The sequence below is a fragment of the Castanea sativa genome, chromosome 11, assembly GCF_040712315.1.
Source record: "Castanea sativa cultivar Marrone di Chiusa Pesio chromosome 11, ASM4071231v1".
Taxonomy (NCBI): Eukaryota; Viridiplantae; Streptophyta; class Magnoliopsida; order Fagales; family Fagaceae; genus Castanea; species Castanea sativa.
Window position 1 is genome coordinate 67,643,233 of NC_134023.1, and position 71,582 is coordinate 67,714,814.

General features: G+C 35.0%; 6 protein-coding genes and 1 pseudogene across 9 annotated transcripts; all 7 read right to left on the reverse strand.

Annotated features, from left to right (window-relative positions):
* Positions 1-2,606: 2,606 nt before the first annotated feature.
* On the reverse strand, positions 2,607-14,070 carry LOC142617793 (putative disease resistance protein RGA1). Of its 2 annotated transcripts, XM_075790761.1 has the most exons (20): positions 10,361-14,070; positions 9,909-10,016; positions 9,536-9,622; positions 9,069-9,352; positions 8,563-8,650; positions 8,407-8,469; positions 8,167-8,311; positions 7,669-7,729; positions 7,083-7,505; positions 6,917-6,945; positions 6,634-6,714; positions 6,447-6,544; positions 6,162-6,339; positions 5,846-6,038; positions 4,856-5,189; positions 4,626-4,697; positions 4,165-4,282; positions 3,811-3,899; positions 3,343-3,600; positions 2,607-2,678 (listed from the first exon to the last, which is right to left on the reverse strand). In XM_075790761.1, the coding sequence occupies exon 1, from the start codon at positions 13,926-13,928 to the stop codon at positions 10,422-10,424; it is 3,507 nt and encodes a 1,168-aa protein (XP_075646876.1). In that variant the 5' UTR covers positions 13,929-14,070; the 3' UTR covers positions 2,607-2,678; positions 3,343-3,600; positions 3,811-3,899; positions 4,165-4,282; positions 4,626-4,697; positions 4,856-5,189; positions 5,846-6,038; positions 6,162-6,339; positions 6,447-6,544; positions 6,634-6,714; positions 6,917-6,945; positions 7,083-7,505; positions 7,669-7,729; positions 8,167-8,311; positions 8,407-8,469; positions 8,563-8,650; positions 9,069-9,352; positions 9,536-9,622; positions 9,909-10,016; positions 10,361-10,421. The 2 variants fall into 2 exon arrangements, 1 of the variants encoding a protein (XP_075646876.1); XR_012841043.1 differs by lacking the exons at positions 8,563-8,650; positions 9,069-9,352; positions 9,536-9,622; positions 9,909-10,016; positions 10,361-14,070 and having other exon boundaries at positions 8,428-8,524.
* A 5,343-nt stretch (positions 14,071-19,413) lies between these two features.
* Positions 19,414-20,823, reverse strand: LOC142617006 (uncharacterized). The gene is made up of 3 exons (XM_075789717.1): positions 20,611-20,823; positions 19,897-20,538; positions 19,414-19,788 (listed from the first exon to the last, which is right to left on the reverse strand). Exons 1-3 carry the CDS (start codon positions 20,821-20,823, stop codon positions 19,414-19,416), a joined length of 1,230 nt encoding a protein of 409 aa, XP_075645832.1.
* Positions 20,824-20,871: 48 nt separating this feature from the next.
* Positions 20,872-23,859, reverse strand: LOC142617007 (uncharacterized). Its single transcript, XM_075789718.1, has 2 exons — positions 21,871-23,859; positions 20,872-21,789 (listed from the first exon to the last, which is right to left on the reverse strand). The coding sequence occupies exons 1-2, from the start codon at positions 23,857-23,859 to the stop codon at positions 20,872-20,874; spliced, it is 2,907 nt and encodes a 968-aa protein (XP_075645833.1).
* Positions 23,860-25,259: 1,400 nt separating this feature from the next.
* Positions 25,260-27,537, reverse strand: LOC142617009 (putative disease resistance protein RGA1). The gene has a single exon (XM_075789719.1). It carries the CDS (start codon positions 27,510-27,512, stop codon positions 25,260-25,262), a length of 2,253 nt encoding a protein of 750 aa, XP_075645834.1. The 5' UTR covers positions 27,513-27,537.
* A 4,403-nt stretch (positions 27,538-31,940) lies between these two features.
* LOC142617010 (stromal 70 kDa heat shock-related protein, chloroplastic-like) lies at positions 31,941-35,852 on the reverse strand (annotated as a pseudogene).
* Positions 35,804-41,832, reverse strand: LOC142617649 (stromal 70 kDa heat shock-related protein, chloroplastic-like). Its single transcript, XM_075790593.1, has 11 exons — positions 41,742-41,832; positions 41,495-41,583; positions 41,079-41,152; positions 40,885-40,984; positions 40,693-40,813; positions 40,162-40,272; positions 39,308-40,076; positions 38,843-39,220; positions 38,048-38,575; positions 36,978-37,326; positions 35,804-36,592 (listed from the first exon to the last, which is right to left on the reverse strand). Exons 9-11 carry the CDS (start codon positions 38,066-38,068, stop codon positions 36,588-36,590), a joined length of 375 nt encoding a protein of 124 aa, XP_075646708.1. The 5' UTR covers positions 38,069-38,575; positions 38,843-39,220; positions 39,308-40,076; positions 40,162-40,272; positions 40,693-40,813; positions 40,885-40,984; positions 41,079-41,152; positions 41,495-41,583; positions 41,742-41,832; the 3' UTR covers positions 35,804-36,587.
* A 12,133-nt stretch (positions 41,833-53,965) lies between these two features.
* LOC142617644 (putative disease resistance protein RGA1) lies at positions 53,966-60,597 on the reverse strand. 3 transcript variants are annotated; one of them, XM_075790589.1, is made up of 9 exons: positions 56,943-60,597; positions 56,519-56,626; positions 56,185-56,271; positions 55,718-56,001; positions 55,216-55,299; positions 55,080-55,121; positions 54,821-54,965; positions 54,324-54,384; positions 53,966-54,162 (listed from the first exon to the last, which is right to left on the reverse strand). In XM_075790589.1, exon 1 carries the CDS (start codon positions 60,511-60,513, stop codon positions 57,004-57,006), a length of 3,510 nt encoding a protein of 1,169 aa, XP_075646704.1. In that variant the 5' UTR covers positions 60,514-60,597; the 3' UTR covers positions 53,966-54,162; positions 54,324-54,384; positions 54,821-54,965; positions 55,080-55,121; positions 55,216-55,299; positions 55,718-56,001; positions 56,185-56,271; positions 56,519-56,626; positions 56,943-57,003. The 3 variants fall into 3 exon arrangements, with proteins under 3 accessions (XP_075646704.1, XP_075646703.1, XP_075646705.1); XM_075790588.1 differs by having other exon boundaries at positions 55,059-55,121; XM_075790590.1 differs by lacking the exon at positions 55,216-55,299 and having other exon boundaries at positions 55,059-55,121.
* Between the last annotated feature and the right edge of the window lie 10,985 nt (positions 60,598-71,582).

The window sequence follows — 71,582 nt, forward strand, 5'->3', positions numbered from 1 at the left end:
GGTCTTTTGAGTTGTTGAATGCATGGAAGACCAAAGGGATAATTTATGAACATTTTTTTTTGAAGTGACAGAAGAAACCTGCCTTGGATGAACCATAGGAGATTTAGTTATATCTTCATTATAATTTTGAAATTATTTTTTACATTGATTGCTATTTTGTTTTGCACCTGGGATTTTAATAGTTTGCTACATTGTGTATCTATTTCGTTTAAAAATGTGTCCACATATATGCAACCTAACAAGGACTAGATATTATTCTGTATCAAAATGTAGCATTGTAATCATCAATTACTAATTAGTGTACAAAAATATGCTTATAAGCTATAAGCTATATATAAAACATGGACATTTTTTTATGATTCTCAACAAAAAAAAAAAATGTTCATGTTTTATTTTATTTTTGAGAATACTAAATATTTTAACACATACACACATGGGGAGAGGGGAGAGAGTCTTAAAGAAATTAATAGTGGTGTATATTCAAAAGAACATATTTTATAAATGTGGTGTATATCCAAAAGAACATATTTCATAAATGTTTTATAGTGTGTAGAAAGAAAAGAAAAGAAAAGAAAAAAAAAAGAACATGAATACATTAATACCTAGAAAAGAGAACATGAATACATCTCTTGACCATGAACACGACGTTGTTTATAGGTCCCACATGCTGAACACGTGCATTACTAAATGTCACGGCGTTGTATATTCTCTAGTTGTTGTCCTTTTATACCATATATACACATATGTTTTTGGTCCAAGTCCTATTAAGGACTGCACTAGACCAACAATAACTAACTATATTTAAATTTTAATATTTTATATTTATAAATAATAAAAAAAACCAAAAACTCTCTCATCTCCTATGATCTCACTCTCATTCTCTGTCTCACTTGTTTTTGTGGTGTTGTTATACATGAAAGACTAGGGGCTAGCTATGCTTAGGTAGCTGCTTCCTCCATGACTCTCTCCTCGCTTAATTGCTGAAAAATGTTAAGAGTTTCAATTGAACAATTAGATGTAAAAGATAATAAAAACATTAATCTTTCGTACTTGTATAAAATTCTAGACATGAAAATAATATGAACGTAGATAATTTAAAGTATTAACTAATATATAATTTTTGGCAAAAAAAAAAAAATTCTTTTAAGGTCTTGAAATATAATCTATATTTTATTCCTTTCGCTTAAAATATAAGAGGTTTTATTCCAGTTCTTGAAAATTTATAATGCCCATCTATCTATTTTTGTTATATTTTTTGTTTATGTGTAACACAATTCATATTTTAGGGATCAAAATAGAATCAAGACTATTTTAGGAATGAATGAAAGTTTATCTTTGAAATATGCTTTCAATTTTTTTTCGTCCTTTAATAAAATAAAATAAAAAAGATTGGAGGAAAATACCAATTGAAGAACATTTGAATTGTTTATGGAAGAATGAGAATGAAGATAAAACTTTAACCCATAATGAATTATCTCCAACGTTCTTTCTATTCTAATGCTTGAGATATAGCATAAACAACAATAGAGACCCGCAGATGACAACCCCCCTGTACCATTGGTTTCACAGGCTTCTCCTTACATAGAAATCTTGAGCTCATAAAACTTGAGAAGGTGACAAGTGCATAGGCAATATTGGCAAAAGACTTTGAAATTTGCCTTGCTTGTGCCATAGAAGAGACTAAACCTCCTGCCTATGCCATTAAAAACTACACATTCTCAAAATCACATTTGAAAATATACACATCATACTTTCCAAAATCACCAATCAACATAGCCGGTACAAACTAACATAAAAATTTTAAAAAAATATGCAAGTATACATGGTCAGAATTGAAGTTCTAAGAGTTGCTCACTATTTATGAAATTTGCATTGATCATATCATTGCCATTAGCTTTTTTCCAATTGATCCCAAGTGTAATAGCAGAAGCAACCCAACACCGAGTTGGTTGGGTTGACTATAGATTGACTATTGCAAGAAAGAGTATTCAGATGGCACTCCTGGATAAGTTTTATTTATAAAAATATTATGGCTTTAGAAAGATCTAACAAATACTTATTATGAGCAAAAAAAAAAAAAAGAAAAAAAAGAAAAAAAAGAAAAAAAAAGAAAGAAAGAGAAATAGACAACCACACACAAGAGAACACCAAGAATTTACGTGGTTCGGCCTTTGGCCTACATCCACGGGCGGTGACAAGGAGAGAGTTTCACTAACAAATATGGAGAGTACAAAGATGGTGTAGATCCACTCTTACAAACCCAAACCCCAATACACCCAAATAACTCTATATCAAAGAGTTCTCTCTCAACTCTAACATAATTCAAGGCTAAACAATAGTTGCCATCCATGCAAAGAAGTCAATCAGAAAAAAGCTAATAGACAATCCAATTCAAATTCATATCAACATTGACTACCACAGTTACATAATTTCGTGATTCAGGACAGCCATTGCTTCTTTAATGGCTTGGGTAGATCCACCAGAGATGGCATCCTTGATCTTATTCACTTCAGCCTCTACATTCTCCTTGTCTAGCTAGGAACATTGTCTCCTAGTTCTTTTAGTTGCTTCTAGTATGGTACAAAACTGAGTTAGCTTGGTTCTTTGTGTCTATGGCATCCCTCTTTTCCTTGTCTTCGTTTTGCAAAATTTTCAACTTCGTTAACCATCCTATCCACCTGCAAAATTTTTATTTTGTACATACAAACATGGGGTTTAGTAACATAATTAGGTTACTAATATAAAATGTGACATTTCCATTTATTTTTATTTATTTATTAATCGAAAAACATAAATGCTAGAAATGCTGAGATTTCAGAAAGAAAAGAAAGATATAGGTTCTTTGTAGAACATGGTAGCATCATTGAAATGGGTAATTAAAAAAAAAGAAAAGAAGCTCCTTGTGCCACAACATAAATTATAAGAAAAAAAATTTTAAGTTACAAAAATGAGGAAATTAAAGCATTTTTCAGTCTATAACAAATTAGAACATAAACAAGGGCGGGCGGGTGGGGGGTGGGGTTTGGGGGGGGGAAGGGAATTTGCAGCCACTGCCAATGGCTATGGTTCTAGACCAATATAAGAAAGCAGCATATTCCACAAATGGTCTAAATTTTTCTTTATATATATATAGTTATTTATCAAATAGACAAATTAGTTATAGTTAGCTAAGATAGTTTGGGTTTCAGGCTTATTCAAACTCATTTTAATAATATCTCTAGCCAAAACATTTTCAACCACCAGATTCTAATTCATGCCTTCTGTTAATAACTAAAACTTGCTATATCTAGTTTGAGTAAAAACCAAATTCTCTTCAAAACAACAGTTTTTGCAAATACATACCTCATCACTTTGTGTGATGGTGCTAGCACCAGTTTTGTTGTCTAAGCAAAAGCTTCCAAGGGATTTGTTGTCCCTCATGAACTCTCTCTCACCCTTTTTTCAGAGAAATAAATACCTCTCTCTCACCCTTATAGACATTAATCTCTTCACTGGTCTATCCATCTGCTGCAGTGGAGAACAACTCTGATTTGGAAGTTGGTGAAGTTGTCTTCCTTGGGATATTTTTTGTCATTACACAACCCAAAGTTTCAAGTCTTTCTACGGTGAGACATCCAAGAGCACAATGTCAATAACTTCTCTAGCTAAAAAACACCAGTCTAGAAATAAAAGAGACAAAAATAAGTATTGATGCCTCAACAGTTAGTGCAAGTTCCAATAAGTATTAAAATAGACAATATTAGAAATCGAGAGCTCTACTTGTTTTTTTATGTGAAGAAAAATAGAATGATCCCAAAACAAGAAAATCACCTTAGCTGTTGACTTGTTGCACTTGTTCATGTGGTTTTGAATATGCCTTGATATATACACATTCTTTCATTCTGCGTTTCCAATTCAATCTACATCCAATTCAAAAGTGATTAGAGTAAAAAACATTACAATTTGAGTTACTAAATGGATTAGGATTGTTAATTAACATTTTTGTAGTATATGTATATATGAAAACATTATGATTTGAGCAGAGTAAGGCCAACCCTCCCCTTTTTGTTGTTGATTTTGGAATATTTATTAGACTTTTTTGTTTGATTTGGAAGCAAATTGATTAACTCAAGCACCATAGTATTGATAAGCACAAATTAGAAATCCCAATGCGAGTAGGATTACCTCATCAATATCTTTGAAGTAAAGCTTTGTATCTCTTAAGGAAGTTTCAACTGGTGCTCAAAGCCAATGAGAAAGTTAATTGCAGTTGTAGTCCAGTGAACTTAAGCAGGCAAGTAGACTACCAGATGACAGAAAAAGTGAGTTCAAAATCAAAAGAAAGAAAACTGAAATGATGGAGATAAAACAAATACAGTGATATTACAAAAAAAGAACTATGCATTTGATGTGAGAATTCAATTGGTTAACTCTAAATTTTCATTTTATTGATCCTATCTTTGTATCCAAATAGCGTGCTTAAAGTAAAATCCATCACAGCACTTCTGCATGTCCAAACTAAGTTATTTGTACAATGAAAAAAAATCAGACAATATAAGAACCCAAAAACCACACTGGATATTGTTGTTCGTTGATGAAAATAGGTAGTAATAATAAAGTGTTAAAGCAAACAAAATAACAAATACCTGAACATAAAACAGCTTCCTAGAGGGTAGTTGTTAATAATGATCATTCACCAGAATGTTATTGATATTACTCTGTTTATTCAAAATCAAGAACATAAACAAAGAAGTGTCATTTTGTAGTTCATATAAAGGCAGAAATCATTGGAATGAACAAACAAATGTGAATCATATCTAGAATGAAATTTGTATGCAAAGGGAAAAAAGAATGAAACACAAAACAAGATAATCACCTAAGCCATGGACTCGTTGTACTTGTTCCTAAGGTTCTGAACCAATTCAAATTCACATCAACATTGACTACCACATTTACATAATTTCTTGATTCATGACAGCCATCGCATCTTTAATGGCTTGGGTAGAACCACCAATGATGGCATCCATGACCTCATTCACTTTAGCCTCTACATTCTCCTTGTCTAGCTAGGAACATTGTCTCCCAGCTCTTTTAGTTGCTTCCAATTTGGTACAAAACTGAGTCAGTTTGATTCTTTGTGTCTATGGCATCCCTCTTTTCCTTGGTCTTCCTTTTGCAAAATTTTCAGCTTCTTTAACCTTCCTATCCACCTACAACATTTTTAATTTGTACATAGAAACATGAGGTGTAGTAATATAATTAGGTTAGGTTTACAGGTACTAATAAAAAAAGTGAACGTTTCCATTTTTTTTTGTTTTTTTTAAATCGAAAAACATATATGCTTGAAATGCTGAGTTTTCATAAAGAAAAGAAAGATATAGGTTCTTTGTAGAACATGGTAACATCATTGAAAGAGGTAATAAATATAAAAACAAGAAGCTCCTTATGCTACAATATAAATTATAAGGAAAAAAAAAAATTGAAGTTAAAAAAACAAAGAAATAAAAGCATTTTTCAGTCTATACACTAATTAGAACATAAACAGGAGGGGGGGGGGGCAGGGGGGATTCGCAGCCACTGCCAATGGTTATGGTTCTAGAACTATAATATAAGAAAGCATCATATTCCACTAGTGGTCTAAATTTTTCTTGATATATGATTAGTTATTTCTCAAATAGATAAATAGATTATAGTTAGCTAAGATACTTGGGTTTTAGGCTTATTCAAAATCATTCTAATAATATCTCTAGCCAAAACGTACTCAACCACCAGATTCTAATTTATGCTTTCTGTTAAGAACTAAAACTTGCTATATCTAGTTTGAGCAAAATCCAAATTCTCTTAAAAAATTTTTGCAAATACATACCCCATCACTTGACATGGTGCTAGCACTGGTTGTCCCTCACAAACTCTCTCTCACCCTTTTTCAGAGAGATAAATACCTCTCTCTCACCTTGATAGACATTAATCTCTTCACTGGTCTGTCCATCTGCTGCGGTGGAGAACACCTCTGATTTGGAAGTTGGTGAAGTTGACACCACCCAAAGTTTCAAGTCCTTCTATGGTGAGACATCCAAGAACACAATGTCATTAACTTCTCCAGCAATAAAACACCAGCCTGGATATAAAAGTAACAAAAAAAATAGTAAGTTGAATTACATAATAACAAGAAAAGGACAAACCTGAACTACAGCCCCAAGAACAAAAACTTCATCCATATTTTTCAGCTCCTAAACAGCTGGGATACAAGTTGAATTACATCCATATCTTCGAAGGAAAGCTTTGCATCTCTCATGGAAGTTTCAACTAGTGCTGAAAGCTTATGAGTTGTAATCCAGTGAACTTAAGCAGGCAATTAGACTACCAAATGAGAGAAAAAGAGAGTTCAAAATCAAAAGAAAGAAAACTGAAGTAATGGAGATAAAAAAAAAATAGTCATATTACATATGACTACTAAAAAGGCATACCTGTCTAACAAATCTGAACACAGTTCTTCAAATTTAACACTAGTCAGTGTGGTGTCAATGTGTTTTGGGCCATCTGAATGGCGATAATGAAAGGTAAACTGGAAAAGCAAATTTTTTTTCTCTGTGATTATGGCAAAGAGAGAGAGAGATCAACTTAAAGAAAGAAGGCATAGAAACAGCCACATACCTAATATTATTGGTCTAAGTAAGAGATGACAGCTCCATCTTTGCTTTCTCAGCAGTCTCTATGAGACGTTGTAGAGCTTGCCTGTCATTCAGAAGATCTATGCTTTCATCTTTCTTAAAGTTTATTCTCAATTTAAAATTATAGAATGTAAGGGTGTAATTAGTAACATATAACAATAAATCAGAAAACAAAGAATATAAGGTAATGATCTACTAATATCTCTTGTTTCAAACTTGTTGAAATCATCACCTCCTAGATGAGTATCAGCCAAGGTAGAACGTACCTCAAATTCTTCATCTCCAGCCTCAAGAACTGCATAGGAAAAGCATAACAGAAGTATATAAGGTTCATTACCTATTCTTTATATATTTACATGTCACAACTTGAGATTCTTCAAATTTGATTATGATCAAACATAATATTTGATTATAAACAAGTTTAATTGGTACCTTAGCTACATCAGCTTCTCAAATCCAGAAACTATCCAAGCAATACATCCCATCATCAGATTTCCACAGAAATTTCTTCAGATTATCTGATTCTTCTTGATAATTGGCATATTCTAGATGTTTAATCCCTATAAAATATTTCTCAAGAAAGTTCTTATAATTAAGTTCATATGGATGCTTTAAAGTACAGTTATGTATATAGGTAAAAGGGTTCCAATTTGAAAAGCATTAAAAAAAAAAATTCATAACAAGCTTGTTTTGTTATTGAAACAATTACACTAAGATAAATGTTTGCAATCAGCTTAGGTTTCACAGATGGTGGCTGAAAATTCTAAGAACCAGTCACCCTGAAATTGAACTTTAACTGAAGATAGGCAGTAATCTTGTTGCTAACACCAAGGTACAGTCTTCATCTGCTTCAACCTATCAAAAATAAGTTTGAGAATTAACTTAAGGAAAAGGAAAAGATAGGAAAATAATACTATTTCTACTATCTTGCAATCAAATTTCCAAAAATTCAAAACAAGTGAACCATGTAACCTAATCTATGTAATAAGATATATAAGGATAGGAGTAAGATATGCACCTATTTATCTTGCATTTGCTGTAAATTCACTAAAAACTTTCTGTTTCCAAATTCAAAGTTCCTGCATACAGAATTCAATAACTGATAAATTCACTAAACCTGAAACTAAAAGGAAGAATGAAGAGAGCCAGTATTTGGTAAATTCAAAGTAAACTTAGAAAGGAGATGCACAAATGTAAGAAAGTAGTGGCTTTAAATCCCTCTAGTCAACTGACCAGATCTCAAGATTTTTTGTTTCTCAATAATATTGGTGTTATGAAGCATCTACCTAAGTGAAAAACAATTTTTTTTCCCTTCCCAGTTCCCAAATAACAATTTACTGAGATAAAACTAAACAAAAATTTATAGTTGCATTGTAGAGAACATGGTTTTTATTACTCATTTTATGATTTATATGGTTATAGAGTGAAGTGAGTTACAGAAACTAAAGCTACAAACTGAGAATCGTGGCCTACTTGCTTTAATTAAGAAATAAATATAGTGAGTTGAAATAATTACATGTTTAGGTTGAAAATTTTCAATAGCTTCATTAAAAAGTTGTCAAATATCCAAGGAATCAGCTGCAAGAATAATGAAGCCATTCTTGAAAAGGAACAACTCTTCTGTTTACACCTAGTTGTGATCTTTATCCATGCCAAACTACCTGAAATAAGTTTTAGAACATAAGAAAATAAGCATATAAATGAAAGGAAAAAAAAAGAAAAAGATTTTCCAACAATTTTTTCATTAGAGGCTTACATAATTGTAGTATTGACTCACTTTGGAGATCAGAAACTCTGGTCTGTTTTTATATTCCATACACTGCACAAAAATTATACTTCTAATTGAAGGAAAACATGAGGAATTTGGATAATTTATAAACAAAGAAAACTAATTTAAAGTAGATGAATGGACCTGTAGTAAGTAATATTGGACCAGAACATCCTTCTAAAATACATTCAATTAAGGATTCAAGCAGTCTTGGACCATTTCCCACCAATTTCTGCCAGGAATCATTCCAAAAAAGTGAGGAAAAAAACATAAAATAAAGTTTCTAATATTATGTTTCATGTTAGTTTGGTTTACAAAAAAAAGGACTACGCATTTGATGTGAGAATTCAATTGATTTTTTTTCTCCTCTTTCAAATGACAAACTATGTTATGTATAACTCTATATTTTTATTTTATTGATCCTAACTTTTTATCCAAATATTGTGCATAAAGTAAAATCTATCACAGCACTTCTACATGTCTAAACTCAAAATCAGAAGCCATACTTTAATCCAAACTAAGTTATCATTGTACAGTGAACAAAAACCAGCAATTATGTAAGAATCCAAAAAACCATATCTGGATATTTTGTTTGTTGATATAAATAGGAAGTAATAATAAAGAGTTGAAGCAAACAAAATAATAAATACCTGAATATAAAACCGCTTCCTAGATGGTGGTTGTCAAATAATGATCTCTCACCAGATGTTACCAAAATATCAACGAGTACCAGACTTCAATCTATTTAGTTGATGTTTCCAAAGATCCGGAAGCAAAGCACCATTTCAGGCAGGAGACAGGAAAAGAAACAGCTCCGAAGAAAGAAATTGGGGTTCCCAATGCTTCCCCGGACCATCAAACAACGAGAGAGTGTAGCTTTTTTGAAGAAGTTAAGGGCTTGAAATTGAGTACTGCCTTCCCAAGTGTACTTCGCCTAAAGAATGCAACAGAAAAGTGTCATTTTATAATTTATATAAAGATAGAAATCAATAAAATGAACAAACAAATGTGGATTTATGCGTCTTCCCTCTTGGGTCCCCTCTTAATATAAGAATCAAATCTAGAATGAACATTTTACGTGAGGGAAAAAAGAATGAACCCAAAACAAGATAATCACCTTAGCTGTTGACTTGTTGCACTTTTTCATATGGTTTTGAATATGCCCAGATACATGCACCTCCTTTCATTCTGATTCATTCTACATCTAATTTCAAAAGTGAGAAGAGTCAAAAACATTACAAATTTTTTATAAGTAAAATATATATATATATATATATATATATATATATATATATATATATATATATTGAGCAGTGTAAGGCCAACCCTCCCCTGTTCATTTGTTCCAATTGTTAAGACATTTTTGGATTGATTTGAAAGCAAATTGATTAACTCAAGCACCATTGTTTTGATAAACACAAATTGGAAATCCCAATGCTATTCCAAAAAATTCAATAATCATTAGATTATAAATGAATCTAACTGAATACCTTCGCAGCATCAACTTCCCAAATCTTGAAACTATCCAAGTGGTTTATCCCATGACCATATTGCCCCAAAAACTTATTCAAAATCTTCACATAATTATCTCCATGAAGCTGTTAACAAAACACAAAGCATGTATTTTAAAAAAATATTAACAATAACCCTTTAAAGTAGAACTCTGAAGCAATATTCAACAGTTCGGTTGTCAAAATTCTATGATATTTTATTACCAAAAAACCTAAACAAAATAACAATTCAATTATACCAGGGCTGAATATATATATAATATATATATATATATATATATATATATATATATATATATATATATTATTGTTTCAATAAGGAATAGAATTCGAAAAAGTAACTGATTTTAATTAATTATATGGAAATCAACGAAATACAAATAATATAATTGTAAAAAGCTCAGTTTCTTTTGAAAGCATAGAATGCGTACCAAGTGAAAGAGGGGAGGGGCTGTTGCAGAAGACGAAGTAGAGCCGTTTGCTGCTGTGGTCTCAATAGCCATACCATTTGATTTCCAAATTAGGGAAATCCTTTTCGATTTTATTTTTGTATTTTTCAGATAACTGACGACAATCCCGAATTACCAGTTCTCGTAAAGACTTGAGACAACCATCATTAGGTAGTGTTGTGAGTTTGCGACAGTAGCAAATGGAAAGCGTTTCAAGTGAGATTGGATTCCTAATTGATTCGGGGAAAGTAATCAAATTGGGAAAGTCTTCAATCCGCAGCGACCGTAAAGAAGTGAGACAACTAATCTCAAGAAGTGATGTCAGATTAGGCTCGCATCCATTAATCCCAAGATATTCAAGTGAGGTGAGCTCCGGCAAAGTCATTAAATTGCGACAGTTTGAAATGACGAGCTGTTTTAGGATGGAAATACATTGAAGACCCACAGGTAGAGACTTCAGTTTCGGAATGCCTTCGAAACGTAATTCACGGAGGCAAATGAGGCATCGCCATTCCATGCCATCATCATGCATGTCTCTTAATGGATCGAACTCCTCGCAATAGCCAATTGATAGCTCACAGAGGGAGGTGAGATTACGCACTGCTCCAGACATAGATGTTAGTCTAGGGCAATTCCAAATTCGTAGTTTCTTGAGAGAATATAGTGCCCACTCAGCTGGAAGAGACTCTATATCTTCTACAGAACCCAAAGTCATTTTATTTAATTTGGAGAGAGGAGAAGAGGAGGATAATGAAGAGGAGGAAGAGGGAACTAAAAAACTCATTGACATTGTCTCTTGCAAAGGCTTCGAACTGACATTCCATAAATCTAGAGATTCTTCGAGATTGGGAAACAGGGGCATGGAAGTCATTTTAGGGCAATTAATAATCTGCAAATTAGAAAGAAGAGGAAATAAAGGCAGTGAGTTGTGAGACTGATCTTGTGGATGATCTGGTGTTGACGCAGATGTTGTTGCAACTAAATCCCTCTCTATTCTCCCCCACCATCCCTTCAAATTAGGACATTCCCTTATTGTGAGTGACTTTAAAGATGGGAAGAACGGTGTTGATAATGTTGTGGATGAAGCAGGCACCTCTTTACTCATATCATTATCAGATATGTACTCCAAATCATCCATTGTGTCAAGCTCTAGAGATTTTAAAGAGGGGAGATGAGACAATGGTGGCAGATATCGGCATCTGTTACATTGTTCTATCGTTAAATCAACAAGATTTATGAGAGAAGAGACCCAACTTGAAAATTTCACACCCTTGTACTGATACACTTCCAAATATTTGAGATTTTCATGTGGTTGAAGGTCTTCTAATAACTTCACATCTTCATTATTATCTACTTGATCTTGATGATTCCATTTTAATATCAATTTTTCAAGATGTTGCTTCTCCCTTAAATTCACAACAATGGATTCTGAGTTAGATTCTTCCAACCGTTCCAAATGTGTGATCTCTAATGTTCCTCGCAGGTTGTTTAGCTCCTTCAATTCGCCTAATCCACCAATGTGGGAGGAGGCGCTCACAATGAATATTGGTAATGTTTGAAGTGAAGTCATTTGCCCTAATCCAAAAGGCATATGACTTAAATTATCACAACCATCATTATAAAGATGTTTGAGGCTAACCAATTCTCTAAACTTTTTGGGTAATTTTTTAAGACTTGTACAATCATTAAGTTTTAGTACTTGCAAATTCAACAATGTAGTAATTGAATCAGGGAGAGTTTCAATATCTTCATTAAAAGAAACATCAAGATACTTTAGATGTATTAACTTCCCTATAGAATTTGGTATTGATGTAATCTTCAATGCATGTAAATCTAATGCACGCAAGCTCTTGAATCTCAAAATAATTGTATTCAACATTGACTCCTCCAAGGCACCAGAGAACACCTCATTAAATGTTAGAAGAAATGTACGTGGCTTGACCGCTTTAACCAACAAGCTTAAAGTTTCCCTAAAAGATGGGTTAATTTTAAATGGACATGATACATGACGATTTTTTTCATTAATATCTTTGTCATCAAAACTAACAAGCTTGCACTCCTCACCTATGATAGATTCTACAAGATCATGAATTAAATCATGCATCTTGTATCTTAAGCCTTTGTAAGTCTTTACTTCTTCAAAGAAGGACCTCCAAAGTAAATCCTTGAAATACTCATCACCAACATCCTCTAATTGTTGGTTTTTGTTTGATGATTGGACAAACCCTTGTGCTATCCATAGTTGTATCACTGTTTCCTTATCCATCTCATAATTTTTGGGAAACAAAGAGCAATAAGTGAAACAACTCTTCAAATGTGATGGGAGATGATCATAGCTCAACTTTAAAATTGGTAAAATTTCACCCCCTTGAGTTACATTTGCTTCTATATTACTCTTCACGAATGACCATTCAGACTCTTTTTCCTTGAAGTATAACATATTTCCTATGGACTTTATAGCAAGCGGTACCCCTTGACACATGTTTACAATCTCCCCTCCAATTGTCACTAGTTTAGGATTGCTGGTCTCTTGCCCTTTTCTAAATACCACTTGCCTAAATAAATCCCAAGACTGTTTTTTGGACAGACCTTCGAGAAAATATGGTGAAACTGTCTGTGTAATCTCTGCAACCAATCTATTACGAGTAGTTATTATAATCTTACTGCCTTTGGAACCACCCATTAAAAGACTTTTCAACTTAAGCCATTTTTCACGATCTTCATTCCATATATCATCTAATACAAGTAAGTATTTCTTTCCATCAATTTTTTCACGAAGTTGACTTTGCAACTGATCTATTACAAGGTTTCCAGATGAAGTAGATGCTATTATCTTCTCAATAATTAATTTTAACTCAAAGACATCAGAGATGCACGCCCACATTTTTAACTGAAAACATTTTTGAACTTTCTCATCATTGTAAACATATTGAGCGAGTGTAGTTTTCCCTAATCCCCCGATTCCCACAATTGGAATGACTGAAACATTCTCTTCTACATTAGAATCAAATAATAGGTCTATGATCGCCTTTTTGTCCTCTTCCCTCCCAATAACTTCTTCTTCACGTACAAATGAGTGAGTTGGATCCCTCTTCCTTCTCACAACAATTGTCTCTCCATGGTATTCTTTCAGGTTAAATTTTTCCTCTTCTGCTATCTCATTTAGTTTTTGCCTCATCGCCTTTATTTTACGACTAATTTTACAACGAAAAGCTAGTTGGTTTGATTTTGAAAAGAAAGTGCGTACCTCTTTTACGACTTTATTCCCACTCACCATGCTTCGCCTTGTAGCTTCAGTGTAAAACTCGCTGAACAAGTCATCTGCATCATAAACTGCATCGTTGAGCTTTTCGAGCCAGTCCTTCACTTGATGGTTATGACTTTGCTGCTCCGCTGCATCCTGAAGTACAGCTTTGATTCTGGAAACAGTGCTCTCGATTGTTCTAAGATCATCCTTGACACCCCATAGTGATCCAAACTCTCGGAAACTCTGAGAGCCCAGATTTTCAGTCATTTTCTGTACAAGACCAAAGAGGATTGCTTCGGCCATTTCTTGGTAGTAGCTGAAAGGAACGCTTAAAGAGAGAGATGAATGCTGGCTAGAAGTGATGAAGTTGGAGTAAAAGTAATGCTGCAGTGAAGGAAGACGGAGTTTTAATGGGGACGAATGTCATCCATATCATTCGTTTTCTATGGTCATTTTCTTGGTAAAATCATGCACAGAAAAAGCAACCAATAGAAAACAAGTGGGACAGAGGCTTAGTTGGAAATTTTGTCCAGTAGCTGGAAAATTTCTAATGGTAGACCGTGTCCAAAAGTTGGGCCCATGTGTGAGAACTGCACTATAAAGTATAAACGCATGGTACTGTAATTTTTAGCTAACCAATTTTCTGTCTTAAAAAAAAAATAATAATATATATATATATATATATATATATATATATATATATATAATTTCTTATAAAAAAGTTGTGTTGGACATTGGATTAATTGGTTGTGCAAGATCATGCCTCTCATCCGAAGTATATCAGTAAATTATATACTTAAATTTTTTTTTATGCGCTCTTAAATTTTCGCAAATGCAACTATTAACTTTTAATAATTTTTTGTGTGTTTATATATTATACAAACTGTAAGGACAAAAAACACATAAACCAGCTTAAGGCTTTCACTGCTCGTTCATTCACTAGAGGTCCGAATACAATACATTTGGTAGAGAGGGTTCAACAACCAAAAAGTCCCCCCTTCCGTAGTTTTTGGTTCCCATTTATATCATTAGCTCCTATCATCGCAGCCTTACACCTTGCAATCTACTACGCTTTTCCCCCGACACCTGTCTGTCGGTAATGGAGCAAAGTTCTAACTTTGCGTTCCGCACTGTTCAGGTCATATCTTCATTAATGCAACGGATTGAGTTGGTACTTTCTAATTAATGCGGCCAGAAGGGTTGTTGCTGGGCATTTAATGCAATCTTCTAAGTTATCCTGCCACATTCAGATATTTGTAACATGTCCTTTATATCACCAGCGCCCATGCCACGTCATCCTCGGGTCTTATAGAGTAAATTTCCTTTAGTCCTCTATTTCCTCTTGCTTAATACGTGTCGGCCTTCCCTTCCTCGGATCATCGGGTTCTTGGGTCCTCGGCACCTCACAACAGCCCCTTTAACACTTGAGTTATTAACCATAAATTAATAACCAAGTTTTAATTTCGCATACACGCTCCTTACCTGTCCCTTTGTTTTCACACGTACAGACGTCTTTTCACTGCCCCATGACCCGCGTCTGGCGCCTCGTATCCCACGATGAAGCATTTATGGAGTCTGGCGTTTCTTTTCCCGCGCACGTTCTACGGCGGGATGGGTAATGTACGGCTCAGATTTCGCTCTAAATTATGAGCGGGAAAGTTACCGCCCTTACTTCTTTTACCTCATTATTTCTACCTCTCCACCCCTATAAAAGCAAACCTTCAGGCTGGATGAAGTTCATTTTGGCATTTTGAAGGATCAAGAGAAGAGTGAGCTCCCGAGGACCATCTTTAAGCGATCTTCAGAGGTGTGTTCATTTTCCTTTTGTTTCTTTCTACTTGCTTGCTGTTCTCCTCTTGTTGTGGGGACTAATGGGTAGGTACGCTAAGCTAGTTAACACAGATGAGGCGAAGGCCACCTTTAAAAACCGATATAGGATCCCTGATGACGTAGACATTACGTATTGTGAGGATGAAGAGATTCCACTCGTATCTCGGCCACCTGAATCCGTTTTGATTCCAATGATTGCATTTATAGAGGGGGTCATGGAAATTCCTATGGGTAGAGTAACTAGGGACTTTCTAATAAACTATAGGCTTACCCCCTCACAATGTTCGCCAAATGTCCTTAGAATTTTAGGATGTGCAGATGCCCTTAACCGAAGGATGGGGACCAACTTGACCTGGCAGGATGTAAATTGGGTGTACAACTGCCAAAAAGGGGACAGGACTAAATATTATATGAAGTGTAGGATCCCCTCCGTTAGGCTGATCTCTTGCTTACCCGACTCAAGTAAAGGGATGGATGAAGATTACCTTGTCATCTCGGGCAATAGGCATGACGGCTTACACTGCCCTACCCGAGAAGGGGTGCCAGGTAGGGTTCCCGAGGACTGACCTAGTACTTAGGAGTGACCAAATTCCTTTTATGTGTTTTGTATTGCTTAACTTATTCATTCTAACGATGTCATCCCTTATTACAGACGATTACCATACCGCTCCGAACTTGTCTGCTGTGAATCGCGCTGATCTAAACAGGATTCTTCCGTCAGAAATATTTGTTCACAGGGACGGACAACTCCGAGCAGCCCACCTCATCCTCGGATACACACCATCCACCAAACGCTTCCAAAGCCCGAAGAACGTAATCAGAGCAAGGGACCTACGATTAGCTCAGATTGACGTTGCGGCCCCTGGATTCCTACTGCCTGTACCTCCGCCTGCAGGAACTCAAGACGCACAGCTTCCTGCCCCACTTGCTGCCCAATTACTTTATCCTCCGGAGCAAGTTGCCACTCTTGTCGCCGAGGAAAGAGCTGCCACCCCCGAGCCAAATCAACCTGAGGTGACAAAGAAGGATTTTGAAGTGTTCTACCGCCTAGACGCTCCTTCCAGTTCCAACCCCTCGACCAGCATAATGGGCTTTCAAGAGAAAAAGCCTGACCTGCTGGCCCTTCTGCAAGCGCACGCAGGCGATTCTTCATCGGCGATGCCGGTCCCTCCTCGTCCAATTACTCCGGCTGTGCCTCGTGCACCTTCCTCGGAGATTGTGGACAAAAAATGAAAAAGAGGCCAAAGTAACAAAAATGTAATAGAAATCGAAGAAGGGGAGAGTCTCGACCCTTCTGCTAAAGATACCAGGGCTGGCAAAGCCCTTTCCAAAAAAATCTGCTCCTACTGGTTCATCGAAGGACCCCAATAGTGAGTCGACAAGGAAGGCGTCAGCCTGGCGACCCAACTTCACCCTCAGCTCGGGTAACCCTGTTTTGGATGACGCCAACCTGAGGGACCCGAAGAAGGGAAGCTCGAGCCTGGTGGCTGAGTGCTTAGAGAAGGCTCTATGCCTTCCTGAAGACATGGCTGAGTTGCGGTCATTCCGCAAGAGAGAAGTCTTCCTGTCCTTGAAGCAGGATTTAGCCAAGGTATTTCCTAAGTCTTTGCACATCCCATTTATGAGCTTAACTCTTTGTTATGACTAACTCTGTTAATTCGAATATATCATAGGCGGTCCAGGCTTCTTTTATGGCTGAAGAGTGGGTAGACCATTCGCTGGACCTTGCTCGGAAAGCTGAGCACAATGCCGAGGCGGCAGTGAGGGCACAAAAAGAGGCCGAGTTAAATTTAAAAGATACCCTCACTCGCTTGTCTGAGGTAGAAAAAGCTCACAAAAACGCTGAGGCTGCCCTGCAAAGCTATGAATCGCAAGCGAATCTTGCTCTTGAGGCCCAAAAGCAGGCTCAAAACAGGCTCGCTCTCACTGTTGTTGAGCTTAAGCAAGTGCAAGGGTTGCTAGCCACCAAGGAGCAGGAGCAGGCCGCAGCTGAACAAGCAGCATACGATGCGGGGATAAAGAAGGCCTCTGACAGCTTGGCCGCCCAACTTAAAGGGGTTGCTAGAGCGTTTTGCTTGGAGGTATGGGGTCGTGCTCTGGACGCTGCCGGGGTAGCTGCTGACGCTGAACTCCGAAATCCAGACAATGTTTACTACCCTCCGGCATTACACCTAACTCCTACTCCCCCCCTGCCTCCAAGTGAACCAGCTGCGCCCATTCTTGCTCCTGACCCATCTGATGTGCCAACAACAAAAAACCCTTCTCCTACAGCCCAACCCGTGGAAGAAGTAGTTGAGGGTGATTTGGCCGAAGAGCCAGTAAAGAAGAAGAAAAAAGATAAAGAATCAGAGAAGAGAAAAGACAAGCAGCCTGTTGCTTAGTCGTTTTGTTGTTGTTGTCTTCTTCTGTTTTTTTTTTTTTTTTACGGGTGTAAGGGGCTATATGAATGCTCCATTTTTGTAACGAATATTTTACAAGGGATTAATATTGGCCTTTCTTTCTTTTTTTTTTTGTTATGCAATTCTTATTACTATGTGTTGCCGTTCAACTGTCACTTTGTACACATCCAGATAGAGGCTTAAATGAATTAAAAATCATAATATCACTTATAAGTTGTTCATTATTATACTTGTGATCTTAAGAAACACAAAAGGATTAACTCGGGAACCATAACTTAACTGCTTAACCTTCATGACGTGTGAGAGACGAGGCATGAAACAAGCTTAACTTAACATACCTAATGTTTGTTTATACTCATACTTAACTGGTTGAGATACAATAGCCTTTACCTTGTCAGATTTATGATTCTTGAGTTATGGCCCGAGAAGCCAGATAAGAACCAAATGGAACCAGATTAGAACCAAAAGCAGTTTAACCCTTGTGTTTTTGCAAGTGGTTAATTTCTCTTAGACTTGTGGCCCGAGGAGCCGAACAAGAGCTAAGGTCAGTTTAACACTTGTGTTTTGGTGAATGCAAGATTGATACGAAGAAAAACAAGACGACAACATCCTTAGTACAAAAGGAAATTCTTTTCTTAATAATAATAACGTCGTAAGTTATTTACATTCCAAGGACGAGGCATCACCCTCCCATCCAGATCTTCTAAACGATAAGCCCCTACACCTGCTAATGAGGTGATTTTATACGGCCCCTCCCAATTAGGCCCCAACTTTCCCCAAGCAGGATTTCTTGCTGCCCCTACTACTTTTCTCAGCACCAAATCACCTGGTACTAGGGGCCTGGACCTAACTCCTCTGTCGTATGTCTGCTTGAGTTTCTGCTGGTAACTACCCATCTTCACACTGGCTACTTCTCTTCTTTCCTCAATAGTATTCAAGCAATCAAGCATCCTATCACGATTACTCGTATCGTCATACTGGTCGGATTTCAGGGTGGGAAAGCCCGATTCTAATGGTATTATAGCTTTCATACCATACGTCATTGAAAAGGGTGTCTCGCTTGTCGATCTTCGGGGTGTAGTGTGATAGGCCCATAATACATGAGGCAACTCTTCTACCCAGCATCCTTTAGCGTCATCCAATCGTTTCTTCAACCCCGCTAAGATGACTTTATTTGTTGCTTCGGCCTGACCATTCCCTTGAGGATAGGATAGTGTTGAATATCCATTTCTTATTCCCATTCCTGTACAGTACCGTCGGAAAGCCTTGCTATCAAACTGAAGCCCGTTATCAGAAATCAAGGTGTGAGGGACTCCAAAGCGAGTTATGATATTTTTCTAGATGAATTTCCTCGCATCCACATCCCTAATGTTGGCTAACGGTTCGGCTTCCACCCACTTCGTAAAGTAATCCGTGCCGACAATGAGCCATCTCTTATTACCAATTGCCCGAGGAAAAGGTCCAACAATATCTAAACCCCACTTAGCGAAGGGCTATGGGCTGGACAACGGATTTAAAGCACCTCCTGGTTGATGAATGTTTGGCGCAAATCTTTGACACTAATCACATTTCTTGGCATACTCTTGGGAGGTTTTCTGCATGCTCGGCCACCAATACCCTTGAGTCATGGCTCTGTGAGCTAATGATCTTCCTCCGATGTGGCTCCCACACACCCCTTCATGCAATTCTTCCAACAAAGGTTCCACGGCTTCAGGATGTACACAGAGCAGATACGGCCCTGCATAGGAACGCCTATAGAGCTTCTGCTCCTCTGACAGCCAATAACGGGGAGCGCTTCTTCGTACCTTCTCGGCCATTGCTCCATCTTCAGGTAGTACACCGTGCTGCAAGAAAGCTATGATTGGGTCCATCCAGCTTGGGCCCACATGAATGCTGTGAACCCGCACCATCGAGATGCTTGTCAAGCTAGAGGTCTGTAAATCCCCCACCATGACCATACGTGGTAATTTTGAGCCTAGTGAAGTGGCTAACATTGCTAATGAGTCAGCATGAGCATTCTGTCCCCTTGGGACTTGTTATACTTGGAAACTTTCAAACAAACTCAACACCCCTTTGACTCGTTTGAGATAGCTCTTCATTCGCTCATCTTTTGCCTCAAATTCTCCATTAACTTGCCCTACCACTAGTCTGGAATCACAATATAACCTCACTATCCTTCCTCCCAAGTGTTTGACCATTTGGGCACCCACCAAGAGAGCTTCATATTCAGCCTCATTATTAGTGGCTGAGAATCCCAGCCTCAATGATTTTTCAATGACTAACTTTTCGGGAGAAATTAACACGACCCCAACCCCGGCTCCCTTTCGATTTGATGCCCCATCCGTGTAGACTTCCCAATGAGTGACGTTTTCCATCCCAATGGTCATTACTGTCATCATGGTATCTTCGCGGTTAATCTGTCCTTCCGTGAACTCGGCCACGAAATCGGCAAGTATTTGCCCTTTGATAGCTGTCCGAGGCATATATTTGATATCATAAGCTCCCAGCTTGGTGCCCCACTTTGCTACACGACTCGTGTAGTCTGACTTCCTCATGATAGCTTGCAAGGGCAACTGAGTGAGTATCACTACGATATGGGCTTGAAAGTAATGGGGCAATTTCCTCGTTGCATGCTCCACGGCTAGAAGCGCTTTTTCCAAAAGTAGATATCGTTGTTCTACTTCCTGTAAGGACTTGCTGACATAATATATTGGTTTCTAGACCCCATCATCATTCCGTATCAAGACAAGACTTACGGCATGATCTGTGACGGCTAGATAAGCATATAACACTTCTTCCTTTTCTGGTCTTGATAATATCGGTGGCTTAGCTAGGTATTGCTTTAAGTCCTCAAAAGCCAAATTACATTCATTAGTCCACTGGAAATCTTTCCACTTGTGCAAAAGGCGATAAAATGGGCGGCACCTATCTGCGGACCGAGATATGAACCTATTCAAGGCTGCAATCATACCGGCTAGCTTCTACACTTCTTTCGGATTCCGAGGGGCATGCAAGCCTTAGACAGCCTTGATTTGATGAGGATTAACTTCAATTCCCCGATGAGTTATCATGTACCCTAGAAACTTTCCCGAGCCCACTCCAAAAGAACACTTTGATGCATTCAAGCATAACTTGTGCTTTCTTAAAACTGAGAAGGTTTCATGCAAATCCTTCAAATGGTCTTCCGTTTTTTTACTTTTAATTACCATATCATCGATATAGGCTTCCATATTACGCCTCAACTGCGAGTCGAACATTCTGGTCACCATCCGTTGGTAAGTGGATCCTGCGTTCTTAAGACCAAAAGGTATCACTCGGTAATGGTAGTTGCCATTAGAGGCGCGAAAAGCCGTCTTCTCCTGATCATTCAATGACAAAGGGATCTGATGATACCCTTGGAATGCATCCAAGAAGCTCATTCGGGGATGCCCCACAGTTGCATCCACCAGTTGATCAATTCTGGGTATAGGGAAGGGATCCTTGGGACATGCCTTATTCAGATCTGTAAAGTCAATACAGACTCTCCATTTCCCATTCTTCTTTTTTACCATGACAGTGTTGGCCAGCCACTCAGGATAGAAGATCTCCTTGATCGCACCAGCTTGCTTTAGCTTACTAACCTCCTCTTTAACTGCTTCTGCATGCTCTTGAGATGCTCGCCGAGGAGGCTGTTTTCGCGGCGTAGCATGGGGGTTAATATTCAAATGGTGGCAAATAACTTCCGGATTAATTCCTGGTACGTCATAAGTCGTCCATGCAAAAACATCAATATTATCCTGTAAGAATTGAACCAACTCCTCCCTTTCTAGTGTCGACAACTTCGATCCGACTTGAAAATATTTTTCTTTATCTTCCCCTATGAATACTTTGTCTATTTGCTCGGCAGAGCCTCCATCCTCATCTTCGCCGATTTCCCGAGCAGACTCCTTTAATTGCTATGATGTCTCAAGAACTTCCCCTGCCAATGATCCTTGACCTGTTCGAATAGTGGCAGACGTCAGACATTGCCTGGCTACCATTTGACTGCCATGTAGTACTCCCACGCTTCCCTGTATAGGGTATTTCACCATTACGTGTAAAGTAGATGAAACTGCCTCCATTGCATGCAGCCAAGGCCTAGCCAAAATGGCTGTGTACGGGGAGTACGCCATAACAACTATGAAGTTCACCTGTACTTCGGAACCCTCCATCTGCATAGGTAACTTAATCATTCCCCGTGGGATTACCTGCTTTCCATCAAAGCCGACCAACGGATGGTCATATTTTTCCAAATCTTCTTCCCGCAATTTCAAACCATTAAATAGGTCAGGATACATGATCTCGGCACCACTTCCATCATCCACCAAGACTTGTTTCACATCATATCCCCCGATACGAACCGTAACCACCAAGGCGTCATCGTGGGGTTGAAACGTGCCTTCTTTATCCTTATCAGAAAATCCCAATATTGGCGTCGCCGAGAACTTCATTCTTTTACTTGCTTGGTTACTTTCTTCTATGACCCCATTCCCACATTTGTTTTGAACGGTCATGACCCGAGAAGGTTTCCCGAATTCTCCTCTCGGTTGAGCCAAGATGACGTTAATAGTGCCTAGAGATGGTTGAGGGGCATGACCCCAATATTTTCGAGCGCCTTGCTGTTCCCCTTTCCCATCTGGCTTTGCCAATAAATGATTGATCTTCCCGGCCTTAATCAATTGATTCAGATGATCGCGCAATGTCCGGCATTCCTCCGTGGTGTGTCCCTTATCCTGATGATAATGGCAGTGGAGGTCCTGATTTCTCATAGATGCATCTCCACTCATTTTGTTGGGTGGCCTAAAATATGGTTCATGTCGAATTTTCTCCAGTATGTGATGCACGGGCTCCTTGAATAATGAGTTAATTAGAGGCGTTTCGGCAGTCATCGGGCGGCTTGCAAAGTCTCGTTTAGGCCGACTACCTTGAAACCCCCCTCCCCGAGGATCTTTCCTCTCCGGATACACTTTCATTTTTCCTTTGCTTTGCAACTGGTCTTCTTCTACCCGTTTATACTTGTCTATCCGGTCCATGAGTTGACGCATATCTATCGCGGCCTTCATCGTCAAGGACTTCCTTAACCCATGCTCCGTGGGAAGGCCCACTTTGAAAGTTCTCACGGCTGCATTCTCCACATCTCCATCAATTTCATTATACATTTTCCAATACCGGTCGGAATAGGTTTTAAGTGTTTCGCCTTCCCTCATAGTCACAGACAATAGAGCATCCAAGGGTTTTGGAATCCTCGTACAAGTTATGAACCTTGCTCCAAATGCCCTAGTCAACTCTTCAAAAGACTTCAGAGAACCTTCGGCCAAAGTATCAAACCACCTCATGGCCACAGGGCCCAAACTAGAGGGAAAAACTCTGCACATCAACGCCTCATTGTTCGAGTAAACGGCCATCTTTTGACTAAAATGACTGACGTGTTCCACGGGATCAGTCCTCCCGTTGTACATAGTAAAAATGGGCTGAGAAAACCTACGAGGCAGCTTTGCCCTATTAATCCCGATCACAAAAGGGGATTTGGCGATTTGCCTTAGGGCTTTACCCATTGCATCGCTTCCATCATCATGATATATCCCATCAGTAGCTGGCATCCTCATCTCCTTCTCCTTCTTTGCCCTGACACCCAAAGATACGCTGACACGAGTTACACTTCGAGTAGGCTCAAACATTGGGGGCTCATTTCCTCCAAGGTTTGCTTCCGAACTGTCACTGGAATAACAAGCCTGACTCTTACGTCTCCGTTTTCTATTATCCACACGCTTGCGCAAGTAAGCTATCTCAGATTGCATTTGTTGCAACACCTCATCGCGAGACATATGCCCCTCAGTTGGTGATCGCTGTTCAGCCCCCCGGCCGCTGTCATATGCCTCCGCCACTGCTGAGGTATGTCCCTTCCCTTTTCCTTGTTGGAAACTTACGGTTACGTCCCTGCTTCGTGAACTCACTGATTCCTCACCTTCGAGATACGCCTCAGCCATATGTTTCTCAATGGAATGTATCACGTTGTTGTTCCCACAGACGGTGCCAATTGTAAGGACCAAAAACACATAAACCAGCTTAAGGCTTTCACTGCTCGTTCATTCACTAGAGGTCCGAATACAATACATTTGGTAGAGAGGGTTCAACAACCAAAAAGTCCCCCCTTCCGTAGTTTTTGGTTCCTATTTATATCATTAGCTCCTATCATCGCAGCCTTACACCTTGCAATCTACTACGCTTTTCCCCCGATACCTGTCTGTCGATAATGGAGCAAAGTTCTAACTTTGCGTTCCGCACTGTTCAGGTCATATCTTCATTAATACAACGGATTGAGTTGGTACTTTCTAATTAATGCGGCCAGAAGGGTTGTTGCTGGGCATTTAATGCAATCTTCTAAGTTATCTTGCCACATTCAGATATTTGTAACATGTCCTTTATGTCACCAGCGCCCATGCCACGTCATCCTCGGGTCTTATAGAGTAAATTTCCTTTAGTCCTCTATTTCCTTTTGCTTAATACGTGTCGGCCTTCCCTTCCTCGGATCATCGGGTTTTTGGGTCCTCGGCACCTCACACAAACAATAGAGGAACCATAATCCAAAAACATATCTATATATATATATATATATATATATATATATATATATATATATATATATATATATATTATTAAAACCAAAAGAAAGAGAAATTTCAATTAGATTTTAAATTTTAATTATTGTCTAATTTTACGTCATATGTTCTATTTCATTCTAAGTGAGTTAATATTGTGCAAAGTACAAAGAATCTAAAATAAATAAACCATCAAAAACTCAATAAACAAAAGAAGAGTAAACTCATGTGTATATCCAAAATATATATATATTTAAAGCCACAATTGAGAAAATTTTAATTAGATAGTAAATAAGTTTTCACTTGTGAGTTAATTTTGTGTCATGTGTTCACTAATTTTTTTTAATCTTTGTGTCAAGTGAGTTAAAGAATGTAAAATATATACTAAGAGTTCAATATTAATGAAACATTAAAAAAATTAAACAAATAATCATATATTTACTCAATGAAAATCATCACATTTTCTATCTTATTAAAAATTATTATAAAAATTATCATAAAAATTATTAAACTTAGGCAAAATTTTTAATATGCATCCAAATACGTTTATTTTTCTAATGATTCAATCAATTATGTATATTTTTATGATTGAAAAATGTTTTTATTTTTAAATGCATCAATGTGTATGCATAAGTTACATGCTAGTAGAATATAACAGAAGGGAAAGATTGAAAAAAGGGAAAGGAAAAAAAGGGAGAGGAAAATATGATTTTTCATGGTGTGGTTGGCGGTCAAAAGAGAGGGGAATCAAAATAGGGTAAATGAATTTTACGTAACCCATCATTTTTTCAATGTGTATGCATAGGTAACTTCAAATCTTCATTATTATCTACTTGATCTTGATGATACCATTTTAATATCAATTTTTCAAGATGTTGCTTTTCCCTTAAATTCACAACAATGGATTCTGAGTTAGATTCTTCCAAGCATTCCAAATGTGTGATCTCTAATGTTCCTCGCAGGCTGTTTAGGTCCTTCAATTCACCTAATCCACCAGTGTGGGAGGAGGTGCTCACAATGAATAATGGTAATGTTTGAAGTGAAGTCATTTGCCCTAATCTACAAGGCATATGACTCAAATTATCACAACCATGATTATAAAGATGTTTGAGGCTAACCAATTCTCTAAACTTTTTGGGTAATTCTTTAAGACCTTCACAACCATTAAGTTTTAGTACTTGCAAATTCAACAATGTAGTAATTGAATCAGGGAGAGTTTTAATATCCCGATTAAAAGAAAGATCGAGGTACTTTAGATGTATTAACTTCCCTATAGAATTTGGTATTGATGTAATCTCCAATGCATGTAAATCTAATGCACGCAAGCTCTTGAAACTCAAAATAATTGTATTCAACGTTGACTCCTCCAAGGCACCGGAGTTCTTCTCACTAAATGTCAGAAGAAATGAACATACCTTGACTGCTTTAACCAAAAACCTTAAAGATTCAATAAAAGATGAGCCAATGTGAAATGGACATGATACATGACAATTTTTTTCATTAATATTTTTGCCATCAAAACTAACAAGCTTGCACTCCTCGCCTGCAACAGCTTTTGCAAGATCATGAATTAAATCATGCATCTTGTATCTTAAGCCATTGTAAGTCTTTACTTCTTCAAAGAAGGACCTCCAAAGTAAATCCTTAAAATAGTCATCACCAACATCCTCTAATTGTTGATTTTTGTTTGATGATTGGACAAATCCTTGTGCTATCCATAATTGTATCACTGTTTCCTTATTCATCTCATAATCTTTGGGAAACAAAGAGCAATAAGCAAAACAACTCTTTAAATGTGATGGGAGATTATCATAACTCAACTTTAAAATTGGAAAAATCTCATTTCCTTCAATTACATTTGCTAGTAAATTATTCTTCACGAGTACCCATTCAAATTCTGTTTCCTTACAATATAACACATGTCCTATGGACATTATGGCAAGGGGTACCCCTTGGCATATTTTTACAATCTCCCTTCCAATCCTAACTAATGTAGGATTATTGGTCACTTGCCCTTTACTAAATGCCACTTGCTCAAATAAAAACCATGACTGTTCTTCAGAGAGACCTTTGAGAATATGTGGTGAAACTGTGTGTGTAATCTTTGCAACAAATCTACTACGAGTGGTTATGATAATTTTACTTCCTTTTGAACCACCCATTAAAATATTAATCAAGTTAAGCCATTTTCCACGGTCTTCATTCCATAGGTCATCCAATACAAGTAAGTATTTTTTTGGATCAATTTTTTTGCGAATTTGACTTTGTAATTGATCCATTTTCAGATTTATAGGTGCATTGCCTGTAGCAGATGCTATGATCTTTTCAATAATTATTTTCAACTCAAAGATATCAGACACACATACCCACATTTTTAACTCAAAATAATTTTTGACTTTCTCATTATTGTACACATATTGAGCAAGTGTAGTCTTCCCTAGTCCCCCTATCCCCACAATGGGAATGACCGAAACATTCTCTTCTACATTAGAGTCCAATAATAGCTCTATGATAGCCTTTCTATCATCTTCCCTCCCAATAACTTTTTCTTCACGTACAAACGAGTGAGTTGGTTCCCTCTTCCTACTCACAACATTTGTCTCTGCATGGTATTCTTCCAAGCGAAAGTTTTTCCTATCTTCTGCTATCGCATTTAGTTTTTGCCTCATTGCCTTTATTTTACTACTCATCTTACCACGAAAAGCTAGTTGGTTTGACTTTGAAAAGAAAGTACGTGCCTCTTTTGTGGCTTTATTCTTACTCCCTGATCTTCGCCGCATAGCTTCAGTGGAAAACTCACTCAACAAGTCATCAGCATCATAAACTGCATCGTTGAGCTTTTGGAGCCAGTCCTTGACTTGATGGTCATGGCTCCGTTTCTCCGCTGCATCCAGAAGTACAGCTTTAATTGCGGACACAGTGTTCTTGATTTTTTCAAGCTCACCTTTGACAGCCCATAGTGATCCAATCTCTTGGAAAGTCTGAGAGCCCAAATTTGCAATCATTTTCTGTGCAGGACCAAATAGGATTGCTTCAGCCATTTTTTTCTTAGTGGCCAAAAGGAACGCTGAAAGAGTGAGAGGAGAGGTTGAGGGTTGGCTTGAAGTGATGAAGTTTGAGCGAAAGTAAATGCTGCAGTGAAGGAAGAGACCGAGTTTTAACGTGGACTAATGTCATCGATGTCAGTAGTCTTCTTGGGCCCCTTCTGCACCGAAACAAAAATAGTGGGCCACAGGCTTGGTTGGAAATTTTGTCCACTAGCTGGAAAATTATTCTCCCAGTCATATCATCCTTTCTAATGGTAGACCATGTCCAAATTTAGCTAACCAATTTTAATCTTTAAAAAAAAAAAATTTATATCTTAGAAAAAAGATATAATATAAGTACAGTATAATAGTACTCTACTCTCTATTATTTTCCAATTCCGCCAAACATACATGATGGAAAGCAAATATATTGTACAGGATTAATTACAAGAGAAAAAAATATCAAATTTCAGCTCAAGTGGATTTTTTTTTAAAATTTTTTTTTTTTAAATTTTTAGAAAAGGCAACACATGCATTACTTTCTCACTATTTAGGTGGGGAGAGAAACAAATGGATAAAGTGATACATTAGCCTTAAGAGAGATTAATAAAGACCATACGCTCAAAATCCAATCAAGTAGGCTTGGCTTTTAGTGTGATGAATTAATTTTTGCATGGATTATCTCTCTGCAGAAATAATGTCCGCAAATAAAAGGGTTTTGAGTCTCTTATTTTGCAAATGATAATTAGTTTATATCACTTTCAAATTTTCTTTTTAAATAAATATTTTTCTAATCGAACTTTATTATGAATTAATTGATTATTCTAAAAAATTTCTTTTAATTAAAGAACATTTTTGGCTCTTAAAGTTTGGGATAGTATTTAATTTAGCCCCTTACATCTCATTTTGACTCTTCATATTTAATTTCATTTTTATATTGGCTTTGCCGTCCATTTCCACTAGTCATATGGTGACAACTATCATAATATCGGTGACCTGACTTAATAGACACCAATTATTTGATAGTAAATGGTCAGATTACTAACAGAAATAAACTGTAAGGGTAATATGAAAATGAAATTAAACATGAAGGAAGATAGCTCCAAAGTCCAAACTATCTAGTTTTGAGCTAAACTTTTTCCTAATTTTTACAACCTCTTTAACATAGCATGTTGTATTATAAAAAATAATAATAATAAAACATGTAGTGATTGATGCATAATAAAATTCCCGTCAATGGTAAATTCATACAAAAGTGATGTTGCTCTACTTATAATTTACCTCCTTAATAAGATATATTGTAAAAAGAATTGTGTCTCTAGTATTACTTGTTTAAAAGTCATAAAAGCATTAAATTAGAAGAAATATAGTCATCAAATTAAAGTGAGAAGTTTGAGAATTGAACTAACACCAAAATATCAAAAGAAACAATGAATAGATAAACCCATGGAACTCAAAAGAAGGGAAGTTTATGTCTTATTCCTCCCATTTCCATCAACAGCTCTCAAAGGCCTAGATGGCTTTTGTTGATGATAAGAAAGCTAAGGAGGAGGAATGGCCAGCAATATTGGTCCCCTCAGATCACTTTCAAATTTTAATTCAAGACGGGGAAATGAAAATAATGTAAGGTATAAAGGTCCACACGGTTTTCTCTCGATATTAAAGGGACCAATATTGCTGACTATTCTTCCTAGATTTCCTTTTATCATTAACAAAAGCCATTTTGGCATATGAGAGTTGTTGACGGAAATGGGAGGAGTAAGACATAAAAATTCCCTTCTTTTGCATTCCATGGGTTTATATTTTTTTGGAAAATTATTAGATACTCCCGGAGTACCATAAATGCATACTCTCTCCTCTCACATGAATGGTGGATCTCACTAATTAAATTCATAGTTGGATGAGGGAGTACCATGAATGGTGGTTCCCACTATGAATTTAATTAGTGAGATCCACAATTCATGTGAGATGAGGGAGTACGTATTTATGGTACTCCGGGAGTACACAATAATTTTCCAAAAAAATATAAACCCATGGAATGCAAAAGAAGGGAATTTTTATGTCTTACTCCTCCCATTTCCGTCAACAACTCTCATATGCCAAAATGACTTTTGTTAATGATAAAAGGAAATCTAGGAAGAATAGTCAGCAATATTGGTCCCTTTAATATCGAGAGAAAACCGTGTGGACCTTTATACCTTACATTATTTTCATTTCCCCGTCTTGAATTAAAATTTGAAAGTGATCTTTACCAAAATTCTTAAATTTCAGTCATCTTTACTTATATTTTCATGTGAAGATAAGGCCTTAATCCCTTTCTAAACCAGAAGAAAATTGTGTGTACTCTATTATTTTCCTGCATTATTTTTGTTTCTCCATCTTATATAAAAAATAGTCTTAAACATTGAACATGTGATGTGAACATAGGCCTTAGGCTTCTATAAAACAAAGAAAACAATGTGTACCTCCATTCTTTCCTCACATTATTTTTATTTCCCCAGCTTAAATTGTCCAAACCCACTAGATGTTTTAGTAGGCTTTGTTGGGCCAGATACATATTCCTCAACAGAAGCTCACAAAAAAAGCTCATCCAAGCTCATTCATAAATGGAGTACTGATTTTGAAAATCCCGGAGACAATGACTGAAAATTCAATGATCATTTTAAGGTATACAGAAGTACAAATTGAAATTTTTTTAAAAAAAAAAAAAAAAAGCATTGTACAAATTCATAAAATAAACCAAAACAAATGTAGATTTCTTTTTTGAAAATTTTCAGGTTTATAGTCAACATTTAAATACTTGTACAATGATTTATTTTCTCAATTATGTTCATGAATATGTATTTTTATATTTTGTTAATATCTATTAATTGATACTTGAAATGAAAGATATAAATTACAATTTTTATATTTTTTTGCTGAATAAATTACGATTTATATATAACAAGTTTGGGCTCATTTGGAATAGGAATGCTCAATCCTGGATTTCACTTTAATCCAGGAGTGACCAACATAATAATCACCAGATCATTATTTTTCAAATTTTTCTTACAAAAGAGTATATATGTTATTGTAGTTTAGCCCACTTTTTTTTTTTTTTTATAAAAGAAATAGCTAGATTAGATCTTAGAAAAATATTTTTCTTCTCTCTCATGGCTTTAGATTTTGCTTTAATGAAACTTTCTTATCAAATAGTACTGGGCATTGGATAGGTTGTGAAAGATCATGCTTCTAAGCCAAATCTATCATGTAAATGAAATGACAAAGTCTACCATTCTATTAAATAATCATATATTTAATTTTTTATTAGATTCTCTAAATATAAATTTTCCAACATGTAAACATCAAGATTTATAATTTTTTGTGTGTGTTTATATATTACATTAATTAAAGTGCAGGCCAAGTGGTTTATCTCTTTAAATTTTAAACCTTGATATATTCAAAAAGAAAAATGCTACCCTATGTATTCAAATTGTTCTCATGTCAATTGAAAAATATGTTTCAGACCCTTTTATTAAATATGTAATAAAATGATTAATTAATTATCAATTTATCTCAATTATATGATCAACAAGATAATTGTATTTTATCACAATTACATACACCAAATCATAAAGTAAGCAATATAAATAATAATAATACTGGATTTGGTGAGGGCTTGTAAAACCAAATTTTACAAATACAAACATTGTGATATATTTAAAAAATAATAATAATCCTCTTGTCATTAACTAGCCATAGAAGAGACTAAAAAAAATGAGTCATAAGACTTGTTTAAATAAGCTCATGAGTTACGTGCTCATGAGTTACGTGACTTAATACATGTGAATAATTTTATGAATAACAATATAATAGGTTGGAGAAAATTCCTTCAAAGCCTTTCGGAGGTAAACTATAATAAACTTTTTGTTGTTGTTTTTGGATAATTCTAGGTTTGGAGGAATCCAGTGCTTAGGGAGGATTAACTCCACGAACCAATGTGCTGAACGAGGCCCATCCAATCCTTCAAATTGTTGATAGGACCATTTCATTTGGCAAAGCCCACATGGCCACATTGTCTTTTCCTTACCATAAATCTCAAAGCAAACGAAAAGGTTGAATTGAAGCAAATAAGATCACAAAAAATATTGAGCTGGTAATAATAGTTACTTTCTAATAAGGACCACTAATTTAAGTAGTTCTACTGCTCATTAAAACTTGAAAGTAAGACGTTTGATGCACTTGTATGGCGCTAAAAACTTATTTCATATACACTGTTGATGCAAAATCATCATGAAAAACTAAAGATAAATAAACCTTGGTGGCACTGATTATACAAATCAACCACCTACTTGACCAAATGTAGAAATTAAAAAAAACGTACAAACTCCAATTTTTTTAGTTAATTCTTTCAAGAGGATGCCCCATAGACTACCCATTTTCAAATACAAACATTGTGAGACATTGAAAAAAGGAATCCTCTTGATATTAACTAGCCATGGAAGAGACTAAACCACCTGCCAAGTTTTATGCCTTGACTACCTACCCATTGTCTAAATCACATTCATCACTATGAAGAATTGGGCTGGCAGGAGTCATGATGTACATCATAGCTAACAAAATCACAGCCAACAAAGCCTGTACAAACTATCATATAAAAAAAACCAAGTATGCATGGTTGAAATTTTGCCCACCACCAAGTTATGTGATTTACTTGCTGTCAGTAAAATCTGCTTCAATCACATCATCACCATCAGCTGTTTTCCCAGTCGATCTTGATGACCTTGGTGCAGTAGCAGAAGCAGGATCAGCATCCGGTTGGCCAGGCTGGCTATAGATTGATTGTCCTAGTTGCATAACTTTGATTTAGTGCAGCCATTGCATTTTAATGGCTTGGGTTGATCCACCAGAGATTGCATCCTTGAGCTCTGTCACTTTAGCCTCTACTTTCTCCTTGACTGGGCCAGGAACTTTGTCTCCCAGCTCTTTAAGTTGCTTTTTAGTTTGGTACAATACTGAGTCTGCTTGGTTCTTTGCATCTATGGCATCCCTCTTTTCCTTGTCTTCCTTTGCAAACTTCTCAGCTTCTTTAACCATCTTATCCACCTGCAGTTTTTTATTTTTTTATTTTGTACATCCAAAGATGGGATTTAGGAACATAAATAAAATAGGTTTATATGTGGTAATAATAGCTTCAACAATAACAAGTAGTAGAACATCCTTTTATCATGGTTGATATGTGAAAAAGCATAGCTACTTGAAATGCTGAGATTCAGAAAGAAAAGAAAGATATAGGTTATTTGGAGAACATGGTAGCATCATTGACAGGGATAACTAATAAAATTAAATATAAGAAAAAAAGACCCCAAAGTTAAAGATCAAAAAATAAAAACAAATTAGCTTCATTTATCAACAAATTAGCATAAAAACAAGAAAAAAAAAATATCATTTTTTTGCCAACAATGGCTATGGTTCTAGGAGTATAATATATGTAACCAACAGATAGCTCTAACACAAATTTATCTTGATTTATTTGGTGTGTAGTGAATCTAGTGATGTTTATTCTTTTGAGCTATTATGAAGGTTGAGGAATAGTTATGAGGGTCCTTTTGGCATGAAAATGCAATCAAACAACTAATTAGCTATAGAATAGGTATTCCATTTTTGGGTCTATTCCTATTCACCAAACATGCAGTCAATGTGTGCACAATGCACTAGTCAAATGGGTTACTGATGATGGAGTCAAACAAGATTGTGTTTTATGGTTCTAGCACTATAATACATGTTAGCAGCATATAGCAATAATACACAAATTATTCTTGATTTACTTGGTGTTTGGTGACAAAATCTCTCATAGTTCTGCAGTTGCATTTATTGTGTATATTCAGTTATTTCTTGTGTAGTTAATTGATTATAGTCAGCTAAGATAGGTTATGCTTAGGCTATTCAAACCCACAAATTAACCACATATTGATTTCAAACTCATTTAAATAACAAATCTAATTTGAACTACAACTAGCTATCTCAAGTTTGAAAAGGTGACAACCCTCTTTATAATAATAGTTTTTAGAAACATACCTCATCACTTGGCAAGGTGCTAGCACTAGTTATGATTATATCTTGCTTCTTTCTGGTTCCCTTGTCAGTAGCGGTGACAAAAAAGATGCCCATCTCTCTCACCCTGACAGATATTAATCTCTACACAGGTCTGCCCATCTGCCGCAGTGGAAAACACCTCTGATTTGGAAGTCGGCAAAGTTGTGTTCTTTGGGATAATCTTTGTCATTACACCACCCAAAGTTTTGAGTCCTAGAGACAATGGAATGACATCCAAGAGCACAATGTAGCTAACTTCTCCAGCTAAAACACCATCCTGAAAAAAAAAATGGCCAAAAAAAATATTGATGCCTCAACAATTTATGCAATATCAATAAGTATTACAGCAGATAATATCAGAAATAGAGAGTTATAGTCATTTATTTTTCAAATAGACTAAGAAAAAAATTTAGAGCATGTTAGAATAATGGTTAAATAATTAAATTCACCATTTCTAGTAGCTTAAGCTATTAAAACAAGTAGTAATTTATCTTCATATCAGAGAGTTCAACTGCTCTACCTCCTATTAAAAAAATTTAAAAAGTCCTACATGTTAGCAACCCACTTAAGTGGTAATTTATCTCAACAAGATAAGGACAAACCTGAACTGCAGCCCCAAGAGCAACAACTTCATCAGGATTTACAGTCACATTGGGCTCTTTTCCAGTCATCTTCCTCACAAGCTCCTGAACAGCTGGGATGCGAGTAGAACCACCAGCAAGGATTACTTCATCTAAATCTTTGAAAGAAAGATTTGCATCTCTCAAGGCAGTTTCAACTGGTCCTCGTAGCCTAAGAAAAAAATGGATTTCAGTTGTAATCCACTGAACTTATGCAGGCAGATAGGTATTCATATTGGCAAAAACATACCATTTTAAATCAAAAGGCAGCAAACCCCAGTAATGGAAATCAAACACACACTAATATTTCATATGAGAATTATTCCATTTTGGAACATGCATAGAGGGCAACCACAGAGTAGCAGTTTTCAACTTACATACCTGTCTAGCAAATCTGAACATAGTTCTTCAAATTTGACCCTTGTCAGGGTGGTGTCAATGTGTTTTGGGCCATCTGCAGTGGCGGTAATAAAAAGTAAACTGTAAAAACAAAAAACTTTTCCTTAGTGATCATGCCAAAGAGGGAGATCCATATATATAAAGAAGGCATAGAAATTGTCACATACCTTATACTGGTTTGAGTCAGAGATGACAGATCCATCTTTGCTTTCTCCGCAGTCTCTGTGAGATGTTGTAGAGCTTGCTTGTCTTTCAGAAGATCTATTCCTTCATCTCTCTTAAAGTTTTGGGCAAGCCAATCAACTATTCTCTGTTTAAAATTATAGAACACAGACGTGTAATATTAGTGACGACTAACAGACCAAAAAACAAAGAATAACAAAGCTCTATCCATTTGTCTTGTTCAAACCTTGTCAAAATCATCTCCTCCTAGATGAGTGTCACCTGATGTAGAAAGTACCTCAAATACTCCATCTCCAACCTCAAGAATTGCAGATTTAAAACATAACAGACCACAACAATCATTGACTACCAATTTCCTTGTGCACCAAAAGAAAACAAGTGAAAAATCACATCTGATGAGTATTAGTGTGCTATTTTTAGAAAACTATAGTCCATATTTTCATAATTCTAGTAAAACTATCTCTTATACATGCTGTTTAATTGAATTAAAGGACCGGGATTCAATAGCAATGGTAACAAAAAGGTAAAAGTAGTGAAAGGGCATAGTGTTCAAATGATTGTGTGCTACCTAACTACTATTGTGTTAAATCAAAAACCTTTTAAGAGATCAGATGTTTCAAAATCACAAGGTCCAGGTCACTCTTTTAATCTATAAAACTGCCTTTGGAAGATTGAATCTCAGGAATCACAAAATACATGTTCACTGAATGCTCATTGACACATGTATGGATTGTCACATTACCACCTTGTGCTTGTTGATTTGTTTCATATGTATTCCTAAGAGGCTAAGACTTTCCTCAATTCTTTTTTGGCAATCTCCCCCAACATAATACCTTAATATAATACTTAAAATTACAGTTGGGGAGCAGATGCCAATGCAGCAAGATAGGTAAAACCTTTTATAACACTGTAAATAGAGCTTCCAAACTGCAGCTGAAAGAACAATATCTGAACCTGAGCTATATTTCATGCAACAGTATAATCCCACAAACTAGAAAAAATGACTATGCCTTGTAAAGATTGGCCAACATTTATCTAAAGACAATGACACCAAGAAGTTCCTGAACAAGAAATCCATTTCAGAAATTTCTCCTCAAAAAAAAAAAAAAAAAGCTTGATTTCAAATTACGTTAAAGGGCATAGCAAAATCAATTAAAACATTCAAATCATTGCCCAAAAATCCCAAAATGCTATTGAGAGAAGTCCTGACTCAATTCATGAGAAAATTTGAGGCATGCTGATTATTTCTGATTGGTCCTGGTCTTTTTTTTGCAATTTGGTTGTGTCAGAAATATATATATGTGTGTGTGTGTGTGTGTAATTTGTAGAGAATGACAGAAGCTTTAATTTGTTCTTTTGCTAACAGCCAAGCTGCTAGTTGCTCTTTATCAACAATAAGTCCCAAGGGGCTCATTCTATTTTTGTAAGTCCCAAATGGTCAATGCACCCATTAAGTTGAACTAGATTGAGGAACCCAATGTACAACACCAAAGGAGCTGTACCTAAGTTTTATGGAATAGTTTGCAGCAAAGCTGCTAGTTCTCTATAATCTGCCCTGAAGAATTCCTCTGGTTTGGATAAAGATCTTATCATCCCCCAAAGAACAAATGAATAAAGATAGTGAATGAGAGGAAATCTGTCATTATTAACCTATAGTCAAGCATGTAAGTTATCAACAAAGCATCCATATTATCTAATACCTAAGACACCTAGGAATAGATACAAGAATACAAGGAACACTAGAATGTTGAGGAATCACTCACACATGTAGTCATCTCATTTGTGTTATTGCATACCCCCAGCTCTCAGATAGTCAAGCTGGGAAGAATTTCAAACATTAATATTTGTCAAACTCACTAAATTATAACACATTGAATGAGTGACTTGTAACTTGTAAACCTCCAATTTAACAGACATTTGAGGCAATGACCAAAACTAATACATAGGGGATAACCCACAAGATTCTACTTCGCATATGCAAATGGAACAGCCTGACTACAATTCACAAGGATAATTCTCTATAAAATAAGTAAAAACAAACATATGAGGTGGATTAGCCGGAGAAAAGGAAAAAACTCTATGAACTTTGCCTTACTCCTCTCATAAAAATGGCTATGGGTGAGATTTTTCAATTGGGTGTGCATGGAACTTACCAATAACAAAGAAAAATCCAATAAGAGGAGTAACAAAGCAATTGGCATACCTGAAACGTCAAAAGTACCACCTCCAAGGTCAAAAACCAGGATGGCCTCATTGTTTTTCTTCTCAAACCCATAAGCAAGCGAAGCAGCAGTAGGTTCATTGATTATTCGCAGGACGTCTAACCCTGCAATGCGACCTGCATCTTTCGTAGCTGTCCTCTGCGAATCATTGAAGTACGCCGGCACTGTGATCACTGCTTTACTCACCCCATCATTCAGAAACTTGGATGCATCCTCCACAAGCTTCCTCAATACCTGTGCAGAAATCTCCTCAGCTGCAAATCGCTTGCCTATGGCCGGACACTTGAGCTTCACATTGCCATTTTCATCCCTCACGACCTTGTAGGACACCTATGTTGGAATATTGGAATGAGGCTTAAATGATTAAATTCACACTAGTTTATCATAGTATCAAACAATTGATCCAAAAATCCTACCTCTAATTAGTCAACTACTAGTTAAAATATTATAAAGATTAACAATTTAAGCTTTTGCAATAAGTAATAGTTTCTCATGATATAAGACATCAGATGATCCAAATTCAAATTATCTCCAACAAACTAATAATTAAATGATTTTATTAAACATTTTCTATCGTGATATCTGAACATGTGATAGCATACCAATGGTTATAAGAATATAAAATTATCAAAATTTACCATTTAAGTGATAGTTTATTATGATTGCATAACAAGTAACATCTAATCCAAATTCAAATCCTATCTATAATCTACTAGTATTTAAATGATTAAATTTATAGTCATTTATAATAATAATATATGTTTTATTCAACAAAAAAAAAAACCCATTCAAGATTAATCTAAAAATTGGGGTTTTGATCAAACAATACCAGAACCTGTCATGGTATCCAACAAAGCAATCCTAAGTTCCTATCTCCAAATAGCATACAAATAGTTAAAAGATCATTGAAATTCACAGTTCAAGCTCTTGTGAGCACTAATCCAAATACAAATGCTGTCTCTAATCTACAAATTCTGCCTCCAATTTACAAATGGTCAAGTTAAAATACTAACTTTGCAGTAAAAACTTATAAGAAAAGTGATAAATTTACCAATCTGTTTGGCCTCCTCATCAACTTCAGACATTTTCCTCTCAATAAAGCTTTTCACAGAAAATAAAGTGTTCTCAGGATTCACCACAGCTTGTCTCTAAGCAATTTGCCCCACAAGCTTATCACCATTCTTAGTGTACGCCACAACAGATGGTGTTGTTCTCTGCCTCTCAGCATTAGTCACAATTGTTGGCTTCCATGATTGCCACTGCACTGTTAGTTGTTCCCAACTCAATGCCGACCACTTTCTCACACACCACCACATTGCTGTTCCCATTTCTCCTCCTCCTTCTACTACTACAACTAGTCCACTTCGTTTTTGGTTGCTGACCCAAGAACAAGTTTCTCACCCTAATAGACATTAATCTTTTCACTGGTCTGTCCATCTAATGCGGTGGAGAACAACTCTGATTTGGAAGTTGGTGAAGTTGTGTTCCTTGGGATAATCTTTCTCATTACATCACCCAAAGTTTCAAGTCCTACTGCGGTGAGCCCTGATATCCTTTCATTTTGTGTTTCCAATTCATTCTATATCCAATTTCAAAAGTGAAAAGAGTAAAAAACATTACAATTTGAGTTACTAAAAAGGATAAGGATTATTAATTAACATTTTTGCGTTATATATATATATGAAAACATTACGATTTGAGTAAAGTAAGGCCAACCCTCCCCTTTTTGTTGTTGACTTTGGAATATTTATTAGACTTTTTTGTTTGATTTGGAAGCAAATTGATTAACTCAAGCACCACAGTGTTGATAAGCACAAATTGGAAATCCCAATGGGAGTAGAATTACCTCATCTATATCTTTGAAGTAAAGCTTTGCATCTCTTAAGGATGTTTCAACTGGTGCCCAAAGCATATGAGAAAGTTCGTTGCAGTTGAAATTTAGTGAACTTAAGCAGGCAAGTAGACTCCCAGATGACAGAAAAAGAGAGCTCAAAATCAAAAGAAAGAAAACTGAAGTGAGAGAGATAAAACAAATATAGTGATATTACATATGAGAGTTATTCTATTTCTGAACATGCATAGTGTGAAACCATATAGTAATAATTTATATTGTTAAAAGGCTTACCTGTCTAACAAATCTGAACACAATTCTTCAAGTTTGACACTAGTCAGCGTGGTGTCAATGTGTTTTGGGATTTTCGCAATGGCAATAATGAAAGGTAAACTGGAAAGGCAAATGTTTTTTCTCTGTGAGTATGGGAAAGAGAGATATATCAACTTAAACAAAGAAGGCATAGAAAAAGCCACATACCTAATATTGGTCAGAGTTAGAGATGACCGCTCCATCTTTGCTTTCTAGTAGTCTCTGTGAGATGTTGTAGAGCTTGCCTATCATATAGAATATCTACGCCTCAACTATTCTGTATTAAAAATTATAGAACATAAGGGACTAAGGGTGTAATTTATTAACAACTAACTATAACTCAGAAAATAAAGAATATAAGCTAAAAATGTACTCATTTCTCTTGTTCCAACCTTGTCAAAATCATCACAGAAGTACATAACGTTCATTACCTATTCTCTATATATTAACATGCTCACAACTAAGGATTGTTCAAATTTGATTATGATCAAACATAAGATTTGATTATAGACAAATCTAACAGAGTACCTTAGCCACGTCAGCTTCTCAAATCCTGAAACTATCCAAGCGATACAATCCATCATCAGATTTCCACATAAATTTCTTCAAATTATCTGCTTCTTCTAGATAATCCTTTGCAAGATGCTATAAAATATTTCTCATGATAGTTCTTGTAATTAAGTTCATATGGATGCTTAAAGTACTGTTATGTATACAGGTAAAAGAGTTACAATTTGAAAAGCATTAAAAAAAACTTCATCACAGCCTGGTTTTGTTATTGAAACAACTAAACTAAGATAAATGTTTGCAATAAGCTTAGGTTTCACAGAGGGTAGTTGAAACGTCCAAGAACCAGTCACCCTAAAATGGAACTTTAACTGAAGATAGGTAGTACTCTTGTTGCTAACACCAAGCTACAGTCTTCATCCGATTCAACCTATCAAAAACAGAGAGGAAAATAATACTATTTCTACCATCTTGCAATCCAATTTCCAATAATTCAAAACAAATGAACCATTTACCCTTATCTTTGAGATAAGATATATAAAGATCGGAGTGAGATATGCACCACTTTATCTTCTTGTAGTTGCAGTAAATTCACTAAAAACCGTCTGTTTCCAAATTCAAAGTTCCTACATACAGAATTCAACAACTGATAAATTCACTAAACCTGAAACAAAAAGGAAGAATAAGGAGAGCCAGTGGTAAATTCAAAGCGAACTTAGAAAGGAGATGCATGAATATAAGAAAATAGTGGCGTTAAATCCCTCTGAATCAACTGACCAGATCTCAAGATTTTTTTTTTTCTCAAATATATTGGGGTTATGAAGCATCTGCCTAAGTGAAAAACAATTTTTCCCCCTCCTAGTTCCCAGATAACAATGTAATGAAATAAAACTAAATAAAATTTATAGTTATACTATAGAGAACAACTTGATTTTTATTATTCATTTCATGATTCATACGGTTACAGAGTAAAGTGAGTTACAGACTAAACTGACAATCATGACCAACCTGTTTTAATTAAGAAATAAATATAGTGAAATAATTACCTGTTTAGGTTTGAAAATTTCAATAGCTTCACTAAGAAATCAGCTGTGCGCATAATAAATCCATTCTTGAAAAGGAACAGCTCTCTGTTAACACCTTGTTGTGATCTTTATCCATGCCAAACTGCCAGATAAAAGTTTGAGAACATACAAAAATAAAATTATAAATGAAAGGAAAAAAAACAAAAGATTTACCGCTGATTTTTTTCATTTGAGTCTTACATAATTGCAGTATCGACTCCCTTTGGAGATCACAAACTCTGGTCTGTTTTTATATTCCCAGCTTTTCCATATTCTACACACAAATTATACTTCTAATTGAAGGAAAACAAGAGGAATTTGGATAATTTATTAACAAAGAAAGCTGAAATTAAAGGAGATGTATGGACCTGTAGTATATCCTTCTGAAAAACATTCAATTTAGGACGCAATCAGTCTTGGACCATTCCCCAACAATTTCTGCCTGGAATCATTCCAAAATAGTGAGGAAAAGAAAATAAAACAAAGTTTCTAATATTATGTTTTATGTCAGTTTGGTTTACAAAAAAAAGAACTATCCAATTCATGTGGGAATTCAATTGGTAACTCTATATTTTTATTTTATTGATCCTATCTTTGTATCCAAATATTGTGCATAAATTAAAATCTATAACAGCACTTCTGCAAGTCCAAGCTATGTTATCATTGTATAGTGAACAAAAATCAGACATAATGTAAGAACCCAAAAACCACATTGGATATTGTTGTTTGTTGATTAAAATAGGTAGTAATAATAAAGTGTTAAAGCTAACAAAATAACAAATACCTGAATATAAAACAGCTTCCTAGTGGGTAGTTGTCAATAATGATCATTAACCAGAATGTTATCGGATTTAACAAGTGCCAGATATTACTCTGTTTATTCAAAATCAAGAACCCAAACAAAGAAGTGTCATTTTGTAGTTTATATAAAGGCAGAAATCATTCGAATGAACAAACAAATGAGAATCATATCTAGAATGAAATTTGTATGCAAAGGGAAAAGAGAGTGAAACAAAAAACAAGATAATCACCTAAGCCGTGGACTCGTTGCACTTGTTCCTAAGGTTCTGAACATGCCCAGATATTTACAACTCCGTTTGTTCTGCGCTTCCAATTAATTCTACATCAAAAATCAAAGAAAATTATAGTAATAATATTTAACAAGAAATCCTATAAGTCTTTGCAGTTAAGCTGTTCCAAAATAAATAAATAAAAGTCTTTGATTTTTTATTACCAGAAAACCTAAACAAATTACCCAAAATACCAATTCAATTATACCAGGGCTGGATATATATAATATTTTTTCTATAAAGAATAGATTTCGAAAAAGTGTCTGATTTTAATTAATTATATAGAAATCAATGTAACATAGAGAATATAATTGTAAAAAGCTCAGTTTCTTTTGAAAGCATAGAATGCGTACCAAGTGAAAGAGGGGAGTAGCCCTTGCAGAAGACGAGGTAGAGCCATTTGCTACTGTGGTCTCATCCAAACCATTTGATTTCCAAATTAGGGAAATCCTTATCGATTTTATTTTTGTATTTTTCCTTTAACTGAGGACAATCAATAATTTCCAGTTCTTGTAAAGACTTGAGAAAACCATCATCAGGTAGTGTTGTGAGATTGGGACATGCCCAAATGGAAAGCCTTTCAAGTGAGATTGGATTCCTAATTGATTCGGGGAAAGTAATCAAATTGGGAAAGGTTGCAATACTCAGTGCCCGTAAAGAAGTGAGACAACTAATCTCAAGAAGTGATGTCAGATTAGGCTCGCATCTTTCAATAAAAAGATATTCAAGTGAGGTGAGCTCCGACAAAGTCATTAAATTGGGACAGTTTTCAATGGTGAGGTCTTTTAGGGTGGAAATACATTGAAGACCCACAGGTAGAGACTTCAGTTTCGGAATGCCACTGAAACGTAAATCACGGAGGCAAATGAGGCATCACCATTCCATGCCATCATCATGCAAGTCTCTTAATGGATCGAACTCCTCGCAATCGTTAATTGATAGCAAACAGAGGGAGGTGAGATAACGCACCGCTACAGACATAGATGTTACTTTAGGCCAATACCTAATATGTAGTTCCTTGAGAGAATATAGTGCCCACTCAGCCGGAAGAGAGAGGATATTTGCAGAAAAACATTGGTGAGGGAAAGAAAGTAATAAGTTGACATGCTGGAGGAAGAATATTAGAAACTAGCATCTCGAGCTTTAAAGGGTCGATTTCAATCTAAATATCGAGTTTCAAACACTCGAATTCCGCTGGGTGATTTGGGAAGTATTTGCCAGATAGATCTCAAGTCTCTAAGACTCGATTTTGGTACCTGAAGACGAACACGAACGACGAAGAACGGAGAATAGAGGAAACAGAGAAGAGAGGAAGAACTGAAGAGGAGAACAGAGGAAGAACGCAGACGTTGGAGCCCCGATTTGGTCGATTGAAGGAAGAATGCCGGTCGATTGAACGCTGGAGCTCCGATCTGAAGAGGAACAATGTGCAGTGTCGACGATTTGATGAAGAACAGAGAACAGAGGAAGAACTGAAGCGGAGAACAGAGGAAGAACAAAGAACGTCGGAGCTCCAATCTGGTCGATTGAACGAAGAAAGCTTGTTGATTGAACGCTGGAGCTCCAATCTAAAGAGGAACGATTTGCAGTGTCGAAGAACGAAGGAGAACAACGTTGGGTCAGAAAAGCTTGAGGAAGAAGAAGGAAAATCGGATGGTGAAACTCGAGTCTTAAAAACTCGAGTTCCACGTGGTTCCACATGGATTTTTCTTCCACATCAGCTACCATCACTTACAAATCGAGATTTAAAAACTCGAGTTTTATCTTGGAACTCGAGTTTTAGACACTTGAGATGCTAGTTTTCAACATTGTTTTGAAACGTGATAACTAACTAAATTTTTTAATATTTAATGTTATTTTAAAAAAAAATTCCATGTTCTGGGCAACATTGTCTGAGGTCTTTTGTATTCTAATCTGAATTTTCCTGCTGTTTGAGGACATTGCATCTTGCGGGATGTAAATGGGGTTAAGAGCTCCCTAAAATCAATAGCGTTTACAGACACTTATATCACTTGTTATACATGAAAGATTAGCTTCCTCTCTCGTCCTCTCCCTGCTTACTAGCTCAAAAATGGCAAGAGTTTTAAAATGAACGTTTCAATGCAAAATGTAATAAAAACTTTAGCCTTTTTAATTGTATAATTCTAGTCATGAAAAATATATGAATGGAGATTAAACTCTTGAGTCTTGATAAATGTATAATTTAGGCAAAAATATTATTTTCGGCTTGAAATATAATCTAGCTAGGATTCTACATTTCAAATTTGCCCATAAAATTTATAATGTCCCTCATCAATCTGTTTTGGTTATGTTTTCCATCTGTCTGTTGAACGAAATGCATAGCTTGGGAATCAAAATAGAAACCAGACAATTTTTTTAGAAATGAAAACTTTATCTTTGTAATATGATTTTTTTAAAACATGTAAAAGAAATTAACAAGATTTCACGAAAACACCAGATGTAGAACATTTTAACTCTGTGGACAGAAATAAAACCTTTTAAATCTTCAGAATGAGAATCAAAGTAGAAAGTGAGATAATCAATTAAAACCTCCAGGTGCCATTGGTTTACAGGCTGCTTCCTTACATAGAAATCTTGAGTTGATTAGAACTGAGAAGGTGACAAGTGCATATGCAATAGTCGCAAAAGACTTGAAATGTACTTGTTTGTGCCTTCAAAATGCTATCAATTTGTAGTTTCACAATTCGATCTTATTAGCCCAATCTATTATACATAAAAAATAAAAAATAAAAAACTTTAACTAAGGCTGCTTTAAGATATTACACTTTAATTAACATTGTTTTGAAAGCTATACTATAGGCCAAATATTACAAATACAAACCTTGTGAAATATTTGAAAGTTAGAATCCTCTTGACCTTAATATCCGACGCTGTTGTGAAACAATGTATAACTTGCTGCAATTTGCCGAAACCATTTAGGCAACATCACTCATGCATGGACTAAGAACCTAGGATCGATGTAAAAGGTGATCCTTTTTGGGCTGAAGCCGAAGCGACACTCTTGTTTGTTTCTAGTGCATTATATGCTGGTTTGGGGTTTGGATTTTGGACTACATCATTTTTGTTGAAGGCAACACCCTAAATGTTTTTGGATCCATTCAAAATTATCCATTCAAAATGTTATTGGATCCATTCATATTATTCAGCAAAACATACACACACACACACACACACACACACACACACACACACACACATACATACATACATACTAGCCATAGAAGAGACTAAACTGTCTGCCAACTTTCATGCCATTAACAATTAACCATTCTCTAAATCAAATTGAAAATATACACACCATAACCATACTTTGCAAAATCACAAGCAACATAGGCTGTACAAACTAACATAGAAATTACAAAAGTGTGCATGGTCAGAATAGAAATTCTATGAGTTACTCGCTATCAGTAAAATCTGCATTGATTAGATTATCACCATTTGGTTGTTTTTCCGTTTAATCTAAATGACCCAAGTGTAGTGCCAGAAGCTACCCAACACTGAGTTGGCTAGACTGGCTATAGATTGACTATTGCGGGAAAGGTTATCCGGATAGCACTCCCACATAAGATTTATTTATAAAAATATTATGCTTTTAGAAAGATCTCACACACAAATATTATGAAGGAAAAAAAAATCCCTAAAGAAAAATAGCCAACCACAAATAAGAGAGAACACTAAAGATTTACATGGTTCGGCCTTTCGCCTGCATCCATGGGCGACGACAAGGAAAAAGTTTCACTAACAAATATGGAGAATACAAAGGTGGTGTAGAATCACTCTCACAAACCCAAACCCCATTACACCCAAATAACTCTATATCACAGAGTTCTCTCTCAACTCTTAATATGACTCAAGGCTAAACAATAGTTGTTGTCCATGCAAAGAGGTCAATCCGAAAAAAGCTAACAGACAACCCAATTCAAAGTCACATGATTCACATCAACATTGACTATCCCAGTTACATAATTAGTTGATTCAGGACAGCCATTGCATCATTAATGGCTTGGGTAGATCCACCAAAATGGCATCCTTGACATCATTATTCACTTTAGCCTCTACATTCTCCTTGTCTAGCTAGGAACATTGTCTCCTAGCTCTTTTAATAGCTTCTAGTTTGGTATAAAACTGAGTCAGCTTGTTCTGTTTGTCTATGGCATCCTTCTTTTCCTTGTCTTCCTTTTGCAAAATTTTAAGCTTCTTTAACAATACTATCCACTTGCAACATTTTTATTTTGTACATACAAACATGGGGTTTAGTAACATAATTAGGTTAGGTTTACTAGTACTAATAAAAAATGTGAATATTTCCATTTTAAAAAATAAAGATAAAAAACATAGATACTTGAAATGCTGAGATTTCAGAAAGAAAAGAAAGATGTAGGTTCTTTGTAGAACATGGTAGCATCATTGAAGTTACAAAAATGAAGATATAAAAGCATTTTTTAGTTTATATACAAATTAGAACAAAAACAAAGGGGGAAAGCAGCAAATTCCACTAATGGTCTAAATTTTTCTTGACATATATATATATATATATATATATATATATATATATATATATATATATTAGTTATTTCTCAAATAGATTAAATAATTATAGTTAGCTAAGATAGTTTGGGTTTCAGGCTTATTAAAACTCATTCTAATAATATCTCTAGCCATAACGTCTTCAACCACCTGATTCTAATTCATGTCTTCTGTTAAGAACTAAAACTTGCTATATCTGGATTGAACAAAACCAAATTCTCTTCAAAACAAAAGTTTTTGCAAATACATACCTCATCACTTGGCATGGTGTGATGGTGCTAGCATCGGTTTTAGTGTCTAAGCTCATTCATAAACAGAGCTTTGATTTTCAAAATCCCGGAGACAAAGACAATGGCTCAAAATTCAAGGATCATTTTAAGGTATATGGTAGTATAAATTGAAATTAAAAAAAAAAAAGATAAAAAAGCATTGTACAAATTCATAAAAATAAACTTGATAGTAGAAATTAAAAAAATAAATTACACTTTATATTTAATAAGTTTGGGTTCATTTGGATTGGGATTGGACTCTAGATTTCACCTTACTCCAAGAGTGACCAACACCATATCGTTAGTTTACAAATTTTTTCTACAAAAGGGCATATATGCTATTGTGTAGTTTTAACCAATGGTTTTTTTTTAAATTTTATTTCTTAATGAAAAAATAGATTAGATCTTAGAAAAATAGTTTTCTTTTCTCTCATCGGTTTAGATTTCGCTTTAATGAATCTTTCTTCTCAAATGGTAGTAGCGAGCATTGGATAGGTTGTGAAAGATCATGCTTCTAAGCCGAATCTAACATGTAATGCCAAAGTCTACCATCCTGATAGGTCTTTTGAGTTGTTGAATGCATGGAAGACCAAAGGGATAATTTACGAACATTTTTTTTGAAGTGACAAAAGAAACCTACCTTGGATGAACCATAGGAGATTTAGTTATATCTTCATTATAATTTTGAAATTGTTTTTTACATTGATTGCTATTTTGTTTAGCACCTAGGATTTTAATAGTTTGCTACATTGTGTATCTATTTCGTTTAAAAATGTGTCCACATATATGCAACCTAACAAGGACTAGATATTATTCTGTATCAAAATGTAGCATTCTAATCATCAATTACTAATTAGTGTACAAAAATATGCTTATAAGCTATAAGCTATATATAAAACATGGACATTTTTTTTATGATTCTCAAAAAAAAAAATGTCCATGTTTTATTTTATTTTTGAGAATACTAAATATTTTAACACACACACACATGGGGAGAGGGGAGAAAGTCTTAAAGAAATTGATAGTGGTGTATATTCAAAAGAACATATTTTATAAATGTGGTGTATATCCAAAAGAACATATTTCATAAATGTTTTATAGTGTGTAGAAAGAAAAGAAAAAAAAAACATGAATACATTAATACCTAGAAAAGAGAACATGAATACATCTCTTGACCATGAACACGACGTTGTTTATAGGTCCCACGTGCTAAAAACGTGCATTACTAAATGTCACGGCGTTGTATATTCTTTAGTTGTTGTCCGTTTATACCATACATACATATATGTTTTTGGTCCGAGTCCCATTAAGGACTAGACTAGACCGAACAATAACTAACTATATTTAAATTTTAATATTTTATATTTATAAATAATACAAAAGACCAAAAACTCTCTCATCTCCCATGATCTCACTCTCATTCTCTGTCTCACTTGTTTTTGTGGTGTTGTTATACATGAAAGACTAGGGGCTAGCTAGACTTAGGTAGCTGCTTCCTCCATGATTCTCTCCTCACTTAATTGTTGAAAAATGTTAAGAGTTTCAATTGAACAATTAGATGTAAAAGATAATAAAAACATTAATCTTTCGTACTTGTATAAAATTTTAGACATGAAAATAATATAAACGTAGATAATTTAAAGTATTAACTAATATATAATTTTTGGCAAAAAAAAAAAATTCTTTAAGGTCTTGAAATATAATCTATATTTTATTCATTTCGCTTAAAATATAAGAGGTTTTATTCTAGTTCTTGAAAATTTATAATGCCCATCTATCTATTTGTGTTATATTTTTTGTTTATGTGTAAGACAATGCATATTTTAGGGATCAAAATTGAATCAAGACTATTTTAGGAATGAATGAAAGTTTATCTTTGAAATATGCTTTCAATTTTTTTTCGTCCTTTAATAAAAAAAATTAAAAAAAAAGATTGGAGGAAAATACCAATTGAAGAACATTTGAATTGTTTATGGAAGAATGAGAATGAAGATAAAACTTTAACCCAAAATGAATTATCTCCAACGTTCTTTCTATTCTAATGCTTGAGATATAGCATAAACAACAATAGAGACCTGCAGATGACAACCCCCCTATACCATTGGTTTCACAGGCTTCTCCTTACATAGAAATCTTGAGCTCAAAAAAATTGAGAAGGTGACAAGTGCATAGGCAATATTGGCAAAAGACTTTGAAATTTGCCTTGCTTGTGCCATAGAAGAGACTAAACCTCCTGCCTATGCCATTAAAAACTACCCATTCTCAAAATCACATTTGAAAATATACACATCATACTTTCCAAAATCACAAATCAACATAGCCGGTACAAACTAACATAAAAATTAAAAAAATATGCAAGTATACATGGTCAGAATTGAAGTTCTAAGAGTTGCTCACTATTTATGAAATTTGCATTGATCATATCATTGCCATTAGCTTTTTTCCAATTGATCCTAAGTGTAATAGCAGAAGCAACCCAACACCGAGTTGGCTGGGTTGACTATAGATTAACTGTTGCAAGAAAGAGTATTCAGATGGCACTCCTGGATGAGTTTTATTTATAAAAATATTATGGCTTTAGAAAGATCTAACAAATAATTATTATGAGCAAAGAAAAAAAAAAGAATGAAAGAGAAATAGACAACCACACACGAAAGAACACCAAGAATTTACGTGGTTCAGCCTTTGGCCTACATCCACGGGCGGTGACAAGGAGAGAGTTTCACTAACAAATATGGAGAGTACAAAGGTGGTGTAGATCCATTCTCACAAACCTAAACCCCAATACACCCAAATAACTCTATATCAAAGAGTTCTCTCTCAACTCTAACAAAATTCAAGGCTAAACAATAGTTGCCGTCCATGCAAAGAAGTCAATCAGAAAAAAGCTAATAGACAATCCAATTCAAATTCATATCAACATTGACTACCACAGTTACATAATTTCTTGATTCAGGATAGCCATTGCTTCTTTAATGGCTTGGGAGATCCACCAGAGATGGCATCCTTGATCTTACTTTAGCCTCTACATTCTCCTTGTTTAGCTAGGAACATTGTCTCCTAGCTCTTTTAGTTGCTTCTAGTATGGTACAAAATTGAGTTAGCTTGGTTCTTTGTGTCTATGGCATCCCTCTTTTCCTTGTCTTCCTTTTGCAAAATTTTCAACTTCGTTAACCATCCTATCCACCTGCAAAATTTTTATTTTGTACATACAAACATGGGGTTTAGTAACATAATTAGGTTACTAATATATATATAGTTATTTATCAAATAGACAAATTAGTTATAGTTAGCTAAGATAGTTTGGGTTTCAAGCTTATTCAAACTCATTCTAATAATATCTCTAGCCATAACATTTTCAACCACCAGATTCTAATTCATGCCTTCTGTTAATAACTAAAACTTGCTATATCTAGTTTGAGTAAAAACCAAATTCTCTTCAAAGCAACAGTTTTTGCAAATACATAACTCATCACTTTGTGTGATGGTGCTAGCACCAGTTTTGTTGTCTAAGCAAAAGCTTCCAAGGGATTCGTTGTCCCTCATGAACTCTCTCTCACCCTTTTTTCAGAGAGATAAATACCTCTCTCGCACCCTTATAGACATTAATCTCTTCACTGGTCTATCCATCTGCTGCGGTGGAGAACAACTCTGATTTGGAAGTTGGTGAAGTTGTCTTCCTTGGGATATTTTTTGTCATTACACAACCCAAAGTTTCAAGTTTCAAGTCTTTCTACGGTGAGACATCCAAGAGCACAATGTCAATAACTTCTCCAGCTAAAAAACACCAGTCTAGAAATAAAAGAGACAAAAATAAGTATTGATGCCTCAACAGTTAGTGCAAGTTCCAATAAGTATTAAAATATACAATATCAGAAATCGAGAGCTCTACTTGTTTTTTTATGTGAAGAAAAATAGAATGATCCCAAAACAAGAAAATCACCTTAGCTGTTGACTTGTTGCACTTGTTCATGTGGTTCTGAATATGCCTTGATATATACACATTCTTTCATTTTGCGTTTCCAATTCAATCTACATCCAATTCAAAAGTGATTAGAGTCAAAAACATTACAATTTGAGTTACTAAAAGGATTAGGATTGTTAATTAACATTTTTGTAGTATATGTATATATGAAAACATTATGATTTGAGTAGAGTAAGGCCAACCCTCCCCTTTTTGTTGTTGACTTTGGAATATTTATTAGACTTTTTTGTTTGATTTGGAAGCAAATTGATTAACTCAAGCACCATAGTATTGATAAGCACAAATTAGAAATCCCAATGCGAGTAGGATTACCTCATCAATATCTTTGAAGTAAAGCTTTGTATCTCTTAAGGAAGTTTCAACTGGTGCTCAAAGCCAATGAGAAATTTAATTGCAGTTGTAGTCCAGTGAACTTAAGCAGGCAAGTAGACTACCAGATGACAAAAAAAGTGAGTTCAAAATAAAAAGAAAGAAAACTGAAGTGATGGAGATAAAACAAATACAGTGATATTACAAAAAAAGAACTATGCATTTGATGTAAGAATTCAATTGGTTAACTCTATATTTTCATTTTATTGATCCTATCTTTGTATCCAAATAGCGTGCTCAAAGTAAAATCCATCTCAGCACTTCTGCATGTCCAAACTAAGTTATTTGTACAATGAACAAAAATCAGACATAATATAAGAACCCAAAAACCACACTGGATATTGTTGTTCGTTGATGAAAATAGGTAGTAATGATAAAGTGTTAAAGCTAACAAAATAACAAATACCTGAACATAAAACAGCTTCCTAGAGGGTAGTTGTTAATAATGATCATTCACCAGAATGTTATTGATATTACTCTGTTTATTCAAAATCAAGAATATAAACAAAGAAGTGTCATTTTGTAGTTTATATAAAGGCAGAAATCATTGGAATGAACAAACAATGTGAATCATATCTAGAATGAAATTTGTATGCAAAGGGAAAAAAGAATGAAACACAAAGCAAGATAATCACCTAAGCTATGGATTCGTTGTACTTGTTCCTAAGGTTCTGAACCAATTTAAATTCACATCAACATTGACTACCACAGTTACATAATTTCTTGATTCATGACAGCCATTGCATCTTTAATGGCTTGGGTAGAACCACCAATGATGGCATCCATGACCTCATTCACTTTAGCCTCTACATTCTCCTTCTCTAGCTAGGAACATTGTCTCCCAGCTCTTTTAGTTGCTTCCAATTTGGTACAAAACTGAGTCAGCTTGATTCTTTGTGTCTATGGCATCCCTCTTTTCCTTGGTCTTCCTTTTGCAAAATTTTTAGCTTCTTTAACCTTCCTATCCACCTACAACATTTTTAATTTGTACATAGAAACATGAGGTATAGTAATATATGCTTACAGGTACTAATAAAAAAAGTGAACGTTTCCATTTTTTTTGTTTTTTTAAAATCGAAAAACATATATGCTTGAAATGCTGAGTTTTCAGAAAGAAAAGAAAGATGTAGGTTCTTTGTAGAACATGGTAACATCATTGAAAGAGGTAATAAATATAAAAACAAGAAGCTCCTTGTGCTACAATATAAATTATAAGGAAAAAAAAATTGAAGTTAAAAAAACAAAGAAATAAAAGCATTTTTTAGTCTACACACTAACTAGAACATAAACAGGAGGGGGTGGGGGGGCAGGGGGGATTCGCAGCCACTGCCAATGGTTATGGTTCTAGAACTATAATATAAGAAAGCATCATATTCCACTAGTGGTCTAAATTTTTCTTGATATATGATTAGTTATTTCTCAAATAGATAAATAGATTACAGTTAGCTAAGATACTTGGGTTTTAGGCTTATTCAAAAAACATCATTCTAATAATATCTCTAGCCAAAATGTACTCAACCACCAGATTCTAATTTATGCCTTCTGTTAAGAACTAAAACTTGCTATATCTAGTTTGAGCAAAATCCAAATTCTCTTCAAAAGTTTTTGCAAATACATACCCCATCACTTGACATGGTGCTAGCACTGGTTGTCCCTCACAAACTCTCTCTCACCCTTTTTTCAGAGAGATAAATACCTCTCTCTCACCTTGATAGACATTAATCTCTTCACTGGTCTGTCCATCTGCTACGGTGGAGAACACCTTTGATTTGGAAGTTGGTGAAGTTGACACCACCCAAAGTTTCAAGTCCTTCTATGGTGAGAAATCCAAGAGCACAATGTCATTAACTTCTCCAGCAATAAAACACCAGCTTGGAAATAAAAGTAACAAAAAAATAGTAAGTTGAATTACATAATAACAAGAAAAGGACAAACCTGAACTACATCCATATAGTTGAAGGAAAGCTTTGCATCTCTCATGGAAGTTTCAACTGGTGCTGAAAGTTTATGAGTTGTAATCCAGTGAACTTAAGCAGGCAATTAGACTACCAAATGAGAGAAAAAGAGAGTTCAAAATCAAAAGAAAGAAAACTGAAGTAATGGAGATAAAAAAAAATAGTCATATTACATATGACTACTAAAAAGGCATACCTGTCTAACAAATCTGAACACAGTTCTTCAAATTTGACACTAGTCAGTGTGGTGTCAATGTGTTTTGGGCCATCTGAATGGCGATAATGAAAGGTAAACTGGAAAAGCAAATGTTTTTTCTCTGTGATTATGGCAAAGAGAGAGAGATCAACTTAAAGAAAGAAGGCATAGAAACAGCCACATACCTAATATTATTGGTCTAAGTAAGAGATGACAACTCCATCTTTGCTTTCTCAGCAGTCTCCATGAGACGTTGTAGAGCTTGCCTATCATTCAGAAGATCTATGCCTTCATCTTTCTTAAAGTTTATTCTCTATTTAAAATTATAGAATGTAAGGGTGTAATTTAGTAACATATAACAATAAATCAGAAAACAAAGAATATAAGGTAATGATCTACTAATATCTCTTGTTTCAAACTTGTTGAAATCATCACCTCCTAGATGAGTATCAACCAAGGTAGAACATACCTCAAATACTTCATCTCTAGCCTCAAGAACTGCATAGGAAAAACATAACAGAAGTATATAAGGTTCATTACCTATTCTTTATATATTTACATGTCACAACTTGAGATTCTCCAAATTTGATTATGATCAAACATAATATTTGATTATAAACAAGTTTAATTGGTACCTTAGCTACATCAGCTTCTCAAATCCAGAAACTATCCAAGCAATACATCCCATCATCAGATTTCCACAGAAATTTCTTCAGATTATCTGATTCTTCTTGATAATTGGCATATTCTAGATGTTTAATCCCTATAAAATATTTCTCAAGATAGTTCTTATAATTAAGTTCATATGGATGCTTTAAAGTACAGTTATGTATATAGGTAAAAGGGTTCCAATTTGAAAAGCATTAAAAAAAAAAAAATTCATAACAAGCCTGTTTTGTTATTGAAACAATTACACTAACATAAATGTTTGCAATCAGCTTAGGTTTCACAGAGGGTGGCTGAAAATTCTAAGAACCAGTCACCCTGAAATTGAACTTTAACTGAAGATAGGCAGTAATCTTGTTGCTAACACCAAGGTACAGTCTTCATCTGCTTCAACCTATCAAAAATAAGTTTGAGAATTAACTTAAGGAAAAGGAAAAGATTAAAATACTACTATTTCTACTATCTTGCAATCAAATTTCCAAAAATTCAAAACAAGTGAACCATGTAACCTAATCTATGTAATAAGATATATAAAGATAGGAGTAAGATATGCACCTATTTATCTTGCATTTGCTGTAAATTCACTAAAAACTTTCTGTTTCCAAATTCAAAGTTCCTGCATACAGAATTCAATAACTGATAAATTCACTAAACCTGAAACAAAAAGGAAGAATGAAGAGAGCCAGTATTTGGTAAATTCAAAGTAAACTTAAAAAGGAGATGCACAAATGTAAGAAAGTAGTGGCGTTAAATCCCTCTGGTCAACTGACCAGATCTCAAGATTTTTTTTTCTCAATAATATTGGTGTTATGAAGCATCTACCTAAGTGAAAAACAATTTTTTTTCCCTTCCGAGTTCCCAAATAACAATTTACTGAGATAAAACTAAATAAAAATTTATAGTTGCATTGTAGAGAACATGATTTTTATTACTCATTTTATGATTCATATGGTTATAGAGTGAAGTGAGTAACACTAACTAAAGCTACAAACTGAGAATCGTGGCCTACTTGTTTTAATTAAGAAATAAATATAGTGAGTTGAAATAATTACATGTTTAGGTTGAAAATTTTCAATAGCTTCATTAAAAAGTTGTCGAGTATCCAAGGAATCAGCTACAAGAATAATGAAGCCATTCTTGAAAAGGAACAACTCTTCTGTTTACACCTAGTTGTGATCTTTATCCATGCCAAACTACCTGAAATAAGTTTTAGAACATAAGAAAATAAGCATATAAATGAAAGGAAAAAAAAAAAAAGATTTTCCAACAATTTTTTCATTAGAGGCTTACGTAATTGTAGTATTGACTCACTTTGGAGATCAGAAACTCTGGTCTGTTTTTATATTCCATACACTGCACAAAAATTATACTTCTAATTGAAGGAAAACATGAGGAATTTGGATAATTTATAAACAAAGAAAACTTAATTTAAAGGAGATGAATGGACCTGTAGTAATATTGGACCAGAACATCCTTCTAAAATACATTCAATTAAGGATTCAAGCAGTCTTGGACCATTTCCCACCAATTTCTGCCAGGAATCATTCCAAAAAAGTGAGGAAAAAAACATAAAACAAAGTTTCTAATATTATGTTTCATGTCAGTTTGGTTTACAAAAAAAAGGACTACGCATTTTATGTGAGAATTCAATTGATTTTTTTTCTCCTCTTTCAAATGACAAACTATGTTATGTATAACTCTATATTTTTATTTTATTGATCCTAACTTTTTATCCAAATATTGTGCATAAAGTAAAATCTATCACAGCACTTCTGCATGTCTAAACTCAAAATCAGAAGCCATACTTTAATCCAAACTAAGTTATCATTGTACAGTGAACAAAAACCAGCAATTAAGTAAGAATCCAAAAAACCATATCTGGATATTTTGTTTGTTGATATAAATAGGAAGTAATAATAAAGAGTCCAAGCAAACAAAATAATAAATACCTGAATATAAAACCGCTTCCTAGATGGTGGTTGTCAAATAATGATCTCTCACCAAATGTTATCAAAATATCAACAAGTACCAGACTTCAATCTATTTAGTTGATTTTTCCGAAGATCCGGAAGCAAAGCACCATTTCAGGCAGGAGACAGGAAAAGAAACGGCTCCAAAGAAAGAAATTGGGGTTCCCAATGCTTCCCCGGACCATCAAACAACAAGAGAGTGTAGCTTTTTTGAAGAAGTTAAGGGCTTGAAATTGAGTACTGCCTTCTCGAGTGTACTTCGCCTAAAGAATGCAACAGAAAAGTGTCATTTTATAATTTATATAAAGATAGAAATCAATAAAATGAACAAACAAATGTGGATTTATGCGTCTTCCCTCTTGGGTCCCCTCTTAATATAAGAATCATATCTAGAATGGACATTTTACGTGAGGGATAAAAGAATGAACCCAAAACAAGATAATCACCTTAGCTGTTGACTTGTTGCACTTTTTCATATGGTTTTGAATATGCCCAGATACATGCACCTCCTTTCATTCTGATTCATTCTACATCTAATTTCAAAAGTGAGAAGAGTCAAAAACATTACAAATTTTTTATAAGTAAAAAAAAAAAAATTGAGCAATGTAAGGCCAACCGTCCCCTGTTCATTTGTTCCAATTGTTAAGACATTTTTTGATTGATTTGAAAGCAAATTGATTAACTCAGGCACCATTGCTTTGATAAACACAAATTGGAAATCTCAATGCTATTCCAAAAAATTCAATAATCATTAGATTATAAATGAATCTAACTGAATACCTTCGCAGCATCAACTTCCCAAATCTTGAAACTATCCAAGTGATTTATCCCATGACCATATTGCCCCAGAAACTTATTCAAAATCTTCAGATAATTATCTCCATGAAGCTGTTAACAGAACACAAAGCATGTATTTTAAAAAAAATATTAACAATAACCCTTTAAAGTAGAACTCTGAAGCAATATTCAACAGTTCGGTTGTCAAAATTATCTGATGTTTTATTACCAAAAAACCTAAACAAAATAACAATTCAATTATACCAGGGCTGAATATATATATATATATATATATATATAATATTGTTTCTATAAAGAATAGAATTCGAAAAAGTAACTAATTTTAATTAATTATATGGAAATCAACGAAATACAAATAATATAATTGTAAAAAGCTCAGTTTCTTTTGAAAGCATAGAATGCATACCAAGTGAAAGAGGGGAGGGGCTGTTGCAGAAGATGAAGTAGAGCCGTTTGCTGCTGTGGTCTCAAAAGTCATACCATTTGATTTCCAAATTTGGGAAATCCTTTTCGATTTTATTTTTGTATTTTTCAGATAACTGAGGACACTCCCAAATTACCAGTTTTCGTAAAGACTTGAGACAACCATCATTAGGCAGTGTTGTGAGATTGGGACATCTCCAAATGGTAAGCGTTTCAAGTGAGATTGGATTCCTAATTGATTCGGGGAAAGTAATCAAATTGGGAAAGTCTCCAATCCACAGCGACCGTAAAGAAGTGAGACAACTAATCTCAAGAGCTGATGTCAGATTAGGCTCGCATCTATTAATCCAAAGGTATTCAAGTGAGGTGAGCTTCGGCAAAGTCATTAAATTTGGACAGTTCGAAATGCGGAGCTCTTTTAAGGTGGAAATACATTGAAGACCCACAGGTAGAGACTTCAGTTTTGGAATGCCTTCGAAACGTAATTTACAGAGGCAAATGAGGCATAGCCATTCCCTGCCATCATCATGCATGTCGCTTAATGGATCGAACTCCTCACAATCGTTAATTGATAGCGAACAGAGGGAGGTGAGATTACGCACCGCTCCAGACATAGATGTTAGTCTAGGGCAATTTGAAATCCGTAGTTCCTTGAGAGAATATAGTGCCCACTCAGCCGGAAGAGACTCTATATCTTCTATAGAATGCAAAGTCATTTTATTTAATTTGGAGAGAGGAGAAGAAGAGGACAATGAAGAGGAGGAAGAGGGAACTAAAAAACTCATTGACATTGTCTCTTGCAAAGGCTTCAAACTGGCAAGCGATAAATGTAGAGATTTCTCGAGATTTGGAAACAGGGGCATGGAAGTCATTTTAGAGCAAAAAGAAATCTGCAAATTAGAAAGAAGAGGAAATAAAGGCAATGAGTTGTGAGACTGATATTGTTGATGATCTGGTGTTGACGCAGATGTTATTGCAACTAAATCCCTCCCTGTTCTCCCCCACCATCCCTTCAAATTAGGACATGCCTCTATTGTGAGTGACTTTAGAGATGGGAAGAACGGTGTTGATAATGTTGTGGATGAAGCAAACACCTCTTTACTCATATCATTATCGGATATGTACTCCAAATCATTCATCGTATCAAGCCTTAGAGATTTTAAAAAGGGGAGACGAGACAATGGTGGCAGATATCGGCATCTCTTACAATTCTCTATCTTTAAATCAACAAGATTTGTGAGAGAAGAGACCCAACTTGAAATTTTCACACCCTTGTACTGATACACTTCCAAATATTTGAGATTTTCGTGTGGTTGGGGGTCTTCTAATAACTTCACATCTTCATTATTAACTACTTGATCTTGATGATACCATTTTAATATCAACTTTTCAAGATGTTGTTTCTCCCTTAAATTCACAACAATGGATTCTGAGTTAGATTCTTCCAACCGTTCCAAATGTGTGATCTCTAATGTTCCTCGCAGGTTGTTTAGCTCCTTCAATTTGCCTAATCCACCAGTGTGGGAGGAGGTGCTCACAATGAATAATTGTAATGTTTGAAGTGAAGTCATTTGCCCTAATCCACAAGGCATATGACTTAAATTATCACAACCATCATTATAAAGATGTTTGAGGCTAACCAATTCTCTAAACTTTTTAGGTAATTCTTTAAGACCTTTACAACCATAAAGTTTTAGTACTTGCAAATTCAACAATGTAGTAATTGAGTCAGGAAGAGTTTCAATATACTTATTAAAAGAAACATCAAGATACTTTAGATGTATTAACTTCCCTATAGAATTTGGTATTGATGTAATGTCCAATGCATGTAAATCTAATGCACGCAAGCTCTTGAATCTCAAAATAATTGTATTCAACATTGACTCCTCCAAGGCACCAGATACATGATTACCAAATGTAAGAAGAAATGTACGTACCTTGACCGCTTTAACCAACAAGCTTAAAGTTTCTCTAAAAGATGAGTTCATATAAGATGGACATGATACATGACGATTTTTTTCATTAATATTATCGCCATAAAAAATAACAAGCTTGCACTCCTCGCCTGCAACAGCTTCTGCAAGATCATGAATTAAATCATGCATCTTGTATATTAGGAATCCATAGGAATTTGTTACTTCTTCAAAGAAGGACCTCCAAAGTAAATCCTTGAAATACTCGTCACCAACATCCTCTAATTGTTGATTTTTGTTTGATGATTGGACAAACCCTTGTGCTATCCATAGTTGTATCACTGTTTCCTTATCCATCTTATAATCTTTGGGAAACAAAGAGCAATAAGCAAAACAACTCTTTAAATGTGATGAGAGATTATCATAACTCAACTTTAAAATTGGAAAAATCTCATTTCCTTTAATTACATTTGTTAGTAAATTATTCTTCACGAGTAACCATTCAGATTCTGTTTCCTTACAATATAACACATGTCCTATGGACATTATGGCAAGGGGTACCCCTTGGCATATTTTTACAATCTCCCTTCCAATTGTAACTAATGTAGGATTATTGGCCACTTGCCCTTTACTAAATGCCACTTGCTTAAATAAAGACCATGATTGTTGTTTTGAGAGACCTTTGAGAATATACGGTGAAACTGTGTGTGTAATCTTTGCAACCAATCCACTACGAGTGGTTATTATAATCTTACTTCCTTTTGAACCACCCATTAAAATATCTATCAAGTTTAGCCATTTTCCACGGTCTTCATTCCATACATCATCCAATACAAGTAAGTATTTTTTTCGATCAATTTTTTGACGAAGCTGCCTTTGCAATTCATCCATTTCCAGATTTCCATTTGCATTACCTATTATCTTTTCAATAATTATTTTCAACTCAAAGACATCGGAAATGCATGCCCACATTTTTAAGTCAAAACATTTTTTGACTTTCTCATCATTGTACACATATTGAGCAAGTGTAGTCTTCCCTAGTCCCCCGATACCCACAATGGGAATGACCGAAACATTCTCCTCTACATTAGAGTCTAATAATAGCTCTATGATAGCCTTTCTATCATCTTCCCTCCCAATAACTTTTTCTTCACGCACAAACGAGTGAGTTGGTTCCCTTTTCCTACTCACAACATTTGTCTCTACATGGTATTCTTCCAAGCGAAAGTTTTTCCTATCTTCTGCTATGGCATTTAGTTTTTGCCTCATTGCCTTTATTTTACTACTCATCTTACCACGAAAAGCTAGTTGGTTTGACTTTGAAAAGAAAGTGCGTACCTCTTTTGTGACTATATTCCCATTTACCGCTCTTCGCCGCATTGCTTCAGTGGAGAACTCACTCAACAAGTCATCTGCATCATAAACTGCATCGTTGAGCTTTTGGAGCCAGTCCTTGACTTGATGATCATGACTCTGTTTCTCCGCTGCATCCAGAAGTACAGCTTGAATTGTGGACACAGTGTTCTTGATTTTTTCAAGCTCACCTTTGACACCCCACAGTGATCCAATCTCTTGGAAAGTCTGAGAGGCCAGATTTTCAATCATTTTCTGTGCAAGACGAAAGAGGATTGCTTCGGCCATTTCTTGGTAGTAGCTGAAAGGAACGCTTAAAGAGAGAGAGAGAGAAAGAGAGAGAGAGAGAGAGGAATGCAAGCTAGAGGGTGGGTTAGAAGTGAATTGTGAGTTAAAGCAATGCTGTGGTGAAGGGTGACCGAGTTTTAACGTGGGCAAATGTCATCGATTTCATTATTTTTATTTTTCATTTTCTTGGTACAATAATGCAAAGAAAAAGCAACCAATAGTCTCAAAAGCACATGAGTCACAATGTGACTGTTGGGCCTCGGGCCGCGTTTGCATCGAAAGAAAATAAGCAGGACGGAGGATTAGCCGTTGATTTTGTCACCAAGCTGTTAATTTAATATGCCAGTCGTACCATCTTCTAATGGAGGAGAATCTTATTTATCAAAATAATATAATAATAATTGTAGAAAAAAAATTAATATAATAATAATAATCCAGAAGGCCTTGTCAAAGTTGGTCCCCTTCTGGCTTCTGCACAAAATAAATAAATAAAGTGTGAGACATATTCACATTCTAATGGAAGAGAGACTATGTCAAGTTGGGCCCCTGATCGAGAACTGAACTAAACTCATGGTACTGTAATTTTAGATCGATAACCAGTTTTTGTCTTTTTTTGTTTTTGGTTGAAACAAGAGATTGTATCTTAGAAAAATGCTTTTTTTTTTTTCTCTGATGGCTTTAAATTTTGCTTTAATGAAACTTTCTTCTCAAGTTGTGTTGGACTTTAGATAGGTTGTGCACTTGTGCAATATCATATAATGCCGAAGTCTACTGTCCTGATGAATAATAATATATTTAATTTTTATTAGATTCTTTATAATAAATTTTGCAATCATCAAGTTTTTAATTTAATTTTTATTATACAATTACAAACATTAAAGCAACCATAATTCCAAAACTTATAGAATTGCTCCACTCGGTTTTGTCATTTTCTTGGTACAATCATAAATAGTAAGTCTAATATAAAAACTGAACCAAATATGAAGTCCAAAAATGAGACCTTTGAAAAGTAAAATGTCAAAATAAAAATAAACCTAACGACTCTAAATATACTTTTGTCTTTTCTTTTAAAAGAAAACTTAATGTCAGGTATAAAATGTAACAATATTCATAATTTAGGATGCAAAGCATGCATTTGAAAAGTTTAGGATGCAAAATGAAATATGTGGTATTATTTAAGATGGTAACATGTAATTTCTCCAAAACTTGACTTGATAGGACGAGTAATTCTTAGGTACTCCCAAAACATGGAGAATGGTGCTTCCTCCTCTCACATTCATAGTGGGGTCCGTTCATGTAATTTCTCCAAAACTTGACTTGATAGGACGAGTAATTCTTAGGTACTCCCGGAGCACGGAGAATGATGATTCCTCCTCTCACATTCATGGTGGGGTCCACTCATTAAATTCATGGTGGAGTCCACCATGAATGTGAGAAGAGAGAATACAATTTCACTATACTCCGGGACTATCTAAGAATTTTCCTGATAGGACAAGAGGCTAGAAACATTAATTGCTAATCAAACATTATTATATATGTATAAAATATATGGTATAGATATTAGATATTATACAGTATGATTCAACAACAAAAAAAAAAAAGATATTAACTACACACAAGAGACTAAGGGAGTGTTTGGTTTGTATTTTCAAACAACAATTTTCAGTTTTTAAACAACATTACAAGTATTTCCACACTTTTTTACCCACACGTATTTCTACAAATATTTTTAAATAATAATTTTTAGTTTTTAAGCACATGTATCAAACGGACTCTAATCCTCCTACCAAGTTTTATGCCATGAACAAGCCACCCATTCTCCAAATCACATTGATGATTGTGGGATAACTAGGCTACCTTGAGTCATGATGTAAAATCACAGCCAACATAGCTAGGGTTGGCTAGAAGTGAAGGGTGGGTAAAAGTAATGCTGTTGTGAAGGGTGATCGAGTTTTTTTTTTTTTTGATAAAAGGAGTGACCGAGTTTGAATGTGGGCAAATGTTATCGATATCATTAGTTTTATTTTTTATTTTCTTGGTACAATAATGCAAAGAAAAAGAAATCAATGGTCTCGACAGCACGTGAAGCACAATGTGAGTCATGTTAACGAGGAGAAAATGAATGGAACAGAGGACGATAGGCTGTTGATTTTGTCCCCTAGTTGTTAATTTATGCGTTAGTCATGTTAACGATGACACCTTTTCCGAAAGTTGAGCCCCTTCTGCACAAAATAAATAAATAAATAAAGAGTGAGACAGAGAATTAGTTTTTTTTTTTTTTGAAAGCTGAATTAGTAATGTTATGTTTGATTCGATGTAAAATATTTTTCAAGTGTAAAATATTTTGAAGTGAAAATATTTTTCAAAAAGGAAAATATTTTTAGGTGTTTGGTGGTATTTTAAAAAATATTTTTGGAAAATATCTTTTAGTGTTTGGTCGTGTTCTTGAAAATACCATAGAAAATACATTTTCTACCTTTTTCTCAGCATCCAAACAAATATATATCATCATTTCTCAGCAAAGTTACAGAACCCAAAAAGAAAATCATCAAATTCGGGAGAGAAGAAGGAAGAGAGAGAGGCGAGATTGCGATTATCGAAGGTGAAGGCTTTGATCATGCGGTGAAGGCTTTGATCAGCGCGGCGGACGCTTCGATTGTGCGATCGACAACGAAGGCGGCTCGAACTAGATCGCGCGATCTAGATGGTGGCGCCGGTGCTAGGGTGTGATCTCTCTCTCTCTCTCTCTCTCTCTCTCTCTCTTTGCGCGTCTGAGTCCGGAAATGGTTTGAAGTGAAAATTTTCACTTCAAACCATTTCTGGGTCAAACCCTTTAATTTTACGGTCAAATGAAATGTATTTCCAGAAATTTTATTTTCCATCACAACCAAACACACTGTTTTATAGAAAATGATTTCCTGAAATGGTTTGAAGCCAAAACAAACGGACCCTTAATTTAATGTGCATTTTCACATTCTAACGGAGGAGAGACCATGTCCAAAAGTTGGGCCCCCGATCAAGAACTGAACTAAACTCATGGTACTGTAATTTTAGCTAACCAGTTTTTGTCTTTTTTTTTATTATTTTTAATTTGAAAAAACAGATTATATATTAGAAAAATATATTCTTTTCTCTAATGGCTTTAAATTTTGCCTCAATGAAAATTTCTGTCTTAAGTTGTATTGGACATTGGATAGGCTGTGCATCGGAGATGGCATCGGGTAAAATAAATTTTTGATCCTCCATTGTCATATATAGTAAAAATGTATACTAGTCACATACTTGCACAGTAGATTGAAATTTTTTGTATGATTTTTTTGAAATATATTTGATTTTGTAGATTAAATAATCAATATGTATTATTTGAAACTGTGCTTTTGATTTTTGTATTCCTTCCTTATTGTCATTCAATTTGTTGAAAACACACATTGAGGTTTCTATCTCAATGGACAAAACAAATTTCCATTCAACTGATTATATGATGCATTTGACGTAGTATAATATATATATATATATATATATATATATATATATATTTTTTATTATTCTATACTTCGTATATTTGCATTTGCTGGATACTCTTTTATCGTTCTTTGAACTCACTTTTAGACTCTTTAATAAACAAGTTAGATTTTCAACATTGAGTTGAATTCTGTACCTATAAATACAAATTTCATTATTTTTATGTTGGATTAGGTATGCGTTTGGATACCGCTTATTTTGTTAAAAATTAAAAATAATAATAAAAAAGTTACTGTTTGAGCTTTGGTTACTATTCATATGCTTGATTGCACTGTTCATGTCCCATGAACTGTGCAACAGGCACTAGACTTAAAAATAAAATAAAATAAAATAAAAAAAAGCAAAAAACGTAGACTTGGAAAACGCAAACACCAAATCTAAACAAATACTAGATATATTTATATGGACAATTATAAATACTGTTGAGTTTTTTTTTTTTTTTTTTTGAGGGGGTAAATAATGTTGAGTTGAGTTGAATTGAATTGGAAAATTGCACTTACATCCACAATAATCACACTAGAAGTCATCTTATATTATTATTATTATTATTATTCTTATTATTATTATTTTGTTGATAATTTTGGTAGTTACAATTGAAAAGGGGAATTTAAATTCTAAATGTCACCATCAAAAATATTAGGAAGTGGTAATTAAACTACATATATATAGAAGAGTTGCCAAAAAGAATGAATGCATAATCAAAAGCCATCTTCTATCCTGTTTGATAAAATTATAGAGGCAAAAAAAAAATTTTTAAGGACATTATAAATGTTTTGAATGATATATAAACCCTTGCGTAGTAGTAGTTAGTAGAGCAACAAGGACCACACTAATTAAATAATATTCAGCAACAAGACTGCATTGAATAAAACCAATCATTTGAAAACTATAGAAAATTGTTCAAATGACTAACAAAAAGCAGAGTTGCCAGATAGAATAATAAATAAATTTCCCGTAAAGTTTTCAGAAATAGCATAAAAAAACCACCCAGTGGTAGAAGAATATCAAAGAGAGAGAGTACTCGTATTTTTGTTGAACAAATCTTGGAATGAATAAAAGAGAGAGGTGCATAGGAAGTTATAGCAAATATATAGGAAAAAATCGGTGGATTAAATGTTGAACAAATCTTGGAACGAATAAAAGAGAGGTGCATCGAAAGTTTAATAACAAATATATGGGAAACACGAGGATGACAGCAATTTTTACGAGGATGAGCTTCAGATTTGGATGGAGAAAAACTGCAAAGATCAGTCCCATAAGTTGCGGCATCAACCCCCCTTGGCAGATTCTTTTTCCTTTTGCTATTTGGGGTATATGGAAGCATAGGAATAATGTTATCTTTCGAGAACGTGCTGCCCACTTAGACATTCACCGAGATATTGTGTTTAGAGCTTCAGAATTTCAGTACTGTGCTCTTGATCCTACACTCATGGGCAACAAGACCATGGTGCAAGTCAGATGGGACAAACCACAACCGGGTTGGACTCGCCTTAACATAGATGGCTTAGCTCTTGGAAACCCAGGTAGAGCTGGAGGGGGTGGCATAATCAGAGACAACCAAGGGAATTGGGCTGCAAGTTTCTCTAGGAATATTGGTTTCTCCAATAGCTTCATTGCTAAACTTTGGGCCCTTAGGGATGGGCTTACCCTCTGTAAAAACCTAAACTTAAATGCTGTTGACATTCAAATTGATGCTAAAGCAATTGTTGTGCTGCTCTCTAATCCTTCTTACCCTAACAACTTTGCCATGCCCATTGTAGAGGATTATAGGCAGCTGTTTTCACAGATTCCCTAAGCTCGGATTAGGCATTGCTATCGTGAGGCTAACTCTTGTGTAGACTTCCTTGCTAGGGTAGGTTCCTACCAGAATAGTGATTTCATCTTGTATAATGATCCGTCTGTGGATCTTACAGATCTGTTAATCTCATATTCCACTGGTTTGTTTTGTAACAGAGTGGTCCCTGTTCCCCCTCCCCCCCCCCCTAGTTTTGTTGGTTTAATGAAGGTTCCTGTTGATAAAAAAAAAAACATTATGAGATACTTTCTACCAAAAAAAATAAAACATTATGAGATACTCCGTATTTGAAAAAAGGAATCCTCTTGATATTATAGCTACACACAAGAAAAGCAGAACCGAGTTTCAATGCTGACGAATTTCGTCGATATCATTAGTTTTATTTCTCAGTTTCTTGGTTCAATCAAGCAAAGAAAAAGCAACCAATGGTCTCAAGAACACGTGAAGCACAACGGAAGTGTTGGGCCTCGGGCGCCTTCTGAATCTAAAGAAAATTAGTGGAACCGAGGATTAGCTGTTAATTTTGTTCTCTAACTGATAATTTAATGTGCCAGTCATATCATCACTCTAACGAAGGACACCTTATTTTATAAAAATAACTAGTTGCTAATCCGTGTTATGCATGAAAATCTATCTATTTGTAAGGTAGACTAAAATAATTTTATAAAATTTTAAATTAATTAAGAAACTAAACCATTACATGATTTGCTCTTGTATGACTTCAATTTATTTTACAATTTAATAAAAAGTCATTGTTTGAAGCCTTGAACATGCAATGGCTTACAAAAAATTTGTTAAATAATTTTAGATACTACAAAAAATTACTTTAAAATTCAGATATTAAAAATTCTGAAAGACTAAAAAATATTAAAGAATAAAATGATTCACGACTTAAAAATTATTGAAACAAAACAAAATATATATGATTAAAAAATAGAAAAAATATAAGAAAAAGATTGGGTTACATTCAAAAGAATAATCCATGGTTATAAGTTTGCACCCTATCATAAAATATCACATTAGTGAAATAGAGAGATGATAATTGTAGGGACACGATTTTCAGACCAAACCCAAAATGTAAGGGACCTTGACCCAATAAATCCAGTATAATAAATTTGTAAAGAGTGGGTCAAAGAGCTAGGTTTTAGTGCATGGATAACAATTAATATGGTTTTGGATGATGAGCTAACAAGAATTGAACTCGGTTTGTGCGAGAAAGTTTGTCCTCGGAATAGTCCGAGGAGCTCTGTTCTAGTATATATTGGATGACAATGGTTACCGGAGTTATTGGGATTGCTACAGTGCTTTCTCTTCTCCTTTTTCCATCCCCTTTTCATGAAGGGCCTCCCCTATTATCTCGTTCCTTTTGGATAATCTTAATCCTACACTTATTGATCTTTTGAGCCACCACTTGAGTGTTTGTCCCATCAGACACCATTTCTGGCCTTCTGTGAGTTGTGGTTGTCGAGGTAGCACTGTTCAAGGGTCCTTTCCACATAAATGCGGTCAGAAAGTTAGCTGCAGGGCATTCAATGCGATGTAGCAGCTTTCCCTTAGATATTTTTGAGTTCTTATCCCTCTTGTACGTTCATGATGCTCATCCCTATCGTTAGAACTTCCTAGAAGGCCACTTTGATCATTAGGATTTATACCCGATCTGCGTTTAGCTTATCCGAGGAGATATTCCTCCTCGGACTCGGACTACTCATGATCTCGGCCAAAGTTTCACGCTCTCGGCCGAAGCCCATGACCCCACAATAATAATAATAATAATAATAATAATAATAATAATAATAATATCAACGTTTGAGTTTGAGTTTAAGCTAGACTTGTTAGAGAGATAGAGTTTCACTCCTTGTTAAATTTGGATTAAACAAAAATAATTTTGTTTAAAAAAAAATGATGAGTTTCAGTTTAAGTTGGACTTGTTAGAGAGATTGAGTTCCACTCCTTGTTAAGTTTGAAAACAAAAATAATTTTATTTAAATAAAATGATAATTTATTTAAATATTGTGCTAACATGAAAAAATGTGAGAGTTTCAGAGGTTTCGGTTATAATAATAATAATAATAATAATAATAATAATAATAATAAGTCATTTTATCGAGTGCTCTTAAGGCAATGGTTAACAATCTACTTTAGGAAAGTTCTGTTTTGAAACCATTTTTATGGAAAACTAGTCGCAGACCCACACCATGTGTGGGAATAAATAATTATTTTGTAATTGTAATTGTAATATAATGTATAATTTGTTGTCTCTAAAAATTAAAAAATTGCTATTCGGTCTAATTAGGTCTACTTTAGTCCACTTTGGTCCCATTCGGTCCACTCGATCAATTTCGGTCCAGGACAAACCGGGACTTCATAATTGATTTTTTGGTAGGTTTCCTTTTCAAGTTTAACTCAAAAATTCATATATATATATATATATATATATATATATATTTTTTTTTTTTTTTTTTTTTCTTAATTTTGGGTTGAAAAGTATGAGATTTTATTATATTTGGGCTAAGCTCTTTAGTTTTGAATTAAAAAATACAAACAAAATAAACATTAGAAATTAAAAATATGAGCCCTAAAAATGCAATAAAAATGATAAATATTTAAAAATATTATTTGATCCACATCGGTTCTATTCTGTCCACGTTGGTCCATTCTACCCACTTTGGTTCTATTCGATCCACATTGTCCTATTCGGTCTTGGTCCTATTTAGTCGACATTGGTCCTATTCGGTCCTATTTGTTCCTACTCGGTTCATATTGGTCCACTCTATCCTATTCAGTTCACTTTGGTCGTATTCGGTCCTTGTTCCCATTCAGTCCTATTTTGTCCATTCAGTCCACTTTGTTCCATTTGGTCCATTTGTGTTCACTTCAATCCATTTAGACCACTTCGATTCATTTGTGTTCACTTCGGTCCATTTTGATCTACTTCGGTCCATTTTTGTACACTTGCATATAGGGAGAAGACATGTTTAGGTTGAGAGTACTGATTCTAAATCCAAATATATATATATATATATATATATATATATATATATATATATATATATCAAACTCATAAAATCTTAAGTATAACATTTATTGTTGCTACACTTTTGTTGAGCAACATTAACATAGCATTTCAGTCCACTTCGGTCCGGCTAAATTTATGTGAAAGTCTTATTAAAGATTAAGATTATAAATATACAAATCTAATATTTATGGTAGTTACTCATTTATTTTAACATCATTACTTTTAAATGAATTGCATGATATTGATTATATATTCAAGCAAAAAATAATAAAATAAATGGTAAATTCCACCAACATACCCTGAGGTTTGGCATAATACCAATCAAGTCCAAAGGATTTAAAAACTAACCACTTTAGTCCTTAAACCAAAACGGCACCGTTACCTATTTTTAATTCTATTCCAAAACTCTCCTCTTTCTCTCATTTGTCTCCTTTAGTCTCTCTCCTCTTTGTCCCAGAGCTCCTTTCTCTTCTCTCCATATGGCTTCCTCGTCCCTTTCTCTACCCTCTCTTTGTCTTTGTGGTGCGCCGCGGTGGTGGAGTTGCGATGGTTTGTGAGTTTTGGTTAGATCTGTGTTGGGAGATTTGGGTCTTTTTGTGGATTGGCTTTGGAATTTTGTGGGTTTTAGTTTGAATATTTTGTGGGTTTTTTGGTTTCGATCGGCGGAGGCGTGTGGTTGTTGCCTCTAGAATTTCCCATTTTGATTCATCCTCCACAGCCGCAATCATAGAACGCACGCGCCGCCACGGTCTCGACCAAGCCATGATCTAGACATTTCCAACCTTCACACTTGTTGGGTCACTCACTGAAAGTAGAGGTTAGAGAGTTACAATTGCATGCAAGTGGATGAGATCATGAATCAAAAGAGTGGGAAGCTCCCAAGGTGACCTTCACACGATGGGTCACACACTGATTCAACCTGTTTACAACATAGAGATGTAATGGAGATTTTTCATAGAGAGCCAGAGTTTTGGTAATGGAATGAGTTGCTTGTGCTGGGGTTTAACATTTTTGTGAATTTGAGAAGATATTTTTTTTGGGGTTTTGATTTGTTGGGTTTGGTTTTGGATTTGTAGCTGAGATTAGATTTTGATTTCGTGCTAGGTTTGACATTTTTGTGAATTTGAGAAGATTTTTTTGGGGGTTTTGATTTGTTGGGTTTGGTTTTGGATTTGAAGCTGAGATTGGGTTTTGATTTTGTGTTGATGTTGATTTTTGGTATGGTTCTTGACGGTAGGTTCTTTGACTTGGATTTAAATATTCAAATGGACTGATTTGTTGTGTTTTACTCTCGTTAAATGAAAATTTGTTTTGATTGTTGGTTCCATTCAAGATTTTTTTTTCTATTTGTTTACTGGGAACGTGTTCTACAATTTCTTCTTCTTCTTCTTCTTCTTCTCCTTCTTCTTCTTGTTTGTTTACTGGGAAAGCTCTGAGAGTTAGAGAAAAAGAGGAAAGAGACTGAAGGAGACAGATGAGAGAAAGAGGAGAGTTTTGGAGTAGAATTAAAAATAGGTAACGGTGTTATAAGCCACTTGGGTTTAAGGACTGAAGTTGTCAGTTTTTAAATCCTTTGGACTTGATTGGTATTATGCCAAACCTCAAGGTATGTTTGTGGAATTTACCCTAAAATAAATAAACGTGTAACTGGACCAAATTGACCATATGTACCAAATTGGATTGAATAGACCTAATTGGACTGAATAACCAAATTGCACCGAATAGATCGAAGTGATATGAATGGATCATCTGGACCGGATTAGACCGAACAAGACTGAATTGACCGAAGTAGACCGGATGGACCGAATTGGACTGAATGGACTGAATTGGGCCTAATTGGACCGAATTCTACAAGTGGACCGTATAGACCAAATTGGACCGAATTGGGTAAATTGGACCGAATAGACCTAAGTGGACAGTGTGGAAGAAATTGGACCGAATAGACCTAATTGGACTGAATAAACCTATGTAGACCGTATAGACCAAATTGGAACGAATAGATCGAAGTGGACATAGTGGACCGGATTGCACCGAATGGACCATATTGGACCGAATGGACTGTATTGGACCGAACATGATCGCATTGACCAAAGTAGACTGAACTGGACCGAATAGACCTAACTGGACTGACCAACTGGACCGTCAGGACCAACTTGAACGGAATAGACCTAACTGAACCGAATTGGCCAAATTGGACTGAATAGACCTAGATGGACTGAATAGACCATATCAGATCGAATGGACCTAAATAGACGGAATGGACGGAAAAGACCTAAGTGAACCGTATGGACCAAATTGGACCTAAAAGACCTAGCTGGACTGAATAGACCTAGGTTGACCGTATAGACCACATTGGACTGAATAGATCAAAGTGGACCGAATGGGTTTAAATGGACTGAACATGACCAAATAGACCGAATTGGACTGAATTGACCAAAGTAGGCCAAATGGACCTAATTGAATTGAAGTAGACTAAAGTAGACCGAATTGGACCAAAATTGACCAAAGTGGACTATAGTATACCGAATCGAACCGAATTGATGAAGTGGACCGAATGCCAATATGTTATTAGCATAGCCAAGATTGTGTATGAACCAACTCTTAACTAAAATCAAACCAAAACTGTTCCCTCGTGCATTTCTGAGGTCATTTTATCTCTTTGTTCTGTGATACAAAATAAATCTAAGTGAGCGTTTGGATTGCATTTGGTGTGGACGCGTTTTGCGTTTTAGCCTT

Bases quoted from the DNA above. Each gene is read 5' to 3' on its own strand.
- LOC142617644 (XM_075790590.1), bottom strand. From the start codon at position 60,513: ATGGCCGAAGCAATCCTCTTTCGTCTTGCACAGAAAATGATTGAAAAT.
- LOC142617007 (XM_075789718.1), bottom strand. From the start codon at position 23,859: ATGGCTGAGGCGTATCTCGAAGGTGAGGAATCAGTGAGTTCACGAAGC. The intron at 21,790-21,870 runs GTAGCCAGGCAA...GAGACATCATAG, and splicing joins TACTACATGGCAGTCAAATG to CAATTAAAGGAGTCTGCTCG.
- LOC142617009 (XM_075789719.1), bottom strand. From the start codon at position 27,512: ATGGCTGAAGCAATCCTATTTGGTCCTGCACAGAAAATGATTGCAAAT.
- LOC142617006 (XM_075789717.1), bottom strand. From the start codon at position 20,823: ATGATTGCAGCCTTGAATAGGTTCATATCTCGGTCCGCAGATAGGTGC. The intron at 20,539-20,610 runs GTAAGTCTTGTC...AAGTCCTTACAG, and splicing joins TAGCCGTCACAGATCATGCC to GAAGTAGAACAACGATATCT. The intron at 19,789-19,896 runs GTATAACAAGTC...GGGGATTTACAG, and splicing joins GTTTGTTTGAAAGTTTCCAA to ACCTCTAGCTTGACAAGCAT.
- LOC142617649 (XM_075790593.1), bottom strand. From the start codon at position 38,068: ATGAGGAGGCCAAACAGATTG. The intron at 37,327-38,047 runs GTAAATTTATCA...ATTCCAACATAG, and splicing joins TGAGGAGGCCAAACAGATTG to GTGTCCTACAAGGTCGTGAG.
- LOC142617793 (XM_075790761.1), bottom strand. From the start codon at position 13,928: ATGGCCGAAGCAATCCTCTTTGGTCTTGTACAGAAAATGACTGAAAAT.